The 72,089-nt window shown below is 40.7% G+C and overlaps 2 protein-coding genes across 2 annotated transcripts; both read left to right on the top strand.

Annotated features, from left to right (window-relative positions):
• The first annotated feature begins 6,370 nt into the window (after positions 1-6,370).
• Positions 6,371-56,325, top strand: DDC (dopa decarboxylase). The gene is made up of 13 exons (XM_009960989.2): positions 6,371-6,571; positions 13,131-13,244; positions 13,893-14,012; positions 20,702-20,836; positions 24,136-24,279; positions 32,267-32,333; positions 34,419-34,513; positions 36,350-36,417; positions 39,762-39,838; positions 43,601-43,620; positions 44,354-44,452; positions 51,689-51,790; positions 55,999-56,325. Exons 1-13 carry the CDS (start codon positions 6,371-6,373, stop codon positions 56,212-56,214), a joined length of 1,458 nt encoding a protein of 485 aa, XP_009959291.1. The 3' UTR covers positions 56,215-56,325.
• An 8,762-nt stretch (positions 56,326-65,087) lies between these two features.
• Positions 65,088-67,204, top strand: FIGNL1 (fidgetin like 1). Its single transcript, XM_009953083.2, has one exon. It carries the CDS (start codon positions 65,091-65,093, stop codon positions 67,164-67,166), a length of 2,076 nt encoding a protein of 691 aa, XP_009951385.2. The 5' UTR covers positions 65,088-65,090; the 3' UTR covers positions 67,167-67,204.
• The last annotated feature ends 4,885 nt before the right edge of the window (positions 67,205-72,089 follow it).

Here is a 72,089-nt window from a genome sequence, read left to right on the forward strand (position 1 = left end):
TTTCCTGAAAACAATGTTTTCAAAGTGGTTCAAAGCAGTGGTCTTATAGCAACAGCCACAGCAGCAGTGTCCCAGAGCGTGTAACGCAGACTGGGAGCATGTGATCAGACACTCGCTGTCAGACTTGTTAGTGGAGTTCGTGGAAGGAAACACATACCACTTCACAGTTAACGTAGGCAACGGCCGTTTGTCAGTCAGATCTGTCTGCCTTTTGGGTAGCTTTTTTTTTGCTCAGTATATTTTGGAGGAGGTGTGGGAGGAGGGGGAGATGCTGCTGCTGCATGTTCAATGCAAAGCGCTGGGCTGTGATAGGCTGAGGGGACGTGGATACTCTGCCTATATATGCTGACAACTGCATCCTCTGCGCTTTATAGCTGGCACACAGGAGCAAAGAAAGACAGTGAGAAAGACAGAGAAGAAGGGAAAACCTTTCCAACTCTCTGTAAGTAACATTCTTTGTCCTTAAAGCTTTGTGGTTATTGAGTCCAAGTAGGTACATTTGGATTAATGCAACAATTGGTTACTTAGAGTGGGAGCTCAGCTAATAAACAGCCAGCCTGTGTTATTTTCAGGATAATCCGGGATACTCAAAAAGCATTTCTTTTTAACCTACGTTTGCACAATGTAGTGTGCACCTCTCATTTTGTGTTTGCTTGTTTTTACATATGACGTGTGTCAGCTATAACTGTTTATGTACACTTATGCAGAATCCCGTGTATCCAAAAGTTTATATCTTGTTTTTCCAAGTGCAACAGTTCTGAACAACCAAGCAGACCTTGAGAAATTCTTTGCCAAATATTTTCAATAATGAAATACAAAAGATAAATTCAATGTATGACTTTTTAGGGTGAGGTTTTCCTCACAAATAACCACAGAAGGGAAAATTACTAAGACGCAGACTCTGTGTCAGGAGAGCAATGGATAAAACCAGGAACTTGTAACAGGAAAATGAAATTTTTAAATGAAAGGTAGAGCCTGTAACATATAGACCTACTTCTTGGCTTGTGCAAAGGTAGAAGTACAGAGTAGATCCAGCTCCTTTTTACTTATGCTAAACCAAAATTAATCCTACAGCCCTTATTCAGGCAGTACTCCTATTGCCAATAGTAGAAGTTTAGCTTAACAGTAGCAACAGCTGCCGAAACCTTCATTTGGGTTCAATAGCAGAAAGTTGTCATGGCTTTAGGGGTGTCACTGTAGCACCACAAGGCTTTAAATTATGTTATATTCTGCAACAATCAGTTGGCAGAAGAGAAGGTGCACTTGTCTCATTTATTGGAAAGATACACAGTTGTTTGTTAGACTTTTTTTGAGCCCATGCAGCTATCAGTTTAAAGCGCAATTAATGCGTCTGTGCATTCTTCCTTTCTGTATTAAATAATAAGAGCTGCTAAAAGATTTTATTATGTTACCTGTTTTTTATTTTACTTTGAACTGGAGAACAGGCACTCATAAAATTATAATATGTCAAATATGCCTGTCTCCTCATTCGCTCTCTTTTTCCTTTTCCCCCTTTTTCCTCTTTTTTGTCTTTTTCTTCCTCATAACAAATTTCCTGGTAGTATTTAGATATCTTTTACATTTCTATTTAGTTAATACAAAAAGCAGATTCTAAAATTATAGACAATACTTTTTATAGTAATACTAATAATGAATAAGCTGAATGTTATCTACATAATATTATACCTATAAATGTATTTACTACTTAATTGTGCATAAACTGCTCATTTGTATGGTTCACTTTCAAATGAAGTAGAAAACCATTTGCGAATTAACCTTATACTGAATATACAATGTAAAGACCAGTAACAGGTTTTGGTAACTTCACTAAAATACAGTGTTGCTATATTCCAATTTCAGTGTACTGAGATGGAAGGAGTAGTTTAAACAAAGCAGCAAAGGTTATGTCAACTTTAGTGTTGTGTTGTTGTAAAGTTGTGTTGTCAACTTTAGGGTAGTGTACTCGTCCTGTGGCAAATTGCAGCAGAATTAAAGAGCGAAGAGTTTATATATGAATTTAAAAAAAAAACAAACCACCAAACATTGATATAATTTAAGGTTTAACATTATTCTTGGTTTTACCAGAAGTTAAGAGCAAAACTCAATCTTCTCCAGTAAAGTAAGACTTGATCTGAAGAAGTATGCAGTAATGGTCACAATATCCTTTGATTCTTGCTGGGAAGAAAAGTACCTAATATGTATTTGGTGAAATTGTATTTTATCAATCAAACTGAGGCTGTTGATGAATTTGGATACAGACTGTGCTGACAAAGTGGTAGAGGTTGATAACTGGCAAGGCAAGGTGCCTCCTGAGCAGCTGTGCTCTCCTCACTTAGGGTTCGGCTGGCGGATGTTGAGTATGCTGAAATTCAACCTGGGAGGTGTGGGATCCCTGAGAGCATGGAGCCTTTATCACTCTTTGTGGGCCTTCAAGAAAATAGACCACTATTGAATACTTTAGAGAGAGGCTCAGTTTCTCTGAAATTTCCGTTCAGTTTTGGAAACTCGACCTGCGTTATTTTGCACTTTAAGTCCCTTCGATGTGAGTGGATATTTCGAGTACACACAGACTGTAACACTCAGCCCTTTAGAAAATATGGATGCTCTCAAACAGTGTTTTCATTTTAGACCCTAAGGGCTGAGTTGTCTGAGGTATTTTGCTTCTTAAAAAATCACGTTCTATATTTTTAAAATATACCATCACAGAGGAAAGGTCTCTCTCTATGCATTGTGTTGTTGCATTGTACATGTGTTGTATATACATGTGAGAGGTAGAAGAGAGAAATATTCTGTACTGGTAGAGAGGTGAAGTAATTTGCATTTTTGTAGTACTAGCTGGTAAGCATTACAGTTGTCAGATACACAGTCTACTGGATGTGGCTTCCATAGCAAGCAATACTTTCAAGTCGATGAAGTGAGATCTATAATGAACAGTTGAGGAAGAAAATAAAAATAGGAATGAGAGTGTAAGTGGGTCTTGTCACTCATGGAACAGATATAAAATAGGAGATGAAAAGGAAAATTTAAATGACCACTGTGTACCTCCAAGGAGTATGCCTTCGCATACTTCACATTCCCTGTGAGATATGTGTATTACAGTAGGTAAGGAATTTTCAGGCAAGACCTTCTAGGAAAGAAGATGAATGGAAACATAAAAATAGATGTTTATACAGATTTTAATTTCTCCGTATTATCTTGGGAGGAAAGAAGAACGGAATACTTTGCTTGAGATTGAAGCAGATTGGTATTTCACTGGATCAAACTGAATTGAAAGTTCATTAGAGGTTAACTAGATAATAGTTTATATCAATTTATAACACTGCAGCAACTATGGCAGATTTGGGATGGATGATTCATCCTCCCATTCTTTATGCTTAAGCTTTCTGGTTCAATTACTTCTCCCATGAAACACAGGGGGTTCCCCTGTAATTTAATTCTTTATCGTGAATTTTGAGAATGCTATTGCAACAGTGATTTATGACAAGTAGTGCAGCCAAAATGTTAGGATAAGCCAGTGGACCTCCAGTTCTTGGGAAGAACTATAGTTAGCAAATAACAAATAAGATCTCAGTGATTATCTAAAATGTGTATTTTGTCAAACTGAGTTGACAAATTTCAGTTACATGGTCATAGGGTGAAACCACAGAATGCGCATCTGCTCTTTAGATATAAATTTTATTTCCTTATTCTGATACCCAAAAAGTACTTTGTCCAAACTACTACTCATAAAAATGACAGTCAGTTTTATCAGCATATTATATAGGGACAAGATGATGCAAACAGTAATTGAAATAGAAAGAAATTTCAGATCAAAACAAATCTAGGGGATAGAAAAATGCTCACAAGCTATATAATGTAGTGTATGTGTTGTGGTAATATGATAAAGTAAATTTATTTTTGTCTGTGTGTTTGTGAGCTGTTTTGAGCTTACACACAATGCTGTTTAATTTATGCCATTTGATTTCTATTTTGGAAAAAGACCAAGTGATCCACAGAAGCTTCTATGTTAAATGATGCCCTACTTTGATTGATACAAAGCAAAGCTAGAGAGTAGTATAGTGTTGCTCTTACCTGTGGTGACATTGTACAGAGAGTTCCTGGGACCCACAGATACTGAGAGAGATGTTCACCTGAACTGATCCATGTGTAAAGGTCCATGGGAATAACTGTAACTCAGTGGTGAGCAACAGCAATTGTGCTAGAAACACCAAATCCTCAAGTTCTAGGTCAGTTCAGTCTCAGGCAACTCCCACTGATTTGGTGGTCATGGGTTAAATTCTTATTTTCACAGCTTTTGTCTCTGAAACCAGAGGAAAAAATAATAGGTTACTACATGCAAGTTCTTTACAGCATGCTATAGCAATGAACTGATGAATGGAGTACCACAAAAGACATAATAATAGCAGAAGTTAAGGGTTAGGTTAGAGATACTTTGCAAAAGGAGTGTAATATTTTGATTTCTTCTGGCAAAAATATCTGAACCGAAGAACTGAGCCTTGGGGTGTAATTAGATTGCTGCCACAGAGATGCATATTGATTGCTGCAGTTCATGCTGACTTATTTAGAAAGTTTATTAAAATTTTGAACTGTGATCAAAGATGCGTTAAATGAAAATGCATGTAAGATTTGGGGGACATTGAAGGAATGGAATCATCCTGATTGTAAAGAAGTAGAAACAAAACTGCTTGCTTAAACACAGTCTTTTGAAGGGGAGCTGACACACAAAGCTGCCCACCAGAATCCTCTGAGGACCATAATGACTACTGGTAATGTTTCCAACAATTTAGTAGCAAAATCTGAGAAAGGTCCTAATTGCCCTTTCAGAAAGGCATAGAGAGAGCCAACTAAACACTTACGTGATAACAGTAATGTAAAGACAGTAATATAACTCTAACAAAATAGCAACTAGAACAGCTATTCTCTGGGGTCTAGAAGTCCCTACTGTGCAGATCCTTGCTTTCCCAAGTGGTTCGTGACCTACAGCATCACCCTGGTGCCTTAAATAGCAGCAGCTGCGCCACACAAAATCCCAGATCCTCTATTTGTAGCAGCAGAGATGTCTCTAGGACAGTGTTTGTCAATGATGTCTTTCTTTTGTAATGTGACAATACTAATTGAAATATAATGAAGCCCAGAAGGGTCTCGCTTTTCTCAAAATGTTGTCCTCAGTTATAAATCCTTAGCACAAATAACCGATATCTAAGAAATTATCTGTTAATTACATAATATTCATATTGTGCTTAATATATTTATTTCCATACAAAGTGAAGATCTGAAGGTGTGTGAAATAAGCATAGTGATCTTTACACCAGCAGTGAGTATCCTTGTTTCCCTTGCCAATTTTCTTACTAGATCCCAAGGAACAGTATCAGTCATTCAATCTGAGTGTATAAAGCCTCTTGGAGGATGCTTTGTAGGCTGTGGTCTCAATCTTGTATTCACTGAGCACTCAAAATGCACAGCCACATACAGTAAAAAAAGTTGGGCAGGCCAGGGTGGCAGGAGCAGGCACCCTAGCACTATGAATTTATGTTTGCACAGCACTTTGCAGGCAAACTCCAGCTCATCTCAGCTGAGCCGTATACCCTCTGCCTAGCTCAAAGCACACCTAGAGCTCCAGCCCAACATCTTGGAAATAGGGACAGCCCCAGACAGACCTTCCTCACATTCTTCTGCAAAATACAGTGCAGATCAACTCTAAGTGAATTCTAATGGAAACCTCAGTAAGCCATAAGGTTTTGTAAATGGCACAGCACGTGCATTTACAGTGAAAGAGTAAAGAAGCTAAATCTCAAGGCAAGACAGGAGGCAAGAAGTAGATAAAATGAGAGGGCAGCACAGTGGATCGCTGTGATTATTATAGCTTATTATTATAGATTATAATAGAGACTCACAGCATGCTATTTTCTTAGACCTCTTCTTTATAAGGCAGGAGGGAGTTGATTATAGGCCACATAACAGTGCCACCCACATCCTTGTGTCAACCAGCAGCAGTAGGGATTAAACCCGTGATTTCTGAATCTTCATCAATATGCCTCTACTGCTCTTCTGTGCTAAAGATACAGCCTATCTGCATTAAGCTAGTCTACATCATGATCTAGCCATCAAAGTTCTAACAGTGTAGTTTACTTCTATACAGTGGCCAGCTAATACTAGAGTGGAGCAGAATGCAGCACTGGATGGGCACTGGCCTAAAATGCAGAAATGAAAGAACACACATAGTCTTTTCAGAAAAGCCATATGAGTCATCCTATAAACCATCCGAATAACAGGTTTAAAACCATTAAAATTTTCTTTCAGATGTGACTTTTCCTTTTTCTTTTTTTTTTTTTTAGGGTTTTTCTCATACTAAGTCCTAAACTCTGATCCCATGGATGCTGCAGAGTTCCGCAAGAGAGGGAAGGAGATGGTGGACTATATTGCAGATTACCTGGAGAAGATAGATCGAAGACAGGTCTTCCCAGATGTGGAACCAGGTTATCTAAGGCCCCTCATTCCGGACTGTGCACCCCAGGATCCTGAGAACTTTGAGGATGTCTTTAAAGACATTGAGAAGATCATTATGCCAGGGGTAAGAAAAATGGATCTGTGGTGTAATGTTCAATACTGCACTTAGGTTTTCAAAGACTTGAAGGAAAGTGTGGATTGAAGACTGTGCAGCTGGACCTTACAAACATAAGTATCCACACTGATTAGCTTTTAGAAGGCAGGAATCTGTTTTATATCCATAGTTAAATATAATCTAACACTTTACACAATGTTTTCTGTTCTTGCTAGAAATAATCAAATCATTCTTTTGCTTCCTGCAAGGCTTGCTTTTGGAAATAATCCCCTTTGCTCCCTTGAGCTGGTTAAGGCAAAGCTTTGTAACTTTCAATTTCACGTGATATTTTTGCTACTTGCAAAGTACAGTAAATATTTTATAAAATGGGATTTTTATTAGTCTGCTGTGCTTGAGGTGTTCCTTCAAGCTGATCTTTAAATGTTAAAATTCTCTTAGGAGACTTCTTTTTTATGACAGAGTTGACTAGAAAGGATTCTTCCCAATACCTGTTCTGTTGACTTACTCTCCTAAATGTCAGCTTCTTCTAGTACCTTTTAAGGCAGATGGACACTACCTAAATATTAGTCCTTGGGCCGATCAGTGTTGGACAGACAATGCAGAACAAAGTGCCTGGCATTTGTTCTGAGTCTTTCTTGGTTTTCCACTCATGCATACCTTTTTTTAATTTTATTTTAAATATATGCTTGACTCCCGGTTTCGGCTGGGATAGAGTTAATTTTCTTCCTAGTAGCTGGTTCAGTGCCGTGTTTTTGATTTACTAAGCCAAGGATTTTTCAGCTTCTCATGCCCTGCCAGTGAGAAGGCTGGAGGGGCACAAGAATTTGGGAGAGGACACAGCCAGGACAGCTGACCCAAACTGTCCAAAGGAATATGCCATACCATGTCATGCCCAGTATATAAACTGGGGGGAGTTGGCTGGGAGAGGCAGGTAGTTGCTCAGGAACTGGCTGAGCATCGTTCAGCGAGTGGTGAGCAATTGCATTGTGCATCACGTGTCTGTCTTGGGTTTTATTTCACTCTCTTTTTGTTATCTTTATCTTCCTTTTCGTTACAGTTATTATTACTACTGTTATTATTGATATTATGTTTTATTTCGATTATTAAACTGTTCTTCTCTCAGCCCACAAGTTTTACTTGGTTTTGATTCTCCTCCTCATCCCACCAGGAGGGGCAGGAGGAGTGAGCGAACGGCTGCATGGTGCTTAGTTGCCAGCTGGGGTTCAACCGCGGCAGCTTGTTTCGTAAGGCATCTAAGGAGCTTGAAGAGGACTGGATTATTAGTAAATGTTAATGAGGAATCTCTCCTTTGGATCTCTGCAATAACCACTTTGGGTTGCTTCCCTGGATGTAGCTAGGTGATAAGATTGCTATGTGACTGGACATGAAACCACTGCTCTGCAAATGTGTTTAGTCAGCGTACTATAACACCAATTCCTTTTCATTGACCAATGTAAATATTTGATATTCAATATGACTTTATCTTGTTTTCCTTGGAGCCAACCGTGCTGTCCTTTCACAGGCAAAAGCTCCACTAAAGTCAATGGAAATCTCTCTGCTCTTCACAAAGATTTGTGGATGAAGTCTTAAATCCAACAGAATTAAATCAGTGTAGATTAGATAAGAGAATTATGTCCAACACATGCAAATAGTTTCATTGCTGCGCACAAATACAATGGCCTTTTCTTTTTCATTGGAGGAAAAAAATGACCAATATTTTTTCTGTGAAGTAGAACAGAAAACACTTTGAACACTTGAGAACATTCCATAAAATAATATCAAATTAAAAAATAAGAGATGAATCATTTGGGAATAGAAAGTGAGACATTGAATTCCAGTTATGTCACCAACATGGCATGCTCCCTCCTAACCAAATTGATTTTTTTTCTTGATATTTATACACCCTGCAAATAAATTTACTTTGTAAAAGTGATATTCTGAAAAAGAACTGTTCTACCCAAAACTTTCCTCTGGTGTGAAATGTTAGTGTTTGTGATGCAAAGAGCACAAGTACATAAATCCCAGCTCTTATAGTAACTCTGATTCTGCTTATATTGTTTATACTAAATACTGAGGAGTCACATGAGCACAGAATCACAAAGTCATAGTATAGTAGAGGTTGGATGGCACCTCTAGAGATCATTTACTCCACCCCCACTGCTCAAAGCAGAGTCCGTTAGAGCAGGCTGCTCAGGACCGTGTCCAATTCGGTGTTGACTGTCCCCAAGGAATAAATCTTCACTATCTCTCCGTTACCTTGTTCCAAAGTTCAACCACCCTCACAGTAAAAGAGCTTTTCCTTATGTTTAAGTGGAATTTTCTGTATTTCAATTCATACATGTTTCTTCCTTTCTTGTCACTGGATACTGCTGAGAAGAATCTGGTTTCATCTTCTTTACACCCTCCCATGAAGTGTTTATACACATTAACAAGATACCCCGTGAGCTTTCTGCAGTGTGAACAATCCCACCTCTCTCAGCCTTTCATCACATGGCATGATGTGTGACAGATGCTCCAATGATTAATTGTATGTCCAGTTTATTTAAATGTTTCCTAATCTGATCCTGCTCCAGGTGAGGTCTTCCTTGCTCAAGGCTTTTCCAGTGCATCTTATGAGCCTGGGATTCCTGAAAGCAAATTTACCAGGAAAGACAGAAGTGAAAAAGGCATTGAGCTCCTCAGCCTTTTCCCTGTCCTTTGTCACCAAGTCTCCAACCCCATTTGGCAGTGGACCTACATTTTCCCTACTTTCCTTTTAATGTCGGTGAACCTGCAGAAGCCCTTCTTGTTGCCCTGCACATCCCTCACCAACAACTCTAGATGGCTTTGGCTTTCCTAACCCTATCCCTACATACTCAGGCAGGGTCTTTATAGACCTCCTCTCCTAGGTCATCTGACCCTCCTTGCTTTTATATATGCTTCCTTTTTGCATTTGAGCATTGTCAGGAGCTAATTGTTCATCTATGAAGGCCTTCTGCCACTCTAGCTTGACATCCTTCATGTGGGGTGGATAATTTTTTAACTTGGAGAAGGTGATCCTTGAGAATCAACTGGCTTTCCTGGACCACTCTTCTCCATGTCTGTCTCCCATGGCATTCTCCCAAGCAGGTCCTGTAACAGGCTAAAGCCTGCTCTCCTGAAGCCCAGGGTTATGATCTGCTTTGTGCCTTTTTTCCTGCTCTCATGATCCTGAACTCCACCATCTCATGGTCACTGCAGTCAAGGCTGCCCCTAAGTTTCACATCCCCGACCAGTTCTTTCTTGTTGTAAGTATGCAGTCCCACAGCATGTCTTACCTCATCAGTTCCTCCACAGTTTCCTGTGTTAGGAAATTATCATCAATGCACTCCAGAAACCTCCTGGAGTGGTTGTGCCCTGATGTGTTGTCTGCCCAGCAGATATCAGCTTGGTTAGAGGCCCCTGCGAGGACTATGACCTGCGAACATGAGGTTTATTTCAGCTGTCTGATGCTGTACTCATGTATTTCTTCCTGATCGGGTGGTGTGTAGCAGACGCCCACCTGAATGTTGCCCATCTTGAAATCTCCACTGGTCCAGACCAATAAGCTCTTGACTGGCTCATTGTCCATCCCTAGGCAGAGCCCCTTGTTGCCTTCCTGCTGCTCTCTTGCATAAAGGACCACTCCCTTGCCTCGCCTTACTGGTCTGTCCTTCCTAAAGAGGCTGTCCTCATCTACTGCAGCATGTCAGTCATGCAAGCTATCCCAGCACATCTCTGTGATCCCAATGAGATCACAGCCCTGTAACTGCACACAGCCTTCGAATTCCTCCTGTTTGTTCCCCATGCATCACGCCAGAGCACACAGGTGCTTCAGAGAGGCACTCGCTTGTGCTGGTTTCCTAGAAAAGATATCGGGGAGCGTCCCCCCATAATGACATACTCTCAGCACTTCCTTATTTATGTACCTACGCTTGTGGTGGGTCTGCTTCAGCCCTATCTTGTTTTCAAGGTCTTTCTTGTCCACATTACCCTTTGCTTGCCAAATCAGTCCACCTTCCTCCCTCGATGGTGGTTTTTCATCTCCTTCCCCTTCGTTCCTAATTTAAAGCTGTCCTTACCAGGTTAGCCAGCCTGTCTGCAAAGATATCTTTGCCCCAGTTCTACAGGTGGATCCTCCCTAGGAGTTGATTCTGAAATAGGGTCCCACTGGTCTTAAAACTCAAATTCCTGTTGCAAACACCAGGGTCAACACTCAGGTTGTTTGGGTGCTTCACTAGACATAGCAGGGCTCCTAGTCCATCTGCATATAAACATATCAGTGGCAGTCACCTTTCTAAGAGTTGCTTTGTTCTCTTGAAATATATCTCCTTCTTTTATAAAGCCAAAAATGATTGAGTTTGGCTGTAACTGCCAATAGCAGTACTGAAGACGCTAATTTCTCTCACATTGGATCTATTAATCTGTGAACTTTCAGCTGAAGTACCTGTCTTTAGTGTGTGGTAAAAGAAGATTCTTGCTTAGACTAAGCAAGCCACAAAGACAGATATCCTTTGAAGAAAACTGGGAAATAAAATGTCTCTGAGAAGCATTAGGGTGGTAATTACTGAACCCAAGACACTTGTGTATCGCTGTTTATCAGTAGAGGGCTGAAAAAACAAGCATCAATTATGTCACGCTCTTTGCAATATTTGACTAAGTCTGTCTGTTCCAACATGGTGAAAGAAATGAATTTTACAGCTGCTTCAAGAGAAGGGGGAAGGGGAGGCAGGAGGAAGAACCGCAGCTGCACTTGCCCCAGGGCTTTTGGCTTTTTCACTTTGTGTGAGTGGTGCGACTGGAATCTGCTGTGTTTCATCAAACAAATGGCTCCCAGCAAGTAAGCAGTTTAACTTGATTAACCCAAGACGAATGTCACAAGTCTTACAGATCACAAAGGATTAGAGCTGGGGAGATGAACACTGGCAGCCCTGGCTCATTATGGACGTCAGGGAAAGTCTGTGCATGTGGGTCCTATCAGGGACTCCTGTTTATTGGGTATTTTTAAATCTGTTTATTGTTTTCCTGTGAAGAACCAAGTCCCATCCCATTTTTTTTTCTGATTTCTGAAGGAAGGTGTTTGCCACAAGTGCTCTAATACTCTGTTACAGCAAAGACAGAGATCCTAACCAGATATAAGAGATGCAGCTAAAAATGTTCGCAGTGGCTTGTCTTTGGATACCTCCTTTGAGCAGATTTGGACCTAGTGACCAGTAAAAGTGAAATATTGAACTTACCAGGTACAGGGCTAGTTTAGACAGTGGAAAATTGTAGTGGATAGGAATTCATGTGAAAGAGATAGGGGTATCTGAAATATTATATACGGCAAGCAGAGAAAGCAATATCTGATTCATTGTGTTTATAAGAATTAAGACAGTTTCCCCTTAGCATGGGCCATGTCCCTTAAAGAAGAGCTGGTTGTTGGCATAAAGAAGGTTAGAAGAGGAAATAAAGGGGTGTTTGCAGCATACAGAACAGTATGGTACAGTGTTCTCTGAGTTAGCTCCAGAACTAGAAACCTTACCACAGACTGGGGGAGGGGAGCATGAAAGGTAAAATTAATCAGAGGTCGGAAGGTGGAACAAAACAGCAAGTAAACACTGACCTCAGGCAAAACAGAATGCGTGCTCCAGTTGAAACAGAACTCCAGTATTAAAAAAAAAAAACCAAAACCAAACAACAAACCAAAACCAAAACAGCTAGGCTTCAGTAACTGAGCAGCCTCTGGATTTCCAGCTAAGGAAAGATCTTATACACATTCTGCTGAATTCTTGCTTATAGTCCATCTCCCCCCCCCCCCCCCCCCTAAAATTTACCTTTTATCTTGAATGTGAAAGCTGTTTTTGACAAATATGTCATATCACATTATTTCCACTGAACGTTGCAGTGTGACGGTACGTTTCCTGTTTTCAAGTTTGATTAGATTGGAGTCGTGGAGCACTATTAAGGATCTCATAGATGCCTAAAATTGCTTAGATGTTGCATAAGATAATTCTAAATATTGCTGCTGCAAGACAATTGACTACAATTTGTGCAGTTATTGTGTTGTTCTCTCATATTAGTACGTATAAAATGGAACTACTTGTTGTAGGGAGGTGATAGTTTAATTTTCTACAGAAGGTGTTGGATACTGGAATGGATTGTTTCATTTGGTGAGGACCTGTTTGGCCAGATTCAGTGCCTGAGTTTTATCAAATAATTCCAGAGTGTGGGCAAGAGGGTTCTGTGGACCTCTGCTGCAGTGGAGATGCTCTTGCTAAGTCAGCTGCATGACAGATGAAAAAACAAAATACCAGAGAGTCCCTGAAAGCAGAGGCTCAAGAACAGTGCCCTGCACAGAAAATCATGCTGCCATTGCCCGTGCAGTTCTTGTCTTCTAGGCAGACAAATGGAGAGCTCTGAATTTGGAACTGTTGGGAGGTGTAGCTTTTCTAAAAAATGGGAACCTATGTTACAGCCAGGTATTTGAGAACTGTTTACTGGTCCCAACCTCTAATCTTTTCTGATTTTGTGACTAGTTGTTTCTGCTTCCTGCATTAGTTAAAAGTTTACTATTTTTTCCTTAAAACAGGTGACTCACTGGCACAGTCCATACTTTTTTGCCTACTTCCCTTCAGCCTCTTCCTTCCCAGCTCTTCTTGCAGATATGTTGTGTGGTGGAATAGGATGTGTGGGCTTCTCTTGGGTAAGTTTACTGGGGTATGTACTGCTAAGTGGTAATGTTTTTTAAGATTTTAAGCATTTCGGTAACATTCTTCAATTAAATTATTAATAATACAAGTGAAGTTCCAGGACTATTTTTATAGTAAATTTCCTTGACTAATTAAGTGTTTTCACATAGACAGTCTGAATGACTCCAGGAATAAAAGGCTATTTCCTTGTAGAAGTTTTGCCCTTGAAAAATCACCAGCATTTAGAATTAGCGGTAGCAGTGCAAACTTACTGATAATTTGTAAAGTAGTATAACTGTTGCCTATCACCTGGTGTTGTTACTTCTCTTATCATCTGGATGAATGAAAAATTGTGTTAAAACCCCCCACATTCATATGATATGGGCTCTTCTCAAAGAGCTTGGTACCTGATGTTGAAAAAAAAATTATGCAGGATGCAAATCCCAGCTTTGACGTTTGATAGTCATGGTTCTGTGTGAGGCCCAGTTTGACATTTTTTTAGTAAGACAAAATGGTCTTTGGGTCCCTAATTTAGCTGGTGAAGTTAATCAGCTAGTCTTTTCCTCTATAGTCAAAAGACAAAGTTATTCTTTCTCTGGTAGGTCCTATTTCTCTTTCATGGTCTAGTGAGGTTATTCCCTCTGTTCTATTTTTCAACACAGGCCGCAAGTCCAGCTTGTACAGAGCTGGAGACTGTCATGCTGGATTGGCTAGGGAAGATGATTAATTTGCCCGAAGAGTTTTTAGCTGGGAAGGATGGCCAAGGTGGAGGAGTCATTCAGGTAAGAAAGGACATGAAAAAAGAATACAGGATTTGTTTCATAAAGGAAAGATATAATTTTTTCTGCCACATGGGCTCCTTTCAGATTTTCAGAAAGACTGATGTTCTGTAAGGATGTCCATAGGTGGGCAGGATCAATCATGAATGTAATGGTTTTGTTTTCAGAGCGGCTGATTTCTGAAATAATCTTCTCTGTGAGGAATTGCTGGTAGTTCAACTTAGCAGTACAATTCGAGTTTAAAATTCAAATCATAATGTTGAAAAATCATGTAGGATGGAAACTTTAATTTGTTCATCAAGTGAAGTGAGCTTGTACTTACCAACCGTGTGCAGCAATGTTTCATGGCTGAAAGCAGAAAAAAATTCTCAAATAGAAATATATATGAGGATTTTGAGTAGAGCATCATGAAAAGTGGTTACAAAGGCTTCCGTGAAGGTCACCTTTGTCTATGTTTAGCCCATATCTGGGGCTAAACTATAACAGTCATTCTGTCAGCTAACAACCTCTCACCAGCCAGGGAAGGGAATCGGGAAAAGGAGAAGAGACCCATGGGTTGAAGTGAAAAGAGATTTAATGAAACAGCACTAACACCAACAAAGGTGTACACAGTTGTACTCGGCCAAATGAACATGCACCAGTCACAGTCAACAGGAGAGCAGTCCTTAGGAGGAGGGAGAAGCCAGAGGAGGAGCAGGAGGAACCCCAGCAGGACACTAGCCAGAGCCCCACAGGTGCTTCCCTTCCTCAGCAAATCTTCCTCCTGGTATGGGCTACCCCTGTAGCTCACTCAGGTCAGCTGCCCTGGCTGACTCCAAACTGCTAACAGCCTGCCTGGCATGGCTGGGCTGGGATTCTGTCCCAGCCAAACCAGGAAAACCTTATACATGTGCAATTGTTTACTTCAGTCAGTTTCTAAAACAGCCTTCCTTTTTCATCAGAGATCAAGCAATGGATAACAACATAGGAGAGAATATTCTATAAGTAGAAATAACAGAATGTAGTAGAAAGACTATCAGTCTTTGTCAAAGAAGTTGAAATTATTTTAAGAAATTTTCCTTATATAGAAAATGATATCTTGCAATATTATAATAAAGAGCTGCTTAAAATTTGAGCCGCAACAGTTCTATCAGTAGATAACACAATTTTCAGACTACACTGCGGTATCCAAAATAGAGCAAAGTTCCAAACTTTGACATTGACTGCTTAATGAAAGCCTACAATGTCTGAACAGTGTATCTGTATGGTAATGAATATATCATCAGTGGGCAAACTTGCATGCATAATAAAGCTATATTGTTTGTCAGCCATGGCTCTGCTAGCACATGGTTTTTCAGCAAATGCAGGCTCTGGTCACAGCTATTAATCTAACTAAAATAGATCTCTACTATAAAAAAGACTTAATTTAAAATAATTGTTCTGTACTCCTTGGTAATCTCTGGAGTCTGGTCATTGGAGGCCAGGGCACAATCCATTTTATCCTAAGACAGGCTTCTAAAATACATCTGAATTACATGTGAGAAGTGGGAGCTTCTTTCTTTGATCTCGGCTGCAAATGCCTACAGCATACTCCAGTGAATTCTTCCCAACATCCTCCCAGGCAAGTATGAGTTTAACTCAAGTGCTATGATTTTCCTAGGTGGACCTGCACCTACACCAGTGTATTTCCAGTATAACTCTTTACTCATCTGCTTGCTCTTTTAGGATCTTCATCGTTACGATTACTAGGGAGGAGGTTATGTTCAAGTAATCAAGCTTTTGTCACGCATCTCAGCAGTGTTTATTTTGTACCAGTGAAAGCAAGTAATCATGCCTGATGGTTATCAGCAGGAAATATTGCCCTTCCAGGCTGACAATGTTGGATTGCCCATAATTTTCATCAGAAACCAGTCAGCTTCAAGAATCGAAAGTGGGCTCTGTGTTCCTGCTTACAATGAAGTAATTTGTGCTGCACATCTTCTTGTCTTGCTCTTGAAACAATAATGATACAAATAAGAGAGCGTGAGGCAAAGACAACATGAGCATGTGAAAGTGCCAGTTATTCTCTTGCTAAATACCAAGTAATTATTGTGGTCTTGGGTAAAACCGAGCCTGTGAAAATTTGCTCTTAATTACATTTGAAAGTCTATGTCAATATGAAGCACTTTGTTGTTGTGTGCAGGATGACACTTGAAAATGGTAAAAGATGAGAGAAAATTTCAGTTCAGAGCTCTGGTGGACATGAACATCAGCTCTTGCTGATATTTCTTCCGCCTCTTGAGCCTGCTTGCCATGGCAACCTTTGTTTGCTTGCAGTAAAAGGAAAGGTATCATCATCCTTCCTTTAATGCAGAATACAGCATTCAAGAGGAGAAAAAAAACAGCTTTTAAAAATGAGTGAGAAAGCATCTTTCTTCCTGAACCTTGTATCCTGCTGTTCATTCTAGATAAACTGCTGAAAAGTGTACCTGCTTTGAATTGTAAAGAGTTTTCTTGCTTGGCAAATAAAAAGTATTTTAAGGGCAAACCAAAATGAGACTCAGCCTATCTTTGGCCTGGCAAAGAACACTGCTGATTTATCTTTCTTGTCAGTTAGCCAAGTAGTTCAAGAACCACAAGGTTTTTTCTTCAAAAATATTTAGCACAAGGCTTTGGTGCCAAGTGAATAGAAGACCCTTACAAACCAGGTTCTGCAAATACTGTAAGCTTCAGTATAAAAAAAATGTGACTTATAGAAACTGAGGCAAAGTGAAAAAGCCTATGTCTATTGTGAGACATCCAAAAACATTTCCAAGCTGCTGGGTGCAGGTGTCTTTAGGCCATGTCCCAGATGCATATCAGGAGGAAGGATTCAGCTGGGCAACATGCCCTTTTCTTCCTTGTTTCTGGGTAAGGAAATTCATACAGAAACTGTTGTATACACTGACTACGCACCAGCCTGGATGAACAGCCAGGATGCCAAGACATCTTGTTGCACTCCTCAGAAGGTTGAGGCTATTCTTGAGTCTAAGTCATTTGCCTACCCGGCCAAGCAGTCTCTAGGATAGTGGGAGCGTAAATTTCCAGATCTCAAATTAATGCCTTAATCTTTGGATTTTCCTGTAGTGATTTTCTTTTATATATTTGTGTGCATTTCTTTAATATGCATATTCCTTACATGTGCTAGAAAGATGCTAACAGTTTTACAGGACCTTATCATTAGAAAAAAAAAAAAGAAAATAAAAACCCCGCCATTTTCTCCACATATATTTGAAAGATTTTCATGTATCTCCTTAAATATATATTTTAATGCAAGTAATAATTAGTATGATTTCCTACAGATTAAATGCAAGGGTGCTAGAGCTAACTTTACTGTGAAGAACCCAGGTTTAGAAAGGTTGTTTTCAGTGACTTGCCCAATGCGAGATGGAGTTTGATCTTGTACACAGGCTTTATGTTACCCAGCTTCATTATAAGGACATACAACTTACCTGAAAACTGCATGAACTTCACAATAAGTAGCAGTGGTTTGCAAAAATGAGAAGTATTCTCCTCTGCTGCATTGTCTGATAGTATGTGCCCATTATGCAGGTCTGGTTGCAGCATTGGTGGATAAGGGAAGAGCAACTGACATCACCTACTGGGCTTGTGCAAAGCATTTGACACTGTCCTGCATGAAATCCTTGCCTTTAAATTGGAGAGACATGGATTTGATGGATGGGCGACTTGGTGAATAAGGAATGGGCTGGATGGTCGCACTCAAAGAGTTGTGGTCAATGGCTCGATCGATGTCCAAATGGAGAGCTGTGACAAGTGGTGTTGCTTAGGGGTTGGTACTGGGACCGGCCCTGCTTAACATCTTTGTCAGCGACGTGGAGAGTGGGATTGAGTGCACCCCCAGCAAATTTGCCGATGACACCAAGCTGTGTGTTGTGGTTTGATGTGCTGGAGGGAAGGGATGCCAAGAGCAAGGTCCTGCCCCTGGTCAGGGCAATCCCAAGCACAAATGCAGGCTGGGTGGAGAATGGATTGAGAGCAGCCCTGCAGAGAAGGACTTGGGTGTGCTGGTTGACAGTAAACTCAACGTGACCTGGCAATGTGCACTCGCACCTCAGAAAGCAAATGGCATCCTGGGCTTCATCAAGAGAAGTGTGGCCAGCAGGTCGAGGAGGTGATTCTGCCCCTCTACTCTGCTCTTGGTGAGACCCCACCTGCAGTGCTGTGTGCAGCTCTGGAGCCTCCAGCTCAAGAAAGACATAGAGCTGTTGGAGCGAGTCTGGAGGAGGGCCACGAAGATGATCAGGGGCCTGGAGCACCTCCTCTATAAGGGCAGGCTGAGAGAGTTGGGGTTGTTCAGCCTGGAGAAGAGGAGAGGTTGGAACTAGATGATCTTTAAGGTCCCTTCCAACCCAAACCATTCTATGATTATGCAGGATTCTTTAGAAGATTATGTACTACTTGTAGATAAAATAGGAAAAAAAAAAACTTCTGAGAAAATAGGTGATGTTCTTGACTGTAAAACATTCCTCACACCTGCTAGACATCCAGGACCTGAGTCATTATATTCTAGCTCACAGGACCGTCAGGAAGCACAGGTATTTTTTTCACTGTTACTTAGATAATATGGTGCTGAGCATGGCAGAAATCATTTTACTAACAAAGACTTGATGACAGAAATTTCTCATCAGGAAACTTACACTGTCTGAGATTCATCTCACTTTTTAGCAGATAAAGTTGAACACACAAGAAGGTGCCTAGAGAGGAACCATTTATCTCAGTCCAGAATATTTGCGTAAAATAGATGGAATTATTGCTTTTAGGATATCCTTACCTTTCTCCACTGAATACTAAGACACCCTAAACAATTATTTTATCTCAGATATTTAACTTTTTAGACAGATAAATTAAGATGAATCAGCTCTTGAAAGTACTTTACATGTGAGATGAAGATAATTACGTGCACACACTCTTGCATCATGGGTTTTGAGAACTATGGACAGGCATGATTTCTCGGTGTTCAGATATTCTGATGAGTATTCTGAGTATCTGGCTACAGACCATATGCAGAATAAGATGAAATGGAGAGATTGCCAAATTATGTTTTTTGTAATTAATGGACAGAATTTCCTTCACCTCTTGCCTCCGCATGGCAGTTCTACCTTACTTGACCCAAGAGGGATATTGGTTTTCCTATACCATTCTGTACTGTAGTATTTCCCTTAGTTGCCATAATGCTGTATGCAGCAGCAGCAGCTATAAGAAATGCCCAAAACTGTCTCCAGCTCGTTTTTGTGCTCTGATGCAGACCGTGGGGTCTACATTCCTCAAATCCCACACCACCAGAGAGGCAGATAAAATATATTCATCATGACAATACATTTAGTAAGTTTTTAGGGATTGTCCTTTTTCTGCTTACTCCGTTCATGAGACTGTTGAATTTCAGCTGGATTGAGTTCACTCACTGTTGAGATGTTGACATGTGCAGAAGACAGCTTTGTCTTGTATAAATAGCTCAACTAACTTCAGTATTAGGAGAAAGTCTGAGTTCCCTGGGGTCCTTCTCATGTATGAAATGTGTAGGATCAGGCCCACCTCCAGGGAAGAAATAAGACTTCCCAAATGTTTAAACATTTGTTGATATTAGTAAGTATACACAGGTCTTCAACAGAGTGAGGGAAGAATTTTGGTACAGGGTAAGAAACATCACTCCAAAATTAGCTTGTTGACACTGGGGATATTTCTGAGACATACTTGTTAATATAAGCAATGGTATTCATTGCACTGTTACGTGCTTGGCAGAGGAAGATTCACATGACAGTGAAAGTACCTAAAAACTCCATCTTGCATATGGACACCCAAACCCATTGAAATTTATGAACATGTGTTTACAAACAGTTGCTTATAGTTTAAAAGAGCAGTTTAGAGCATGCTTCATATGTCTGTTCTAGAGGAAAACCATAAAAAGAATTTGTGGAAATTTATATTCTCTTGTGAAATTTGCAGATCAATTGATACAAAAAATTCCCCTCTTTGTTACAGAGTATCCAAGACACAATTTAAACTTAAGTTTTGTGAGTCAAAGGGCAACTGTTCCTTTCATCTGTGTGTTTTTGATGAAGAAAACTAATATATAACTAATATTTTGTAGTTATATTAGTGTATAACTAATACTTTGAAATGCAGTTAGCTGTATTGGATCATAGCTTCTTTTTTTCCTTTTCTATGTTTTTTCTCTTTTCACCACAATGATTGACTTGCCCAGGGTAACTCTAGATATTAAATAAGCATTATAATTATGCACGTTGCTTAGTGGAAATGAGAGTTGATAGTCAGATTCTGATGGAAGATAATTGTGCGGAAATCCAGAGTAACAGAAATCAACAGTTACTCTGCCATTGTCACTGGTTAACAAATGATTGGTACCTGGGTCAAGAGCCTTTTCACATATGTCTAAGCCCATGAGTCCAGCTTTCTAGCACTGATAGCAAGGCTGGTGCCTAAACTGAACAAGCATAGAGATTAAAGAGAGCAGGCAGAGGCATCAGGAAGGAGGAGACTAAGATCAGATTGAGATTCCTCCCTTGCTGTTGAGCATATTCTTAAAAAGCATGAGATTGCGCAGTGTCTCATATGCAGTTTCTGTTAACAACTGCACAGATTCATACAGGAGTAAATGTTGCTTTTCTTCTTGTAGAATGTCTTCCTTTTGAACTTTCCTTCAATTTGTCCCACAGGGAAGTGCAAGCGAGGCCACCCTGGTTTCACTGCTTGCTGCAAGAACAAAAACTATCAGACAGGTGCAGTCAGAAAAGCCTGACCTAACAGAAGCAGACATCATGGGGAGGCTGGTGGCCTATGCTTCTGATCAGGTGAGTACCTCACAAAAACATGGAAACATGGGGTCTATACTTAACAATTTCAGCCATCTCAATAGGCAGGTGAATGAAATATAAACTCTTTGGATTGGTGAATATTTGATTTTGCTTATTTAAATTTTATTGTACAGTCATAAGTGGTCTGGAATCTCATGTGTGCTACCATAGTACAAAGAATAAAAATCCAGAGGTCAGTGTTACATAAGCATTGCTTCTTTACAAAATGAGCTCATTCAAAGTGAATGAAGATACTGGAGTAAGGTGTTAATTTCTGTTGTCTTGGGTAAGTCTAGACCATCTTTTGGTACATCTAGGCTTGTGCGTCCATGTGTGTGCACGTTATTTTCCTCCTACATACACATGTGCAAACAAACACACATACATCCTCCCTCTGTATGCATGCATGGGTGCAGATGCATGCACACAGGCAAACCTAGTGCACAAATATAAAGCAAAATGGTCTTAGTACTTGAAGAAGCTCAAAATGTTTTGTTTTGGTTTGGTTTTTTTTTTTAGAAAACCCCCCTATGATCTCCATGTATCAATCCAGCTAAGAAATCTTATAAGAAAACAGGAGACATAATCCTTGATTTCTGACTGTGAGTGGTATTTAGCAGGCTGAGTTAGGCTAAATTCTCAGCAGGCCAGGACCATGAGAGGCTTTTACTGTTAATGAAAGCAAATTTTAGTCTTGTGGGTTCTGCTGCTCCTACCTTTCTAGTACACTAATCCTACTGAAGGGCCGAGTAATGCTGTTTATCTCAATAGCTGTGACATTTGCTTATCTAAATGTCAATGAGTAGAAGAAACTTCCTTAGTACTTGATGTTTATTTTAAAATAGTATCTGATTACACAGAATAAAATGGCCAGGTTTCAGACTTATCTTGATTTACTACTAAGTGTATGTTAAAAAGCACTGGAGAAAAATTTAGAAGTACATTCGCTCTTTGCTCGTGGCAAGAGGGACTACACTTGTAGGGTGAGAAGAGTCAGGACAAGAAAATATGAGGAAAGATAACTGTTTTCAAAAGGCACAAAGGATATTTGTCTTTTTTTTGTCTGGGCCCTTAAGGTCTGTATTACTCAGACTGCCGGTCCCAGAGCTCAAACTCTGACCCAGTGATGCACAAAGCCTTTTACTTGTTTTTGGGTTTTGACCCATGTAAGTGGCCGACCTGAAATGAGGACTGACAGGCCTTCCTGCCTACTGAAGGTCAGAGGATCTTATGTTTACAGAAGGATTTGCCTTAAGATATTGCTGACCTTTCAAAGCAGATTGTTTCAGAGCTCCCCAGTCCTTCTGCATTAAGAACAGACCTGTGTGACTCACAGGCAATAATCCACAAAAGAAAGTAAACCTAAGCCATTCTGTGGGAGAGAAACCATGTACTGACAGAGCACAACACTTCCAGAATGCATCAAGAGGGAGGCAAAAAGTTGGCCAGTAAGGAGACCCAGAGCAGAAAGCTGAACCTCAGATCTCATATCTCTTGGGAGACCACTTTAGCTTCCAGGCATTTTGGGAAAATCTTTATCCCATTGAAATAATTTTGCTTTGTGTTAATGAGTACAGAGCAGGATTGTCAACAAATCTTTCCCCAATAACTACTTGGGTGTTGAAGACAGCAGAAAGGACTCCTGTCTGCTTTAGTGCCTGGGTTACCCTGGCTGAGGCTTCTCTTGCAAGGGACACTGAATGTGAGACCTTGGAGATGAGAGGAGCATCCAGCTACCCCTGACAGTAGACACCTGACTGTTTGGGACCAGAACAGAAGTCAGGGTGGTTTTTTGATGTTCTCAAATTTTCTCAGGACATTTCCTTCATCAGCCTTTTTTTTTTTTTTTTTTGCCATGTTTATTTGGCTACCTGAAGCAGCCACCCACTCATTTCACTGATTTCTGTTCGGTTCCTTGCTCTCCTTGAGGGTGTTGGGAGATTGCCGAATACTTTGCTGAGGACTATGCATTGCATGGAGCAGCAGGTTACTGAAGATTTGTTATAATGCAAAAGCATCTTGGCATTTTAACCTCAAGATTGCGAGTGGCTGTGGTTATTAGAGAGCCTTACTACAATTTTGGAGACTTGAGGAACCAATTCGGAGGTTCTGACTGGCTAACAACCTCAGTGTACTATTATGATTTGCTTATTTGCAGTTCTTGTATAAATCAGTTACAAAATACTTCTTTCCATTGTACACTTGAATGAAGTATGGTCTTGCTATGGTACACATATTGTCTTCCACTTCAAAAGTTATATTTCAAGTGTAAACTTCCAAATATTCTCACCTTTATCTTCATCTGGTCTTGTTCAACCTGTGTTTTGGCTTGATCTTTTCCATGATTGTATGCTAAATTAGAATAGAATTAGTAAGTGCTCTTGTAGGCACTAGCGAGAACCAACAAGGGTAGGATGGAGATTATGAATGAGATTAGTCATGATATGAAATGGTGAGGAATTTTTCTGTTTCAAATTAATGATGATTAATGAAATTGTAGAAGGTGGAGGGTAAACTAGCTTTTTTTGGGTTTAGTCAAGCTCTAAATGAGAGTATTTTGTGGATAAACGTACTTTTTCTGTTAATAAAGTTATTGTATTATACTTCACAAATTTGTAAGAATTTCTTAGTGATATCTTTGTTTTTATTTACTGAGATGCGCTTTATGTTCTAAAAAATATTATCTAAGGGGAATTCGAATAAAGTGGGTTATAAATAAAAATAGCATATTTGGAATGATCCTTAATTGCCTAACAAAATGAATGTATGATTGAACCACAATTTAGTCAGCAGGTAATCTAAAAAAATGGTCATGTAAGAAAACATCTCAGTCTATACCATACCATGATGCATATTTTATTTTAATTCAGCAAATCTGTATGCCATAAAAATATGCTAGCGAGGAGCTGAATCATTCTCAGGCAAGCTGATTATCTGCATGTCTTTTAGTTGATTTAGAGCCAAATCCTGAAGCTCTTATTCAATCCTACCTAACTGTGAGCATGTTAATTAAAGCTCTCACTAAGGTTAATTGAACTCTTGTCTGAATTACACCATAGCAATGGTCTCAAGAATACTTCAGGGTTTCTATTAGTGTCGTGTGTGTGCATATATGTATGTATATATACATATGTATGTGTGTCTGTCTATCTATATGAAAGAGAGAGAGGTATGTATGTGTTATGTACCAGCAACAGTTTATTTGAAAGAAAATATTTCCTTTTTTTAAAATTCAAATTAACTTCTTACACTCCAATAAAAGGTATCTGTCTTAAAACTTGCCCATTTCCTTGTAGGCTCATTCATCAGTGGAAAGGGCTGCATTAATTGCTGGTGTGAAGATGAAAAATGTTTCTTCAGATGATACATTTAGTGTTTGTGGTTCAGCCCTAAAGAAAGTTTTGGATGAAGATAAAGCTTCTGGTCTCATCCCATTCTTTGTGAGTATTGGATTTTAATTAATTAATAGATTTATTGCTTCTGATAAGCTATTTTTGACATAAGTAGATGATCTCATCCCTAACAGAGGGATCGATAGGTAGCCTAGCTAAAATACTAGGACAGGTTCCATGAGTGTTCTTCACACACCTTTCTGTGCAGAAGGAACAACTGATTTGTGCAGTTGCACTTCTCAGCAATAATGATGTTTTAAAAGGACTTAAAGTTATACTAGACTTTGACTATACTATACTAGACTATACTTGAATAAATGGAGGTGAATTTTGTAGTTGCATGTAATCCTGCAGTGTTATAATCTAACACTTGCATTCTGAACTGCGTCTTTTACAACGGTATACCTTTGTTTTTCAGGTTCTAACTTACTTACATGTAAAACAAGGTTAAATGCAATAAATCAAACTATGGTATCTCAAACTTAAGTATTTTCAAGAAATAATAGTTTCCCTTCCTCACTGCTTTAGCGAAGAAATAAACCTCCATAATGTGCCCCAAATATCATCAAGATCAGACATTGTCAGACAGTTGTTTGTGAATATGTGACTTGTCTCTAATAGGTGAGCTGTAAGGAATCCTGCTGTGAAAGCTTTAGGTGTCATCATTTCTTGTTCTCTGTCCACTTTCTTTTCCAGAGATTCCTGCTTCCACAGCAGTCTAGCAAAAGCAAATGTGTCTATGTCTCAGTAGCTAAAGCTCCTAATCTCCCAATTTTTTGACACAGAACAGTGTTAGATTGGATAAAATTCTGAAGTTTGGTTCTACTATGATAAGTACCTGACTGAAAAGAATATTTCCTTATTCATCAGATCTACTCCTCCTGTCAGTTCAGAACAGCAGCTTATTATTTCAAGTTAAAACAAGACTTTACCATTTGGGTTTTTTTCATGGAGTAAGTAATTTCTGTTGTGTTTTTGTACATCATCAACAAAATGCTTTGCTCATTTCCAAGCATTATGCCTCTACAAAACTTGACACAGACCATAGGCTGTGTAGATCTATATTAAGGGGGATAATATGCTACCAAAAATATGTTTTTACTGGCTTCCATTGAACCAAAACTGGAGAAAAAAAAAAGGAAACTGTTTTAGAAACTGAGAACTTTATAAATGGGATTTTTTAGGAGAGTCAAAAATATGTCACGATTTTTTCAGAAAAGTCATGTCTGACTTGGCGGTTGTTTCCATTCTTTCATGTGGTAAACTTTTGAAAGGGTCTAATGTGACTTAAATTTCTATGAACTGTTTCAGAAGAACTGGCAGATAAAGCTTGCTTATAGTCATGGATAAGTGCCAAATGGGACAAAGAAGCTTAAATTTCACCAAGCTCTTTTGAAGATGTAATCTTTTTACTCTTCTTGTTATTAACCTTTAGTGTCTGGTTTTATGCAATATGAGGATGACTAGGGTGAAAAGTGTTTTTCATATAAGCAGAATGCTGCTAATTTCTAGCCTGCCTAGAACTAGTGAGTCCTTGGGATGACCAAGCATGTCCCATGGATTGCTTTCCAATAAAACAAGACTATGACTGAGAAACAAAGCATCTCTAGGGCTTCCAAAATGAACTTGCTTCTGTGGGCTGTACCTATTGAAGTGGAGAAGTGCCATAAGGCATGTGTTATCTCTCTGTTATATGGTACCAGCTCATAATACCTTATATAGGATCCTACTTGTTTATCTCACTGTTAATTTTAAATAACTGCAAGTACAGCACTATATCATAGCTCCATGCACTAACTACAAAGTTAATGGGTTTTTTCCTCATCTCATGTCCATTAACACAAAAAAAAGCAACTTGGCCCTCATAAATATTCATTCCTTATTAATTTTTCTATGTGTAGCAAGAGGAAGCAAAAAAATTCTGATTTATGTATTCAGTGACACCTTTACAAAGGGTGATTTGACTGTTGTTTTTCTTCCTCTGTTTGCTTAGCTGTGCAAAACAGGCTTTCAAAGAGAGCAGAGGCTCAGTCTGAGTTAATATGTCTTGTACCAGGTCTTCCATTTATTTGTATACATAAAACATGTCAGCTTAGATTAAACTAGATCTCATTATCCTGACGGTTGGCCTCTTAACTCAAAAGGTGTGTTAATTCTCTGTCATGCTGAGCAGCAGTTCATGCACTGTATTAGTGCCCTCTTTTCTGGCTTGCAGATTTCAAAAGCCTTTCCATTTCTTTTGTTCTGGAGTAATTTGGTGCTATTTTATTTTGTTCTGGTGACAAAGATATGCACATTGCCAAGGAAACACCTTACGCCACTTTATTCCTTGTCTCTCTGTATTCACTGATCCTTCACTAAGAGGAGTGATTCAACATCAAAGCAAAAAGTTTAACAGAAGAAATTCTGCCTGAAGAGACTTGCAACAGCAGAGAGATCCTTCGTGATGAAGACATCTTGGTTTCATCCAAGCCGATGCAGTCTCCCTTATCAGCAAAAAAAAGTTTTGTAGGGGATTAAAAAGAAAATACAAGCAAATTACAATGCCTTATAGGCATGATTCTCCTCTTATATTTAATGAATAAATGAGGAGTCATTATGCTCAGGTTGACAGAAGTGCTTTGCTTGTAGAGGTCAGTGGAGACTCAGGGGCATGTTTGCGTGATTTGAAACAGGTTCTCTCATTAGAGCAAGCTGGTAATTATAGGTTTGCTTTTCACATACATAGGATTTGGCAGTCAGCCTTTTTTTGGGAGAGGCATTGTCTTTACAAACAAGTCTTTGAATTCCTATCCACCATCAATATCTTTTAGCGCTAGTAATGTGTATGTCATTTTGTTCAGTGAAGGCTGTTGCTAATTAGCATACCTAGACCTCTACTGTTGTTTCCTTCTTTTACTTCTAAGTTCAGACTTCTGTTAATTTTTCTCTTTCAAATTGCTTTTGCAGAAATTAAAACAGAGATATTTTCATATAGTAAAGCAAGCAAGCAAAGGACTTAACTGTGTCAGGTGTTGAGGCACTAAAGTTGCTACAATTTACTGAGGAACAATTTCCAAGCGTGGCTGATATGCAGCCCTTCATCTGGCCACCAGTTAAGGGGGACCTTTAAAGCCTTCCTCAGTTGGGCCATATGCTCCCAGCTTGAGACAGGCCTCTGTGTTGGCTGAACATTGACTAGGATGCTCAAACGTGGAGATCACTAAGTTAAGCACTGCTAAATTCAGATGTAGGTTCCAGTGCACTCAAGCCTATTTCACCTGAATGTGTGTATGTGGCCTGTGAACTTCATGCTGTCTTTCATAAATCAACACTGATCTATTGCAGCTGGGATATATATAGTACAATATACTTCAACAACCTCCTCCAGTATAAAGCTGCTATAACATGATTGCCTTGCTGCTGAACAAAGGCCCAGTGTGAAATAAATCTCTCTGATTCTAGCTGAAATGATTCTTCTGAATTATGATCTGCAGGATATTAAGCAGCAGGTTGTTTGTATCTGGACTCACTCGGGAAACAATAAATCAGTATTAGACTGACAGAGGAGCCATCTTTTCCGTAGAAGTTAACACTGAGATCCTGATGACAGATTTCCATTTGGAAGAAGCATTCTCAGGACATGTACAGATGTCTAGGGTGATGTTTCTTAACCCACAGTTTGTGAATGATTGCTGTTTTGTGAAATACTGAATGGTGGTTTAGTAAAATGTTGCAGTTTTCTTTGAGCCACAGAAAATCTCATGAGTGCAAGTTGGCAAACAACTGACTAGGAAAAAATAAAAACACAAGAACGTTGAAAGTTCTGCCTCATTGTAATTAATTGCAAATGAAAAGCTTTATGGTGAAACTGTGCAAGATGTGTCCACATCTTTTTCAAAAGCTGTAGGAGGTCTTCCAGTTGAAAAGATAGTCATTGCTCTCAGGCATCGTAAAGATTCATGCATGTTTCCTGACATAGCTCTTGATTTCAGGAAAGTAATACATGAGATGACTGATGCAAACATTTTAGCTGCTTTGTATTCGCAACCAGGGCTGAGTCAAATTTGAAGTGCACAACCTGAAAAGGATAAGGCCTGCAGGCTATACTGAGCCATCAGTATAATTTCTGTGATGCAGCCTGTCCCCAGCCTTTTGCACAAATGTGATTTTGCCGGTGTTGTACAGGTTACAAATTGAGTTAGATTCATTGCGTAGTACTGAGGGGGGGTAATGAGAGTCCTGAAAGAGCAGATGCTGTCATTTTAAGTGGTTTCTAAGAATTAAAACAAGTAGCTTTGAGGCTTAGACAGCTGCAGAGAGGACAACAAAATTATTTTACAAGCTGTGGTATACTTTACAGAATAAGCCATTATTTAAACAACTAAGCATATGTTTGAACTCATATAATCTCTCATTGAAGCAACGTACTCCTTGTCCTGATTGGGAGAATACTTTAACTGGAGTGCACACTAATAACTATAATGTGTAACTTTCTATTGTGAAATCTCCATCATTGTCTTAATTGCTGGACTAGCCAAGATAATTTCACTCTAATCTTGTTATAAAGTCCACACCATACGAGCATAAAATATATGTGTAAAAGCAGAGCTAAGGCTATAGTCCATTCTTTATTTGGGTATTTTCTAATCCAATGTGTTAACCCCTATTCTTTACATATATAGAAAAATCAGGATTTTCATCATGGTATCCTCCATTTTTTGTGACCTAATTTGTAGATCTGTAATTCAGCCGAAGATGAAATGCGGGTTTCTCCTGATTGTGGGAATATCTTAGGTAGACAATAACGTGATAAATGTATTTTTGCTCCATACACGCATGCTCTCTTAGTAAAGAAAGGGAGCAAACTTATTCTTTTTTAAAAAATTATCCTGGAATCTTTTTTAAAGCAAACTCCCTCAAAGGATGATTACACTTCCAGAGAAGTCATAAACATACCTCAAGGCACTGTAATTATTCTGTTCTTCTCATGTGTCTCAGGAATATGGGAAGGCCCAGTACAGATAAAGATTAGATTATTTTGAGGGAAAAATGTGTTAGCAGCAAAATTTTCTTAACTATATTTTCGATGTACTTTTCACTGTTAGAACTATATTTGTTTCAGACTCAGGTTCTTAGTAGCTTGATATGGAAAAAGTACTGAATTGTCCCTTTCTTATCTTAACAATAACTATTCCCATAGCCAATATTTTTATTGGTGCCATGGAACATTATTATAGTTATTAATATTGCTGTAATTGTGAAGTTGTGGAGACACGTGTGCTGTCAGGGATGAAATGTTTTCAGGGTTTTATATGACTACTTTTAATCAGGCCTGCCCTATACAAAGGCAGGATATGGCTTCCTCTAAGAGTGTAACATAAATTCATATGAATTGTGTACTATCTGAGTACTTTCCATTAAACAGAAGAATTCAGCTCCCTACAACACTTTAAAATATCTCTGAGGTACATGATACAATATAGATGCAGAAATGTTCAAAAGTGTACTTAAAAGAGAGCTTTTACCTCTCTAGTGATAGATTATTGAATTAGTTTAACATTCTTAGGATGTTTAATTTTAGATTTCTGGCTCTTTGAATACATATCCACCTGCCTTTTTTACTGGATGTTTATGTTTCCCCAGAGGGAAAACCAACTCTTAGTCCTGACGTGTACAGGACCTGCTTGAAGATGTGATTGTAGATGATTTGTAACGGTCTCCAATATCCAATAGCTGGTAGAAGTGAAAAAGTCAATAAAATCTCGAGCTTGAAAGCAGGTGACAACTTATGAATGAGGATGAGTCTTCAAGGGAAGAAATAAAAGTGTAAAATATTGGTAACTGTCAAGCAGTCTGTTTAATTAGAGCAGAAATACTTAGTGCACATGTGTATCACCTTTGAAAAAAGAAGGAAAAAAGACCCTCCTGAAAAAGCTGGCATCGTTTACTTTTGAGTAACAGGGACTCCTAGAATTAATGAGGACTCCTAGAATTAACGAGATATCAGTGAAACGCGGGAGAGACAGCGTGTGAATGTCCAAGCTAGAAGAATAGAAAAGAGTATGTACTTGGCAAGTGAAACATGATATTAGGCTAAAAGAGATTACAGGATTTTGGTAAACAATTTGCTACTGGCATAATAACACAAAATTATTTTTCTCAGAAGCAGAAAGCTTGTTGTGCTAGAGAGAGAGACTAAAGGTTGAAAGCAGACAAGGCCACACCAGGTAACGTAAACGTGAGCAAACTCCGTTACTCACATCTCAATGGCTGTAACGGAACAGGCCAAAAGTCCACCCCATCCCACACACTCAAGCCACCAGCTGCACCTCTCAGCTGGGCTCTGGCAACACGTCCCCCTCCTGCAGCAGCTCTGCAACTAAGGCAGCAATGACAACAACGCATGCTGCTCTACAGTGATGAGATTCTCTAGCATAGCAGGAAGACCTATTGTACTAGACAAACTAAGCAGACAGTTAAGAAATAGAAGATACTACTTGGCATGTTGGATGAGCCAGAGAAGTCCAATGCAGAGAAGGAACCACTGGGAACACGTTCTGATGGTATCACTCCTGCTACAGGGGACAGCAGTGAGCCCAAAGGCCCTGCGTACCTACTCGTTATGGAGCTGTGACACAAAAACGCACCATCTGGAGTTTTAAATTTGAATTGTGTCTGTGTTTTGCTATGACTGTATGTTTGGTTCTTGAAAGGTCTAGTGGATTGACAAGTATCATACAGGTGTTCCTTTGTCTTCTTATAGGTCTTGTCATGAATTCACTGAGGGATATGCACACCTCACCCCTCCACCCCCCCCCCCCCCAATATGGCTAGTTGCAGATATGGAGGGAAAACCAGTGAAAGCCAAAGATAGTGCATTGACAGTGTATGTGGCAGAAAAAGTAACCAGAAGTACAAAAATAAAAAACCAAAATTCTGGATTTGACATATTTATAGTCATCTCCTGACTGTACTATAGTTTCTGTATGACCTTGGATAAATTATTTAATTCCTTTGTACTTCAATATTCTAACTAAAACCAGCATACTATATTTGCCTATTTAAATTGTAAAGTGTCTTTTATTACATGAAAATCCAGTACAAGGCAAAAACAAGACCCAGCCTTTATTAGTGCTTGCAAAAATGAGACAACGTGTTTAAAACATAAGTGTAGCAATGAAAAATAAAATAGTCAATAATATGCACTTGGTAATTGTGGGGTTTTTTTAGTGTTATAATTCTATAATTAATTTTTTAGTTTTATAATTCCAGTAAATTACTATCGCTCATTTTCACCTAGTTCTATTCTCTTTCTACTGTGAAACTTCAGCATTTATATTGCCTCTGCTTTTAGCCCACTGGTCATGCAGCAGGATACAATAAATGAGACATTAACAGAATGAAGGAAGAATGGTTCCAATATTTTAGGATGAATTTGAGAGAAAATGTTTCTCCGGGAAAAAATCTTGCAAACCTGATAGTGAACATATGCTACTAGTGAATAGATCCCAGGCTGCAGATCCATTGAGAACAAACGAGTTACAAGTCTCTGTTACAGCGCTGTGGCTCTTTAATTCAGGCAGTAACATTTTATGATCCATTCTGTCAACAGGAATTCCAGCACCTTTAAGTTGTTCAAGGTCAGAGCTTGCTTATATACCATAAACTGCAAACCATTTTGATCATAATTGTGTGTGTGAGGTTAGTATTGGGCCACATGATCAGCACGTGGAACACATAGAAAATATATAACATATAGCATTAATGTAGCACTGTGACTATATTACATTACTTATCAGTCAATTTTATATTAACATTTGATTTTACGCATCTGTCTCAATGGACACTTATGGGAGCTTTGAAAAGAAAAATTAGATTCTCAAAAGTTCCGCTGAGGGATAGGTATTGGCTAAAATCAATTTATTTTGCCCTCTATCATCTATTCTCTCTATTTATTGTTGTCTTTGCAGACAGTATTTTTTCATTTGATAATTTTCCTTGCTGTTGCGCTTAATTTTTTTTTGCCTTTGTTTTTTTTTTTTTTGCTCTGCAGTTCTGTGCAACACTTGGAACCACGCCTTGCTGCTCCTTTGACAAGCTGTTAGAACTGGGTCCTATTTGTAAGTCTTTGCTGCTACTTTCTAAAATTGCAGATATCAGTTTAAGCCGCGCTGAGTCATTTCCAGGGCATTGTGCAGCGTCAGTGTCCAAATTCAATAAGGCTCCTTACAGATGAGACCTTCAGTTACGGTTTTCCTTCTAATATTACGCCGAGCAGCAAGCTCGCATTCTCAAACTGTTAAAGAGCACAGAGGACGTTGCCTCAGGAGTTTTGGGGAGGCAGGCATATTTTGGAACACTGTCAGTTAAAAATTACTGTAAGTGCTTCAGTTCGTAACATTTTCCTTCTGCCTGCAAGCGCATCCAGAGCAATGGTGAAGATCAGGGAAAAGCTGAACTCTCATTCTCCTCTGCACCAAGTGTTCTGTTTCTGTGCGGTTCTAACAACTATAAAAAGCAGGGAAATAAGCACCAAAAATCCACATATGTTCTCCTTAATCTTTCCTCTCCTTTCCCCCATTTCCTTCCTCTTGCAAGAAAACAGGACGAGTGCCAGGGTGTTTAATACAGTGCCCAAGTCACGGACTCTTCACAAGTATTTCTGTGTTATGCTCTGTTGTGTCAAGCCTTGATCTGCAGCAAGGCTTGGTTGAAAGCACATGCTTGCTGGCTGGTGAAAATGCAACAGTATTCAAGTGGGCATTTAGGACAGGGAATTTATAGCTATAAGCAATTGGCAGCAGCCTTATAGGAACACAGCTAGATTTGATGTTCTACTAATTTATTCAGGTGAGGCCTAAAACATTTGGGGTTAGTGTGGTGGTGACTGGCTCTGAGAAGTTTCTCACCCTTCAGCACAAGCCTGAGAGACTCAGTTTCTCCCAAACCTCCTTTCTAAAAAAGGCTTCTAGTAGTCTTCTTAGCAGCTGGAGATTCTTTTGTTCTTCAGGTTATTCCTATAGACCTGGCCTAATAAAACAGTGACGCCAATACTTTTAGGTATAATGACTAATCATGTGTGTTTCACAAGTTGCTCTCAATGATTTCCTGCTTGTGCAGCAGAGACCAGCAGAAGGATGGTGCACTACTCAAATCATAAGTCTCATGCTAGCTTTTCTGCATGCAGGTGAATTTTCTTCTTAATATACATGAGCAGTAGTCCTATGAAATACAAGCAGTGTCTCACACCAAATATATTTAAAAAGAAATAATCAGTTGAACTTTGAACATGTTTTAAAATAAAGGCCATGGATGTTATGAATAATATTTTATTAGCTTTTTCCAGACATTTATGCAAAAAAGAAAATGTAGTTCACAAGGATACAAATTCCAGCATGAACTTGGTGCCCAACTGCAGATCTGAATGAATATACCTCTGTATGTGGAAATACCCATCACAGTTATTTGGTGACCAGTTTAAAGATGTCATGTGGGCTTCACTCATCAGCTCATAGGCCAGAACTGTTACCATGTGCATTAATACATGTGATCTATGGCACAGCAGATCTATATACAGAGAACACGAGAGGCTCATATGCTAAAATATTTCTGCAGAAACCATTCAGTGACTAATCAAAACTAGCACTTTTGTAACCTTTCAATGCTTGCTCTTGCTTAAGTGTCTCAGTCCTTTAAATAAGTAGTTTGCTGCACATAGTTCAAAAGCATGTGCACACACATCTATCAAGATGTAAAAAATACTCTTTAGAAGCGTATGTTTGTGATTCATGAGTTGAAAGTGGGGGGCACAGCTAAAACTCTAGCTCCTCTTGCTAAAGTAGGTAGTTTTATTACCATAGAAATGATAACTGCATCTATAGATACGTATTTTCACCTATTTTATGACGGTTTTGAAATAAAAATAATTTAGTATTTTATGTTGCTTAATATTAATAAGATAAACCTAGACATGTAAGGACTCTGTTCCAGGAAAAGTGGGAAGGAAGAAGAATACGTTATGTATACATCTTTATGTATTAATGGAAACCCAGATGGTAGAAACATTTAATCTCTTAATTTAATTTTAAATTGGAAAAATAATAACATCAAAGAAAAATCTCTCAGGCACTTGGTTTCATGCAAATTAATAGGGCTTTTTAATCTGTTGTTTAATTTATTTTCCCCTAAATTACTTTTTATTTTAGGCAATAAGGAAAACATCTGGATGCATATTGATGCAGCCTATGCTGGGAGCGCATTCATCTGCCCTGAATTCAGGCATCTTTTAAACGGAGTGGAGGTGAATGAAGTGTTTCTTCTCTAGCAGCCTGCTAAAACCTTGCTCTTCCATAGAGTCTGTGTGTTTCTTATCCGTCCACCATTAATGGTTCTTCTAGAATCTCTAAGTACACTGCACTTCAGTTTGCACTACGAATCCCTGTATATTCTATTACGTTACTTAGTTTATCTAATTTTTACTGCTTTATTCTGAGAGTTAACACAGTATGTAAAAGTTTGTCATTCAGAATAGCAAGAGGTAGTGAATCAATAAAGTAAGTTACAAAACAGAAGAGAAATTTTTCCCGAATATGCAAAAAGGCACATTTATAACATCCTAATTCTACATTACAGAAAAAAAAAAAAAAAGAAAAAAAGTTCAACAAATTAATAAGCTCATTATGTCTGATCTTTTGCTTACACCCTGAAAGTCATAAGAATACTGCCAGTAGCTGTATCTCAAACAGACAGGGTTTAATAACTGAGAGAGCTAAATGAAATATTCCCCTAAAGCATTCCTGTTCCTTTTTTCCCCCCCTCACTGAGCTACTTGGCATTCAGTTGCTTAGATAAGAATACTTCAATTTCCTGCTGCTCCCCTCAGACAGTCAGATAAGTCCTTGTCTTCCACGTCAGTGGAGAAAATATTACTGTTTGGTAAAGCCAGACGTTTAAACACAGCACTGATAGGTAGTGACTAATGAAGAAGAGGAGGGAAAACCCCCTCACAAATAAAGCATTTCTTTCTGTCTTTTTTTTATCAGCAAATGAAGCTTGTTGTAATTTCCTGTAGGGAATATTTTTTAAATTATTCTTATTGGTTCCTGAAGGAAATGAAACAGCATCCCTTGTTTGGACCAGCATTTCTCATAAGAGTAAATATTTAACAACCATGAATAGGTTTCCTACCTCACATAGTACAGGGAGATAGCTAGATAGATGTATAGACAGATAGACAGAGAGACAGACAGATAATCCTCTTTTATGAGAGCAATCATTGATTGTTTACAAGCGACAGGCAAGGTTATGAGAAGCAAATGAGAACAAAAGAGTGCTATATGGAGTAGTCAGACCCTGGTGCTGCCAGGCCCCCATCTCTCTTTTTTAAGGCTGATGGCTTCTGCCTTTGTTAAAACACAAAACACGGACAAAGCCTTACCCACACTATGTCCATCTCACCTACTTGGGTTTCCTCTGATACCACACCTAAACATATGTCAAGTAAAACGGGCCTGTTACATGATTTATATAAATACATATCAGGAATACTTATTCTGTGTTGGGTTTTCTTTTGACTTAGGTGAAAAAATGACTTCTACTAAAAGAAAATACCCTGGCAATAAAAAAAAAGTAATTTCCTGGCCAGTTGTAACTTTCTGAATGAATGTGATATGCAGATTCTGAACGAAATATGTAATTTGTCTCTATATATGAATTTTGCGTGTATATGTTTAATATTCTTGGAAATAGAAAGCTTAGTGTATTGTTATTGGAAAATGGGATATGAACCACAGTGGATCTTCCTGATTATGCAGATTTTTTCTTTAGTTTACACTGAGATACATACTTTTCCACAACATGTGTATCTAAAAACTATAATTGTTAGCAAATGCTCAAAATGTTGATAGTACCAATAGCCTAGCTGCACACCTAACCTGAGTTCCATCACCAGAATAAATGAACATTTAACTACAGTAGTTATTAAGTAAGGTGACATCAGTATGAACATTATCTATAAAGACCCAATTCAGGAATTCATTCGTAGTTGAGATGTACTTGGACAATTTGATAAAGTTGTATCATTAGCACATGGATATCTTTCTATTTCATGATGCTCTTTTTATTTATCCACTCTCAGTTTGCTGACTCATTTAACTTCAATCCTCACAAATGGCTCCTAGTGAATTTTGACTGCTCTGCTATGTGGTAAGTATTACAGTAAAAGGAAACATTAACAGAGGCAAAAATCACATGTAAAATTGGTCTGCCTTTCTAGCAGTAGGCATTTATTTACATTTCTCTATTGAAATGAGGAGTTCTGGATAGCTTTAACTCTTGTAAATTATTTACAGAATTCACTCATTCATTTAATCCAACTTTTAAATTGGATTTAGAAATAGGCCTGAGCTCTGCATTATGTTCCAGAGAGAGAGAGAAATCCTGAAAAGTCTGCAGATTCATACTTGCTCCATTTTGGGGCTATGTAAAACATAAATGAAAACTTCAGTTAAAGATGTTAATGCAATGAACAGCATGCTAAACTGAGCTTTTTCTTCTTTTCCATAAAATTTCTTTTTTGTTTGAGCCTTGATTCTTTCAGAAGTCTTTCTAAAAATGCTTGGGATTTGGCTGCTGAAAAGCAGCTGATTTCAAAAAGGACTATTTATGCAATTTTGTACTGATTTTCAATTTCCCCAGATGACAGCAGAGACTTATCAACTGCAACACTACCTGAAAAGGTGAAATGTAATAATAAAGGATGAAGGAGCCTGGTGAGAAAAAGTAACTGTGAAGGATACCTAGCCTGCTTAGGATCCATGGGAAGTATTAACCATGCTGTTGTAATAATACAGAAAGACTCCAATAAACAGAGAACACCATTTCAGAATCAAATTAAGCTGAGTTCCATTGTTGGACAGGCTTCTACATCACCCAGGCTCCTCAGCACTTTCCCCAATAAACACTCCCATTTCTTTTCTCTGCAAGTTCATTAAGATAATCTAGCCATTAGATCTGTAATGTAATGATTTAACTACTCAGTGCAATATGTAGCACTGATGTCATTTGGGATTTGGATGCGATTTCGTTATAAACATTTTGTAAGGTATTCTCAGAATTCTTGATGTACAGAAAAAAGCAGTCAATTTCCTATAAAAAGGAATTTAATATAGCCACTCCAAGAGGGGTATATCTTCCATATTCAAATGTTGAGGTCCTTTAGAGACTCTGCCTTGAAACTACCAGTCAGTTTTGCCTGACTTTTTTGATTGGTACTCTGGAATATTATAAAATAGGAAGTGTGTTCTTTCAGAGAGATGAAAATAAGAATCTTGCAGTCTTGGTATTTTTGCTTTTCTGTAACTCTCTTCAGTGTTTAAGCATTAACTTTTGGTTGGGAAGATTGCTTTAGTGCTTGCAGGGCAGGAAGGTGCTTACAGCAAATGCTTATCTATAGATGGAAGTGAAATTCTCCTGTTGGTTTATAGTATGAAGACACTTTTTTGGTTATTGTATCTGTCATTTAAAATGGACAGAATAGACTGAGGCTGTTAAAAACTGCAGATGTGCAATCCAAGTAAGTCGCTTTTTACAGATTTTCACTACTTTATTCACCAGAACTTGCGTTATGCTTTTTATATCATAAGTACTTAATATGTGAATCTGTGCCACTCAAGCTAGGTCTTAGTAGGTCTATTAGCATAACATTAAGCCTTAAAAAAATTGTAGTTTATCAATGACATTGTTGAAATATATATTCACCATCCTTCAGTCAAGCATGGATGTTTGCAAAGAAAGTTAAGGACACCACTTCTGTTCATTACCAGACCACACAAGCACTTACTGCAACAAAGTTTAAATACATAGGGTGAAATCTAGACCTGTGTACAGAGGTGCAACTCAACTGCTTCATATACATTGATGCCCGGGCTTTGGATCTATTTGAGTAATCCTTTTAGATAGTTTTTCATGGTTGCCAGATTAAGACCCGTGAAGTCCCCAGATGGAACAGACACCATCTCTTAAAACTGGTAACATCACCAAGGAAGTACAAGATGACAGCATTTTTATATCTTCTAAGCCAGATGGACCTGCAGAATAGTTATCTGTTCCATTGTTTAGCACTGCATATTACAGGAGAAGAAATGAAGCTCTCACAAGATAACTAAGGACGCTGCTTGTAACTTGGGTTAGTTGTGTACAGAGTGAGCTACTGACACACGAATATACCAAAGTAATCAAACATATCAAATAAACTACAGTAGAACAACTTAGGGTTTGTAAAAATATTTACCCTAATTAAAACTCCTTTCAGTTAATAGTTTCTTCCTTCTGTCCACAGGACATTTCCAGCACACAAATAGGTTATTAATTGTTTTTATTGAGAACATTCTATCTTTTACTGTTTTTCATGTGCATAAGCTTATTTATCTTCAGCTATGCACTTTCCATACGTGAAGGCAAGTACGTAACTGTTAGCCTTCGTACTTTCCTGATGGGGGATGAGAGTGGGAGGCTGTGTGTTTATACATGCACACCGAAATACTAGAAATCAGATTTTTACTTAGAAATTTACAATTTTACATTACATCCTTACAAACCAGAAAAAAACAGATGCACAGAAAATCATTAAAGTTTGGGGTTTTGTCGTTTAAAGTGTCCCTGTGTTGACAAAATTATTGCTTACTATATATATATATACACATATATAATATATATAGCCCTAATATAACAGTGTAGCCGTCTTTCCCTTTTTTCATTTCTGGTTTCTTCTTCTTCTGCCTCTCTAAACCCCAGCATTTGCAGAGGTGAGTCAGTCTTACACATAGAGTGAAGCATAAACCAGGAAAATGTTGTTATTACCCCCTGGCAAAACACAGCTTATTCTCTCTGAAAGGGACACATTGGCTTTTGAACCTCAGTCCAGTGACACCGCCCACTAGCTGGCAACAGTAAGGTGTGCTGCTCAGTTTTACATTGTGCTCTAGTGCGTCTGCCAGTAATTGGATGTTGGATCCAGCTAAGGGCAGGGTGGGGCAAGAGGGAAGCCTGAGTGTGGACCAGGTGGCTCGTCCCTACCAGTGGCGGCTGCTGCCACCGCTGCAGCATGGAGAGACAGGGGCCAGCATCCGCAACACCTCGCCGCGGCTGTGCACCGTGTCTAGGAAGGCACAGCTCTTCCCACAGAGCTTTGTGCTGCAGTAATTTCAAGGCAACTTCTGTTGACTGCAAACATTAACATTGCTTCAGCTAGTCTCACATTCTGGTGTGAGTGTCTATCACCATAAAAAGATCCTCTGTGTCTGTTTCTTGTCTGTTTTTAAATATGCAGTCGTGCAGTCATGTTGCCCGTTCCTGCTGAGCCTTACACTTAACTACTTGTAAGTACAGTACTGATATGGCTGTGAAAAAGCACTGAAAATGGCACAGGCTGTGCTCAGGAAATACGCCAGTTTAAACACATTCAACTTGCCTTCACTTCTTGTGGAAATTTAATCCCTTACATTTTAATTCTTAAATTTCTCAATTTGATTTCTTTCTTTTTTATACAGGGTGAAAAAAAGATCAGATTTGACAAGTGCCTTTAAATTAGAACCTCTTTACCTGCAGCATCACCATCAGGAGTCTGGTAATTTTATAATTAAATTAGATTATTTTTATTTTGTTTGTACACTGATATTTAATGGAAAATAGGACTTAAGATGAAAACTGAAATTCTTAAAACTACCTAAGTTTCCATTTTCAGAGTGCCCTAGGGAGTTAAGCGTATTCAAGTGCAAACACATGTCTAGTGAGATTTTAGTTAGTATAAAAAGCAATTGAGGGAAAGCCATTTTATAAAGCATTTAATACTTTTGTGTTCTGATTTCTCCAGCTCCCGACTTACCACTGACTTTAGGAGTCCTGATAAAATTCTTAGTGATCTTTTGGCAGTCAGATAAACCTATTACTGGGTGCCGTGTATCGAGTCCCTTAATCTGCCTTCCCCAACATATATTTCTCCAGAATGGTTTCAAGATCTGATCTGTTTTTAAAGTTTCTAAAGTCTATGACCTTTTTTTCATGCAAGCTCTGATTCAAATTTAAAAAAAACCATGTCAGGAGCAAAGATTCCCTGACACCACAAAGGAGGAGTAAGCTGTGTTTGATACCTGTGCTCTATTTCAAGTGATAGCTATCTGGGACATTATCCTGTTGCTCTCATGTTCCTACACTGATTGTAGAGAAGGCGGGAGGTGCAGACTATCAGTCTTGTACAAAATGCTCACGAAAGCTCTTCACAAAGTGCTTACCAAGAACTTACGAATCTTAGGCCCTGTACAAAGCTCCTTAATGGATTAGCGCTGCTCCTCGCACATACCTAGCAACCGCAGAGCGGAATTTGCCATCCTGAAGCCCATTTTTACACATTTGGTTATTAACTGATTAATTGTGAAGAAGGTCACAGCAGTGCAGTGTCAACAGGTGGTGCAAGTTCCCTCATAGCTTTCTCAAGAGGATGAATCACATGTGGATGTTCTTATCATTTACTCTTATCTCACATTTTTCCTGGAATTGCTGGTGCTGGTCTGTGTTCAGAAGTGTATCCTGAGTATTTTTATCTTCTTTCTGTTATGGCTATGAACTCATTGACGTTTAAATAAATATCATCCAGAGTTCCACCATTCACTAGAAGGCCCTAGGAAAAATGGATTCCTGTGCCTTAATCCTGAACTGGCAGAAATTTTGCATTTTATTCCTTTTCTACACTTCCAAGAAATGCAAACATAGAACAGTGCAATAAACAAGAAAATGCAGTAACTCTGGAGCTGAGGTGCCAAAGGCTAGAATTGTTAAGAATAAAATGTATACTGTTTTTTTGCCCTTTTTTAAATGAAAAGTTATAGCAAATATACTTAAGTCAGTAGCTTTTATTTCACATACATGAAAAATATTTCTCTTCAGGAGAAAAAAATCCAACCTTAACTAATGTGAGAATATGTTCTTGTGACAAGTGGCAGTCCTGATACAAGAACTGTAGGTCTTCCCCAGGTTAAATAACACCAGAAGAAGATCAAACCTTTCTTAAAACTAGGTGCTTTCAGTGAGGCCACCTAGTTGACTTGAAAACTTGTAACTCCTCAGTTGGATAAGAAGTTGTTCAGCCTTCGTCTTGACTTCAGAAGCTGTGATAGCATGGTACGCGGTCTGGACATGGTGATTTAAAGAGATCAGCTTATTACTAGCAGTCTGGTGACACTAAATTTTTCTACGCTCTGTTCCTGTTTGATATCAATTTTCGAAAGAGCTGGACAACACTTTCAGATGCAAATGCCTCTAGTTAAACTGTTAAATCCAATCCACACTTACGCCTTCAATAAACTTAGTGAAACTTGCCAAGGTGCTAGGCTGTTACAGTCCCTGTTAATCCCTGCGTGATTTATGGGATGTCGACATTCCTGGAAATATGACTTGTCTAATGGAGGGTCTTATTTTCTGAGTATGTCTCAGGTCTGAGGATTCCCATCATGGTTTACAAGGCAAATGAAGTAGCATTTTTGAATTCGCTCATCTCTCACTTGAGAATTTAAATGAGCGGAAAAATATCTCTATCTGTGAGCAATTACTCTTAATAACCATATGGCAATTACGTGTGCCCCCAAGGGGAAAGTCTTTATTTTGTCATTAATTATAATTTTATGTGATTTTCATCATCACACCAGGAAGATTATACTAGCTTGCCTGGCAACCCAGGATATAGGTCAAATCCTAATGGCAGTGTTAGAAGAATGCAGCTTTATACTCTATTGTGAACACCACATATGCTCCCACAATGCAATTCCTCCTGGTTAAATACAGATGTAAGACTAAGGCTTGTAATCAAAGACTAATCATTGATTCATTCTGCTTCACAGCTTGTGAAAGGCGTTGTTGTGGATCATTAGACATAGCCCCGTACGGGAGCGTAGGATTATTTATCTATCACCAGTTGCTTTACTCCTTTGCTACCAGTCTTGCAGCTATCAGACAAAAATGGCTGCCACACTGCAGAATATGAGTGTTATGAAATTACCTCGTTAACCGAGCTGAGGCAAGCATGTTCATTTCCTGAAATCCAGGAACACGTTAATGATTGTTGGTTCTTTTGTGGTTTTTATTCACCTGGAAAATAACCCAGTAGCAGGTCAAAGAATGAAATGGCTGTATGTTGCAGGGAGGAAGGACTATGGTTTTTTGCTATGTTGTGGCTGTGTAGTTGTGAGAACATTGGCAAGAGGGCTTGTAACACAAGAAATACAGTCTTTTTTTTTTTAAGTCCTAGAAAATATAAAGGCTGAGAATTATGTAAATGGCATAGGCTGGTCAAGTTCAGGAGCTACAGTTCTGTATAGCACTTTGTTCTATATAGTTCACAATTCCAGGGGCACTTAGACAGCACTTTCCCATGGAATTGAAGTACATACTTTCCTATGAAGCTAGTACTTCACTGCAGAGTAATAAAGCAGAATAAGAAAGCTAAACAGATGCTTCCACATTTTCCTAAAGAAGTACTTTAAATTTTACGTCGGTTTCATTTCTATCACTGCCTTACTGCAAGTAATCCACTTTTATGTTACAGTTCCCTTTACTATGAAATCAGTTTAATTACCTGATTCAAAGAAAAGGTAGATGCATCTTGACTCAGTGTGTGTATATAAAAGACAACTAATAACGCTCTCTATGTGTCCCTTGACTGCTTTGTGGCGTGGTCAATCTGTGTTTGTAAGGGGCTTATGCTACATGAAATGAAATAAGAAGCTATTAAAAAAAGCAGAATACTATTCTCCAAGCAGGAAGAGGTCAATTCTGAGTCAAATTTTCCAGTCACTTATTAGACATGCTTAAGAGTTAGCAACAAATATATGAATGAGTATAAAAGGTAGTTAGAAGTGAATTATTTTAAAAAGTGTTACCAGTTCACTAGGGCAAAGGTGGTGACAATTCATAGCAGAGAATGAGTCATTGAGTTTGGGGATTCTGTAAACAGTCTAAACCAAAATTAATAATAGCCATTTTATCTACTACTTCTTTTCCTTACAAGAAGAAAATAAACATACTATTTAGTCCCTCATCTCCACAGTATCTGCAGTATAGCAGAAAAGAAAATTGTGTTTCTTCTCCTGTAAACTGTTTAATTTGCTAGTGGTATATTCTACCTAGCTAAGGAATGAAGCTTATTACAATCACCTTCATTTAGCATGCTGCCAAGTATCCTACTGGATATTTAGTGGTCCTGTTGACACTGATGATGCTGAAGTTTGTAGCAAACATACAGGAGAGCTGAGATATGGCTTTTTCGATAACATTAGAATGACTGAAGTCTTTGGCTGTTGCGATGAAGTAATGTGAACATTTTTTTTTTAACTTACAGGCCTTGTAACAGATTATCGGGTAAGTACAGCATCAATGTAATAACTAATACCATTACTTGTATATACTGATATTTTCAGGACTTTTAATTTTCCATTACTATCATAATCCTCAAAACTTTATGTTTCTTTCCAGGAAGAATGCAGCTTGATACATTTTTAACATTCCTCAAGCTGAAATTTTAAACTCTGTTCTTTCAGAAGAAATTGTTTAAAGGCAGAAATTGTCTTGCATGTGCAATATCTCAAGGTTTAGGCAGTAGAAAGAAATGTCACTAAGATTTCTTTTCCCTTAACATAGTGAATTAAAAAAAAACCCCAACAACGTATGTGTTTTAATCTTTAACCAGTGGAAACACTGTTGTTTTGAAATGGAAAATAGGATTGCCATTGTAGATGATAGCCCACAACTGTAAACAAGCTAATGTACATGAGCTTCTAAGATACTTATTTTTCTAAAGCCTTTGAGGAGAATTCAAGAGGCACAAAGAAAATTTTATTTGCCTTGTGACTCTTCCATTCAGACATCAACCTCCTTTTCCAATTTTAATTTGAAAATTTTCAGTATTAAACAGTCACACCAGGGCATTAACCAGGAATAGACATTTCTACAATTATTTGACCACCTCTGGTAACTGCCTGTAGGATGTGGCAATGCCGTACGCTTCCAAATGATGGCAGAATGTACAATTTCTGCCGTATCTCTGCAACGGTGACTTCTAATGTGGGTGCCCTCCCTTCTCCCTGGCTTGCAGCACTGGCAAATCCCGCTGGGCAGGAGGTTCCGCTCCCTGAAGCTCTGGTTTGTGCTGAGGATGTACGGAGTCACGGGACTGCAGGAGCACATCCGCAAGGTGACTGGAATTTGCTTTCTTGGGTAACGCGTGGTGGGATGGCAGGGGAAAATGAGCTGGCCTTCCATGACTTCTGTACACATCGGAAAGCACAGGCAACAGCGTTTAGACAGCGCAGTTCAATAGGGGTGCTGCTTGTCTGCCCCATGTGGTGTCACAATTTCATATCACAGCAGGATCAAAACTGTCATCTGTTTTGTGTTAACCTTTAGGGAAGACAAGTCTAGGAATTTGGAATTTCTACAATGTGGACCATAGTTCCCTCTCAAATTAAGCAGAGCACATCCATGGTTTTATTGCGGAAGAATATGTTTATTCATTACTTCTTTAATTTATTGATGTGCATGCATTGATAGCGTGTTTAGATTATGATTAGGGGATACGGTAACTTATTGGGCATGTCTGCGTCTGCTGCTTCTTTGTTTCTTGTTTTAAATACATATTTTTTTTAAAAAAAATGTGTACAATTTACAGTTTGTTAACATTATGAATAATGTTTATTCTTGAAGTAAAAAGAAGGGTTTTTTAATCACTAAAAAACACATCTGGAGGCAGTCTAACTTAAATATATATACTTCCTTGGTTGCAGTAAAGTCAAATTCAAGCATACCTTTCATCTTTATGAAGTTTAGGGATACTTCTAGCAAGGGGAGATCCATGACTTGGCTCTAAATATTTACAAAAATATCCATTAACTAAGGGTCTAGTCTAGTATACCAAACTCCCTGCAGACATACATTGCTCCCTATTATGGTACTAAACAGATTAATTCCTAAGAAAGGCTTTTTCCACTGTTGTAAAATCACTGCATGAGGAAGTTTCTTTTGATTTGGAAAGGTTCTGGGATGGAGGGTTCCCTCTTTGCTTGTAATTTTTGTCACACTGTAATTTTCAACTGACTCTTCAGTTATCAAAATTAGATTTTAATCCTTAATGAGGCTTTCAGAAATAAATTTTGACAACAGTGGCAATCCTGATGTTCACTCATCCTTGTGGCAATCTGATATATATCTTTCTGATGTAAGGTAGATGCGAGGTTTGTTATCGCTTTACTAGGCTACCACTACAGTTTCTAGTGGGATTCTTTCTCAGGGTAGATTTCTGGAGACCGCAACTATTTCAATCTGATGCCAAGTGTTTAATTAGGGCTAAATCTCTCACTGGGAAAATAGGGGGTTAGAAGCCTCATATCAATTACATGCCCTTTTATCAGGCTGATTTTCCACAGGTCAGTATTTACATTCAACAAGTTCCTTCTTTCCCTGTCTCACAGACATTTCACTGACTGGCCAGCCAAAGAGTGCTTGTCTTCCTATAATCATAGCTGAAGACCAGGTTTTTATATTTTCTGTGATAATGCAGTTCAGGAAGGCTAAGCAAATCAATCTTTTCTTAAAGATACTGACTCCAAAGTAAGAGCCTAATATGTTCCCTTATTTGTAAAGGTAATTCAGACAGCTAGATTTCCAAGGGCTTGTTGAATTGAGGGTGTAAGTTTAATATTTCGTTAAGGACGAAATTGTTCCCTGTATACAGAGAAAAATAAGTTAACACCTCATCTTGCATCTTTGAAAAGGCAAGACGGGTAATTCAGTGCAGAATTTGGCTCACTGTATACATCCACCAAACTGGAACCCCTGTAGTGGCCAGAATTATTTCTGAAGCTACATTTGTTACAGTGGGTGATAGAGTGGACATAGGTACAACGAGAAGAGACCTAGGGACAGTGGCAGAAGCAGGCATTGCAGCGTTCAGGTGGAGAGCAGAGTAGCGGGAGCTGGGGGAGCGGGAAGAAGTGCTGGCTCTCTCTTGTGTTGTTAAAGAGCTTCCCCAGGAAGGGCCGCAGAGTCAGGCAGAAGAGCAGAGGTTTGAAACAGCAGCTTGGGCTGGAACCTGGGGAAGGGGATGCCTACGTTTGGGATGTAGCATGCAGTCATGCACCGTGTGGTTTTCATACGTCTGTGTGTAGTTTCCGTATCTGTGTGTAGGGCATGTCGTTCCTGTTCACGCTATACAGTAGCAGCTAAGGCAGGCCTGTTCAGGTGCAGGGCTGGGCCTTGCTGAGAGATTTGGGACCTAGAGTTTCAATTCCTTTCTGAGTTTGTAAAAATCCAAATACAGATGCTGTGATCAGCTAGGAAAAAAAAAAAGACACTTCATCTCCTAAGTCATAGAAAACTGTAGGCAGATTTATCCAGTGTTTATAGACTTCTCGTTAGGCTTCTTTTGTGCAGCCAGGTGCTACTTACAAAGAGATTTGAGATTTCCAATAGTGATGCTCTTCCTGTGTGACCTGCTCTAGGTGGCCCTGCTCTGGCAGGGGGGTTGGACTAGATGATCTTTCGAGGTCTCTTGCAACCCCTGACATTTTGTGATTCTGTGACATGTTAGAGGGAAAAAACTGCATATTCTGAAGAAGCCACCCTATTTGTTGTGTGATTATCAAGCTTCTATACAGAAGACCAATCTACCACAAAAACCTATTTGTCTCTTCTTTCTCTCTTTCTTTCTTTCTCTCTTTCTTTCTTTTCTTTCCTTTCTTTCTTTTCTTTCTTTCTTTCTCTCTTTCTTTCTCTCTTTCTTTTTCTTTCTATCTTTCTTTCTTTCTTTTCTTTCTTTTTTCTCTCTTTCTTTCTCTCTTTCTTTCTTTCTCTCTTTCTTTCTTTCTCTCTTTCTTTCTTTCTCTCTTTTCTTTCCTTTCTTTCTCTTTCTTTCTTTTCTTTCTTTTCTTTCTTTCTTTCTCTTTCTTTCTCTCTTTCTTTCTTTCTCTCTTTCTTTCTTTCTCTCTTTCTTTCTTTCTCTCTTTTCTTTCCTTTCTTTCTCTTTCTTTCTTTTCTTTCTTTTCTTTCTTTCTTTCTCTCTCTTTCTTTCTCTCTCTCTTTCTCTCTTTCTTTCCTTTTCTTTCTCTATTTCCCTCTTTCTCTCTCTTTTTTCTCTTTCTTTCTCTCTCTCTTTCTCTCTTTCTTTCTCTCTTTCTTTCTTTCTCTCTTTCTCTCTTTTTCTCATTTTGTCTTCTCTTTTTAAGGAAAAGATGTTTGTTATGTTTGCAGCTTTAAGATCTGCATCAAAATGACTAGATAACCACTGCAACCTGGCATTTGCTTGTACTGAGGAAGGCATTTAGGAACTAAAATATTCCTGGGAGATGAGAATGTGTGACTTGGATCTAGATACAGTAACTTTTTTGTTTTCCAAACCTTCCAGTTACGCACTCTTTTCCCACACAACATGTAATATTAACCTATTGCAAAGTATAGGTTTTAAAGCAGTGGTAAAGGGGAGGACAGTCATTTCTGAAGGATGTGGGGAGAGAAAAATACGAATTTTGGAGGTAAGTCACAAAGCCGCAGAGATGTACAAAGAGGGCAAAACCAACAACAATAACAGTCTTCTGGACTGATTCCAAACACTTAGAGTCAATATAAATGTGAAACCCAAAGGGCCTGTTTGCAAATGGCCCATTTGCAAACTGCTTGACCATCTATTACTCCTTTGTTGGTTTAAGTCCTCTCAAAGAGCTCAGAAGTCATTTGGAAATTTAGTGGTTAATGTTTTTATATGTGGTCCCCATGAACATTTTGACTCAGATGAATCCTCCATAGGACCGAAGAAATCAGTGTACCACGTCCTTGTTTCTTTGCCAAGGATGATGAATTCCATTAAAAATTAACAGCAGAGACCAAGAAACTGGAACTGCACAGACCAGCAATGCCAGAGAGCATTTCAACCGGGGAGTGGCTCAGTCCAAGTGGCTGTTAGGAAGACTCTTTTGACAAGCATTTTTCTTCACAGTGTAGTGGGATGCAAGCTAAGGCAGGCAGAGAGGTGAAATCTATAGGAGGAAAAGTATGAAGCGATCAAGGCTAGGCAGGTATGCTTGTTTGCATGCACACATTAATGTGCTCTGATGCTTCAGAGAAGCTCCCTTCAATCAAAACCTATTTAAGTTCTTGAAGGCTTTGCCCAAAAATCAAAATTCAGTTTAAACACATCAATGCAGAAGCATTTATATTTATTTATATTTGTTTATATTCACACATATACATACACAAATACATATTTTTTTCAAATAGGGACCACATCTTAATGCCTTACAAGTTTATTGCTCCCATTACTGATTATGTGAGGCATTTCCCTTAATCCTGAATAACCAAATGAATTAGATCCCTTTCTTGTTTCTCCTCTCACTGCAGAAGAGCAATGGCTATTTACCTGAGATAGATAGTGATACACAAAACTCCCTTTCAAGCTTCTTTTCTTTAGTCTGCTAAATTTCACCATGTAGAGAAGGGCTGGTATTCTGTTCCTATATACCAAGACTTTTCAAGTCACTAACACAGTCCAAGTGATTCCACTTTGCAAACTCATGTGGTAAAGGGATTGTCCAAATAATATTACTAGAAACAGTATGAGAGTTGGTTTGTGTATGGTTTTTTATTATATTTTTATATTTTTGTTAAATTATATGACAGCATTAAATAAAATATTTTTTAAAGGTTAAATAATACTCGAACATCAACTTTAAGTTAACAGTGTTAGGGACAGAGCATGACACAAATGTCAAAATCAAAAGCATTTGGAGGGTTAAAATATCCACATGTCAGGCTTGGTATGTACAAATTCAGCAGAAAACTGAGAACAGCCTGTCAGTTTTTAGCTCTCCTTCTTTCCTATCCTTAGTTTCAGTGCCTGCAGTTCTCCAAACAGGACTTTATTTTCATGGTTTACCTGCCTGTACTGAAAAGTTGAAGCACTAATGCCCACACGTCCTCCTGTGAGTTATTGCCGTGCTGACATCCAGTGTGGGGACAGCTCTTGGACTCACAAAGGCTCTTCGGTTTTACAGTTTGAACTTCCAGGCTTAATAATGTTTAACTTTATTGGGTTTAGTTATGTTTGGTGGCAACAGTCTTTGTAAAAGCAATTCAGATAATAGCTTATAGTTCAAAGGTGCAGGGCCTTGGGTAAGTGGTCAGCAAAGCTATTACAGGTGAAACGTCAGTTAATTCTCCACTTTCTCGCCTTTCCAGTTCCGCATAACCTAAAACACTTGGTGCCCCCCAGTGGCTTTCCAAATTATTGCTACTTGTTTAAGACTTGCTATGGATGAAAGTATTCGCATCCAGACATTAATACAAAATACTTCCAGAATTTTGATTTGTGTTTTACTGAATAGTCTCTTTTTTTCCTTGCTTTTATTTCTTTCAAATTCCTGAAAAATCCTTTAGTACAAAAAGTGGACAGAAATACCTTCTATAAAATGTATGGCATAGGTCCGGAGTTTTCTTGTGCAAACTAGTTGCAGTAAGCCAGATCTTATATTTTTGTTTTATTCGGTTCTTTCCCAGGTACAGTTTGATTAAATCCAGTTGGTGATTACATTCGGCTAAACAGTTGTGAAATTGTCATCTCATTGAACGTGATTTTTTTATGACTTTGATTTCCAAGACATAGTATATGCAGTGTGAAATTTTGCCGAGCTGTTTAAAAGACTTCAGTTTTGTTAAGGCTACAGAAGATGAGGACAGGATGAGACAGTAAAAGGTCATTACAACACGTATGCATATTTCACAGACGTTTTGCATGCACTTATGCATACAAGTATCCGTCTGTAATATACACTTCTGGTCAATTTTCATAGCTGTAAACTCATGCTGTTTATATTAGCAGAACATTCAAATGCTTTGGAAAGGATTGGGAATTGTATTGGTCTCATTCCTGACTCAGAGAGCTTTCAGTCTAATTTTAGAGGGAGATGATAAATGCGTGTAACAAACAGCAGAGAGGAAGTGGTAACAACAGTAAGATTGGCCGGTTGCATAGGGTACCAGTGTGCCCAATATGAAGGTTTGGAAGCAATGTTTTGATTCAATATAAACAATGTTTTTCTATTTTAAGAAATAAACAAACATCAGAAAGCTATGATTAAGATTGCAAAATGTGTTGGGTTGGTTTTGGTTTTTGTTGGTTTGTTGTTTTTTTTTTCTTTTCGCTCATTTCTGTTTTGCCTTGTTCATGCCCTTTTGGAAAGAGTTCCTGTGAGATGAAACCTTCCCCAGCTAACCCTGGCCCAAAGTGAAATGTTTCATTTTTGTTTGATACCTGTTCTTGAACTTGCAAAAAGGCAAAGTGCAAAAGCAGGAAAAGACATGGCCTTAGTTGTTTATTTTTGTAAAATTATTTGCAATCATTAATATAAAAAAGCTAAGGAACTTTTAAACATGATTTTAGATGTTGCTGATAATTTTCGGTGGCTATTGCATGAAGCTAAACTTCTAATTCTAATAGCTGGTCGCTGTTGTCATCTTACCTTTTTTTTTTTTTTAGGGTAGTGAGCACTAAACTGATGATAGCCAGTGAGAGGGGGACTAGATAAGGTACCACAGGTACCTGATGAGGATATGGGTTCTTTTTTTCCAAGTGCTTTTGAATTTACTTTCTGTTTGGAAGAAAGCAAAATGTGGTTTGAGTATGCAAGCATCACTGACTGATGTTAAGACTTCTCAGCTGGTTTTTAGCATGCCTGTTGGTATTTTTCCTATTTGTTTGACTTTGGAAATGCACTGGGTTTGTATCCTTCAAAATAATTGCTCTGGCTTGGTGTCCAGTGTCACTCTTTTTCCCCTAGTAACTTCTAAACAGGTTGGCTGAGATTTGCTATCTATTTTCTTGATTATACTGCCATCACATTTTTTTTTTCAACTGAATCTGAGCTCCCAGGTCAGAAGAGTGAGCAAGCTCTCTCCTTCTTCACAGTTATTCTCATATTAAGTGATTTTTCCTAAAAAGTGTACCTTTTCAGCCTATTTTGCACTGGAATTGTGGTCATTTTCTATCTATATATCTGTGCATCTCTCCCTTTCCCCATAATAACTTTTGGACTCTTTAGCCTTTCCCAGCTCAAACTGACAGTGGTGGAAAACCTAAAGAAGAATTATTACAATTATTTACTATTAATGTGGTACCATATAAAACTGTGCCGAAATGTTTAATTAAGAAACAGACTAGTATTGCCTAAGATAGACTGAGCTACTAATATAGTAACGGCTCAATATGGTCTCTGGAAGTCATAAATGGGAAGTCAAAAGTTAAGATAAACAGATGGCGATATGTGAATATTATCACATATCAGAAGGGGGAACAGAGAAAAGAGATTAGGGATGGAAACAGTTTAGCACATCTTTTCTCTTGATGAATCAAATTTATACTACGTAAATACTATCTTTCTCTTCTCAGCATGTCAGGCTGTCACATCAATTCGAACATCTAGTCCTTCAGGATGAAAGATTTGAGATCTGTGCTGAGGTTGTCTTGGGACTAGTCTGCTTTCGGGTGAAGGTAAGGCATCTAAGACCTCCTAGTTCTTCTGTCATGGTTTACAGCAACATAACCTGCAATTGAATATAGTCTTGTCGTTAATATACTTCATAATTTTTTAAGGAAAGTAAAGGGAATTCATGTAGATCAAAACTGATTAAAGAAAGAAGCTTAAGACAATTTTGTTAAAAATTAATCAAATGCTCAAGAGAAATTCAAGCGTATTAGGGTATGGAAATATATAGTGAAGGCAGACAAATGGTCTACCCAGTTATACAAAAGGACTGTTATATTCTATGCTTGATGGGCTTTGATGAAGTTGATTGTTTTAATATATTTCTATAGACATTTGTATATGACGTGTGAGTGTATGTGTATATATTACATGTTTCTTGTCAAGTTGATTTTATATGTGTGTATACTTAATATCCAATTATATTTGGGATATATACATGTATCCAAATATATATATAAAATGACTCTCATGGATGAAGATTAGAGTAGTAAACACTTTTTTCTTGATGTCTTTAAAAAATACATTTTCATTTATAAAATCCTAAAGCCACACTGGGCAAACTGGAGCAAGATATGAGTAAGAACAGGTTGCACGGGAGGCCAGCTTCCCAACTGCCCTTGGCCACGATCTGCTTTTTTTTGCTGAACATGACCCTTTTGCCTCTCTTGGCCTTTCATTCCCCAAAATCTCTGTAAGTGCCAGGTTCATTGACATACAGACCTTGCCCAGCAGAAACTAGAAAACTCACTCTGCGCTCAGAGCATGAGAGCTGCAGTAGCTGGGAGGGCTCGCTTGTTTAATCAGATATTAAAAGGGGATCAATGCCTTATTTTAGGTAAAGAACTCATTTAATAGAGGAGCTTGCAACAAAAGCCTCTGTGAAGGGCTGGACTGTGACACTGAATCTGAACACCAAGCAATAACAGCCCCAGTGTTTTCTAGTTCACGTGATACCTAAATGAGCTTTTAGCTTTCCTGAAGGCTCACAAGCACATCTTGGTTCCTTCTGAGTAGTGTGGTATTACTACTTTTCACAAATTCTTTTCTCAGTCATTCAGTGCCCCAGTTACCTGAGTTTGATGCAATTGGCTGAAGGAGCTAATGAATGTTTAACAATAAGGTAATGGTGAATTCATCTGGAATAGGAAAATTGTTTTGTCTGAATTTGTGGTGTTTAAAATAAAAGCAAAAATGATCTGTTGCTAGGGGATCAGACAGATTACAGAATGTGGAGTTTTTCCAGTAAGTGGAAACATGACTATAATTTCTATCCTAACAAGAACTTTTAAAAGATTTTGAGGAATAGGTTCTGTGGCTTTTACTGCTCAATAACAAGATGTTGCTTGTAGTCTGCTCTCTCACATGGAACAAGCAAACACTAGTTTTGCAGATCCAGAGACAGCTGTTAGTCAGTGCTCTACATTTACTTTAAAGGAACAGTCCTGGGGAAATAGAGCATAGCAATACAGGAATTGTCACTTTTGATCAGACCAGTAGTTCATCTACATCTGTTCTCCTGTCCCTGATGATTCGGAGGAATCAATCAGATCTACAGGGAAAGACAATTTTACAATAGGAGGTAAATAGAGGACACCTGGCTAAGAAACTTTTGGACAAGTTGCAGAATAAAGGCATGACTCTGCTGAAAACCAATGTTGAAACAGCAGTGTTTTCATCGCTTGCCTTCCCAGTCCAAAAAAAGAAAAGAAAACAAAACTAACAAGCTTTTAAATGAAGGGAGTTTTATAGTTATTTTTGCAGCTTTATGTGCTTTTTCAATCACTCTTTCAAAAATCTTCCTATGATTTCTGTAATTCGTATTAAAATGCATCTTAGAAATAGCATACTTGTAACTTCCATGTCGTTACAGTAGGGCTAAGGAACAGAGGACTTGAACTGTAACGCTGCACAGCTGTAAAAGTATGAAATATTTTTCCTTCTTTTGTTCTTGAGAAATCCTTTTTTATTTTTTGTTTTTGCTTACTATAACTTAATTTTTTGCCTTTTACACTGTGGAGCAGATGGACTAATAATCTATGACTTTCATATTATAACTATTTCATCAAATGTATCATGCCAAAGGGTTAAGTTTTGGCCTCCTTGCCATGGCTGCAGATGAATACAAGTCAAGCTAGTAATTTCTCCAAGGGGGTGAGAATACTGTCTTACTGAAGCTGACAGCCTCGGTCAGAGTTGGCTTCTCAAAGCTCTGGGAGAGGATTAGTCACTCATAACTTCAATTCGACGTGACACCTGAGTGTCACAGCAGCCCCTAGGTTGCAGCTGTGAGAGTAGCACAGAAGGAAGATACATAAATCTTTCTCATTCCTCCCCTCACCCCTGCCAAGGGCATTAACTTCACATCATATAACTGCTATTGCCTGAAAGTCAGTGCTGTGGATTTCATATTAAAGGCAAGGATCATCATTTTAATGATGGGTTACCTTTGGTAAGAAAGCAGTATAACATTGTCACCAGTGACTGACCCATAATGGGTGGGGACTTGCAAAACAACAAAGTTGGTCCTTTTCTTAGGAGCACTTGAGATGCACAAATATCTCCTAGAAGACTACGGCTAAGCCATGAATTTCAGGCTTTAATCCAAATTCCCTAACAACTTGTGCTAAGTCAGAACAAGGTTTTGACTTGAGTTCAGCTCTTAACTCGAATATGATCCAAAAACATGAGAATAATACATTTATCCTCAGTGCCAGTGGGAAACTGTGTCTCCCTTATGCTTTGTTTTATATGGAAAAGGCTAAGCAGGCAAGTCACAACTGTGCAGATTTGAGAGAGCATGTTTTCTGATATGGATGTTTTCAAGAAGACTGATGCTGCTACAGTAACAAAACTGCTGCTGAACGGATGGATTTGTCCATTTGTGACTCTGTACCGCAGTCAGTGTTCAGTAACAGGATAGTGGAGTAAAAACGCAGATGCTCCCAGCATCTCTTGCAATTTCGAGTTACCAGTAGGGTAATAGAAAGACTAAAGGCTGTACAATAGCTAAGAAACTTGCTCAAAGAATAAAATTAAAGCACTCAAGGTCAACGTGGTTATGTCATAAGCTATTACAGCAAACTGCCCAGCAAAGCTGAAGCCATCTCTCGGTCTGCTGATATAAAAGTTAGACAGACAGATTCCTTTAATTTGGGTAACAAAGACCATCAAAGATATGCAGCTAGCACTTCATCCTGTGTTGCTAAATCAGACTAAAATCCCAAGATTTTTCCATTGTTTTCATTTAAAGTGATTTATTACTGTTTTTGAAGATCTGATGACATCTTTTGTTTTATTCTCAAATGCTGATGGACATGAACTAGGAAAACCATTGATTCAACAGTAGCTGAACCTGCAAAAGAACCAGTACTCCTCTGCGCAGTCCTGTTTCTTTTGAGATTTGACACTAGGAGTGTACAGCTGCTCTAAGGGAAATACCTTCACTGTTTGAGCACAAGGAGAATGAAGTACACTAGAAGGAGATAAAATTCAATACTGCAGAGTCCCTCTGACCTTCTGCAAGATATTTAACATTTGTATCTTTGTTTTCCAGAATGCAGAAGCCAGTTTAATTCCAGTGAGAGGATCAGTTTACCACATTTCTAAAATCCCCTCCAAAAAACCCACTCTGTAGGATTCTGTGGCAAACACTTTCTACAGAACGTGAGGCAAATACTTCTTGAGGGTTTCCACTGATAGTATGAAACTTACTTATGCCAGGGATATATTACCTTAACCTTTTCTTAATTATTCAAAAAAATAATTCAAAAGACCCTCTCACAGCAGCCATGCTTAAGTGAAGACTGGAAGGTTTGTTTTACAAATGTTAGTATAGTTCATTGCAAAACTTCCTCCCACATTTGTTTGATTAGATCTAAGAAAAGTGTAACGAAATGGATGCAGTAATGAATGCTTTTACATGAAGCTACATAGCTCATGACCTTAGGTCACACAAAAGCAGTCAGCTATCACAAATGCCCCAGTGTGAACACTGCTTCTAAACGCCACTTAATCCATAAATCTCTTTGTGGCTGAAAAATTATCTCGTGCGCCGTCATCTTTTTGTAATAACTTTGATGGCAAAGCACTGACAGATGAGAAAGTGTTTGCGTGTTACTGGTGGTACTTGGGCTTGGCTGCTTGGTGGGATTTACATATTGCAAACTTGCTTCTGAAATTCGTCACCATATCCCTTGAATTACAATGATTTCAGGGCTCAAATGAACTAAATAAGGCGCTTCTTAAAAGCATAAATGAGGCCAAGAAGATTCATCTGGTCCCGTGCCACCTGCGAGAGAAGTTTGTGCTGCGTTTCGCTATTTGCTCCCGCACCGTGGAATCCACCCACGTCACGTTTGCTTGGCAGCACATCTCACAGCTGGCAACCGATCTGCTGAAAACATGGGAGCAAAACCACCACCAGCAGTAACAGCAGTGAAGTAGCAGTGAGGAAGAGGTAATAACTGGCTTTCTCTGTGTTGCCAAGTTTTACTGTAGGGGCAGGTGGGAAAGTCAAATTATGAAGGAAAAAAAAATACAAACCCTGTTGTTATATAGCCCAGCTGCAGTAGCAAAATCCTTGCCAGCAAGTCGTGCTGTAACCTTAGTGATTCCTTCTCTGCACTGTAGTTCCATCGTCCCTGTTGCCAGGATGCACATAGCCACGGGGGCTCGAGCTGCCATGTCTTACCAGTTTGTAACCAAAAGCATTTATTGAACCAGGCAATGGAAATGGGTTGTCCCCATTAACCTCTAGCACACCTGCTCCTTTCTTCCCAGATGGAACTGTGAGGTGTTATGACCAATTAATTTAACATTACTGTGACTTCAGAAAGAAGCCAGGCTGGGGGAAGTTCAGTAACCTCGTTACAACACTGTTCGGGTCCTGCCTACCCAGGCACGCACAAATTTGTTATCATGATTTGAGGCGCTATCATATCATGACACGCTTGCCGCAGTAATTTTGTAAATGAAGTTAGGACTTCAAGACTTCCTTCATTACATAGCCAGATCGGGGGGAGCGAGCACTAATTGAATGCTAACCGTCCTTATGGCAGGTTCTCTACCTTCTCCTAAAGGGTTTGCTTTTAAACCAGCCATTTTGTCAAATCTCACCAAATAGGTTATGCTGGCTATTGATTTTCACTTTGATCATTCATAATGAGGCCTCTTAAAAGCTCCTTCTTAAGAGTTTTGTCAAAAGCCATGTGCTACCTGGTATTCTGCATTTTCAACCAAGTTGTTACAAGCAGTGATTACTTGAAAATAATCTCTCAGCTGTGTTCTGTGAAATGGAGTTGTGATTTCTTTTTATGGCTACCATTCTGCTTACTTCATTGTGTAATAAATCTTTGACAAGATGTGCTATGAAATGTGCAAAAATGTTACTCTTCATTTCTCAAATTAGCTAACAAACAAGATAACAAATTACAATAAAAATAGGAATTAAGAGAACTAACCCCCAAAAATATGCTGTGGTGCCCCCATCAGTGGTTTTCTCCCATTAACAGTGACACATGGAATATGAAAATGCTGGAAAACAATTAACCTTCAGAGAAAGTCAAATAATGTGTACTTGACACAAACCATTGGTATGTTCTCCTGTCGAAGGCAGGTAAAAAGGAGAAATGAAAGTCAGAAACACTATCTGATTTTAGTAAGTACTTCTGCCATTTTGAAAACATAAACTCCAGACCGTTATTTCTATGTAAATAAGAACAAAATAAATAGCTACTTCAAGAAAAATAATCTGTAGGATTCATTTCTACATTTGCCTTTGTTTGCATCTTTTCCTTTTGCTGCTCATATTAACTTCTAAAGCGTCTTGAACGACTTGCGCAATGATTCAGCTTTCCTCCTCCATCCTTGCAAGTATACTTCCTGCATTTGGGAAGTGGCAAGCAGACCATGAAACATGCACCAGGACAGGTAATTTAGCATACAGTCTGCTCCTACCCACTGTCTTTCCAGAAGGGATTAAAGAAGTTGACTACTGACCAGGTGGATTTTTCTGGTGATTCCTAATCCCCTCACTTCTGCGGTGCAAACTGGGCAAGGATGAGCAGTAACGTGTGTGCAAGTGGTACGTAAGAGACGTGCCTTAATCCTGACACGTAGGAAGAACTGACCAAGCTTTGCACTTCCAGCAGGTCGAGCTACGCCACTAGGGGAGGCGATGGCACACCCTGCCCTTCCGTAAGGCTAGCCAGAGGCGGTGGTAGCCTCCCCGGTGGAAAAGCTGATTACAGCCTCTGTAAGGATGATTTCACAGGTAACAGATGACGCAAGGGATGACAAAACCAAGTAATATTCGAGCAGGTGACTGGGCCATTCCACAGGACACTACTCTCCGCTACAGTATCAGAAATTTTGATAGCATCGTTCTCCTAGGCAGAACCAAGATGAAATTAGGCTGTTCTGTAGCAGCATGATGCCATAGGTCCATAAACTGAAGAGAGCGGAAAATGCTGGCAGTTGTTTCCTTTCCCTGTTACTAGTTTTTTTCAAACAACATTATTCAGTTCTCATGACTTGAGAAACAATGTTCATCCATAGCACATGTGGTCCACACTGACAGAATTTCACAGCTTTTACATTAACGAAAACACTAGAATCTAGGAGCCTGAGAATTACACCATGTCTATGAGACAGCCCAGTGTTTTGTATGTGGAATACATAACCAGGTCTCTCCAGGAAAAAAAAAGGGATCAGACTCTGATCAAAGCTATCATAGAGTAAATCCAGGATAATCCCACTGAAATGAAATGGAGTTGCTTTGCGCTTATGTGACTATAATTGAAATTAAAATCTAACCAATACGTATTGGAAAAGAAATGCGTAAGGTACAGCAACGCTAGACTGAACATCACAGGGTTTTGGTGGAAATTCTTTCCATGGAAACCGGAGCAGAGGTGGATGATGCATGCCTGTGTGCTGCAGAACAGGGACACGGGGCAGGATGCACATCCAAACCCAGGAGAGCTGAAATGTTCCCAGCAGCCCAGAATTAGACATAGGACCCTCTAGACTGGTGGGAAAATGTTGCCAAAAATGACATTCCATTAAATGTTTTTCAGCATATGGCTGTCAGTTTTAGAAGGGGCTGTTGTCCACATAACAAGACCCCTTTTGGCAAAGAATTTAGGATAAATGTTAATTTAAAATATTAGAAATGCAGTAAATGTTAATTTACTTTTCTTTTTAAAGAAGTGATGTGAGCAAATCTTCTGATAAGCACCGGTGACAATACCCGTGGAATTAAATTTCCCGATGGCCAGCCCAATACAGAAATCTGAAGTTCACAGTTCTCGTTTTTCCTAAATTCTGGGATGATTTGAAGACATAATTGGTGATGGCCTTCCTAGTATTCTGTCTTTCATACCCTCTTTTCCCCCCATGATAACTCCTTCATGGGCTATTAACATCAGGTCATCTGAAATGACATCTGGGCTATGTAATCAACTCAAGAACAAAAGTGTTGAAAAGAACATTTTGAAAGAAGAATGTAACTGCTGTTTCTGTTCTGTAGCTTTGCAACATATCTGTAAGTGAGAAATACTGTATTTATGAGTAGTTAATATGTGAACCTCGATTTATTGTGCCTTGTGTGCAAAAGCAAATACAGTCTGTGCCAATTAATACTGTTTGATGTTAAAAATAACTACAAAATCTCAGAATTGTACTTTAGTAGAATATTCACATCTCAAGGGAGACACTGTGGGTAGTAGAGAAGGAGGGAAAAAAGTAACTTTTCAGTAACTTTTTTTTTTTTGTTTTTAACTAGTAGAGTGCTAGTACAATATTTCATTCTTAATAACAATGACAGATTATATTTTATTACCGATGGTGAAATATTGAAAAGACATGTATTTATGAAAGTATAGCTAATATATTATACTCTGAACTACATTATAATTATTAAATTTGTAATTTTCTCTTGACTTTACATCTAAGATTCTGCTCACGGTTGCTGTTTTGTTGTTGTTGTTGCCTCCTGTAAGGACACGGTATCTGACGAGTCGTGCTCGCACTGCAGTGGTCTCACAGCAGCAGTCTAAACCTCGAGACATGCGTAAACTTTTGCTCAGAGACAGAAGCAAACAAGAAAGAAAACTGAGCACCCTGAAGACCAGGGTGGCGGTGGCAGGTTAAATAACCATCGATGGGCAATAACTACCCAGATATGCAGAGTCTGTATGACCGAAATGGAAAAATAATCAGACGCTTGGTGCTTTTTTAGTGTAATTTGTGAGCTGTCGAGTTCCGTTACAATCTGTATCCACAGCCTATGGAATGGACATGTAGGTTTTAATTGGCAGCATTAATAAATGGAAACAAACTATGGCTATTGTCTGTCTTTGCTCTTAACCAAGGTGTTGCCATTTTATTCATGCCAGATGTGCTGTAACGGGTCCAACTTCCCCACTCAGGTCATGTCAGCGCCCTTATTTTCACCATCGGTGACTTTTACCGTCGGTGGCTTTTTCTCAGTGTGTTCTTTGAACAAATTACGTTGGAAATGAGAGTTCCTGCAGGACGTTTCCTCCTCAGCAACATGCCTGAAAAATGCCTGGCCATACCAGAGCCGATGCCAACCCTTCTGTAAAGTCCTGCCCCGTCCTGCAGCTGGATCTGCCACTGGAGCCAGCTGCCCAGCTCTGGCTGTGGTTTGCAGCCCAGGTGCCATCAGGCAGGAGAAGGCAGCGGCCCATTTTGTTAGCCCTGCCTGGCTGCAGCTCCCGAGGGGGGCTGGCAGCTGCAGGCTCCTTCCCTCCCTGCCCCTGAGCCACCCAAGGGCGAGCAGGCAAGCGCACCTTGGGGGAAATTTGATGGCAGGAGTGTTACAAACTACAAATGTTCGCCCGATTTGGTCTTTGATGATAGCTTGGATTGCAGCGCAGACAGTTTGATGTGCTGTCTGCACTAAGGGCGTGACAAGCCTGATGTGTAACAAAAACCTGACAGTAACTGTAAGAAATGTTTCTCACGGAAAATTAAAACAGTCACCCACACAGAAGCGACTATGTTAATACCAGAGGTGTAACTGCAGTAATTTGCATCTAGGCTGGTGCGCTCATGTGAACGTGGGTTGGTGTGATCCCGCTAGGGACTCCACGACCAGTTCATGGGATGGATCCAACTGGGCCACCATCTTTTGCCCTGTAAGGCATCACGTTATTGATCTCATCCCTCTGCCAGAGTCCAACCGCTGCCGCTGAGGCCTTTAGCAGAGCTGTTCTCCCAACAGCAGCTGCTGTTTCCAAGATGTCAGACAGCATCAGCTTCCACCGCCGCCGCCGTGGTGGCTGTGGCAGCCTTGCGGCCTGTTCTGCATGGGAGAGGTGAAGCAGGCGGCGCTGGAGGTTGGGTGCGGCGCGCGCAGAAGGCGTGGGTGCGCCTCGCTGGCACCCGAACCACCGGGTGAGCCGGGGCTGCGCTTGGGCACATCTCCCGTGCAGCCGGCCTCCCGGGAGCTCCCCCCGCATGAGAGGGCCCGGGAGCCTCCTCCGCACCGAGCCTGCTAATGGAACGGGCGGCCGGGGCGCGTGGCCAGGTGGTGGCCGTGCTGCCGCTTTGGGCAGCCGTCGAGGGTGACGCAGAGGGAGCCGCCACGCTCCTGCTCCTGCAGCCACCGACCGCGTGTCACCGCCTCGCAGGGACAGTTCGCGGTTCCATCTTCCGCTGCTACCGGAAATGGGCGACGAACAGGGCAGAATCTTAAATCCTCCAGCCTCTTCCTTCGCGGCTGCTCCAACTCCCAGCGGAAGCACCAAGCCGTTCTCATAAGAGCTGTCCGAGGCGTGCGCAGGCCCGCCACGGTGCGGGAATCCCTTACACCCCGGCAGCCCCAGGCGAGGCCCGCACGGGGGCCGCCATCGCGGCCGGGGCCTGCGGGACGCGCCTGCCCGCCTCGCGCACCGCCCGCCTCGCGCACCAACCACCCCGCGCGCCGCGCGCGGGGCGGGGCGGGGCCGGCCCACCTCCCAAGGCACGGATCGCGCGTCTATTGGAGGGGGCACGCCTCGGGCGCAGCCAATAGGAGCAGGAAGGCCCGCCCGCCCTTCCTTCCTCCCAGAGATCCGGTAAGCCCGAACGGATGACGTCTGCGCAGCGAACCTTCCCCGCCTTCCATTCTGTCCTCCCTTCCGATTGGCTGCACCTCTATGAGTCTTGTTATCCGATTGGTGGGCGGGGGCGGGGCGGGACCTGGGGCAGAGCGGGCGCGGGATCCTCAGAGGCGGCTCGCCGGCGGCGGCCGTGGCCGGTGGGTGCGGGCGCGCGGGCGGCGGGGAAGCGGGGCGGGGCGGGGCGGGGCGGGGCGGGAGGTCCCGGCCGCTGGAGGCGGTTGGCGGCCGCTGCGCCCCCTCCCCTCAGGCGCGAGGGCCCTCGCTGCGCTCCCGCCCCTGAGCCCGCCCAGGCGGCTCGGCCCGGCCCGGCCCGGCCCGTTCCGTTCCGAGGTGGGGGGTCCCCTCGCCCTGGTGTGGAGGGGCGAGGGCCGCCAGGGAGCCCTCGGGGCTGTGGTCACGGCTTCCCCTGCCCCGCTGCGGGGAGGCGGGGTGGCCTGCTGGAGCCTGCGTCGGTCTGTGCTCCCGCGCTGAGGGGCCCCGGCTTCTCGGCGGCTGGGCGGCATCGGCCTGTGCGTGCCCGGCTGGAGCGGGGAGGGCCGAGCCCGGCCCGGGCAGGCGGCGCGCTTCCCGCCTGGTTGTCCCGCCGCCGGGCCAGCAGGCGCTCCCCGTGACTCGCGTGGGTGCGTGTGCTCACGTGTGACTGTCCCGACGCCCAGCGGTGGTTATTACACCCCGCCCCCCCGTTTGCCGAGTTGTGCGTGCCGGGGCTTCGTTATCGCCGACGCTTTGATAAACCCAGCTTTAGGCACTTGCATGAAAGCGTGATGTCCGCGACATCTGGGAGCAGTGTTGTGTGTGCGTTTGCTGTCTCTTGGGGAAAAAATGAGGTGATGGGGTGGCTAACAGGAATTAAAATAGGGAGAGGATACGATGTTAGAAGATACTTAAGAAGAAAAATCAAACTGAAATTTTAAACTCGCGGCCACTGCTCACTTACTATGGCCTTCCCTCAATACCGTGAAGGTGTTTTCTAGAGGTTTAGGAAGTGGTGGTGAACTTGAGATTTTATATTCTGAATTATGTAAATCTGGAAAGACTCATTGGAAGCAAATGCCTTCATAAACTCTTTCTGAACTTTGATTTTATGGTTCATAAGATGTTTTTGATTCAACAGTTACAAAAATTTGTGTGCACGGTGACAGTTGTTTAGTATGCTGCTCAGAGAAAAGAAATAAAAGGCCGCAGCCCACCATCTCCTGTTTACCTATTGCTCAGCTGCAGGTGGGTTACAGTGGGAATTTGCACCTCAGTCGGTAGGTGCAAGTGAGACTTCTCACGGGGTGAAAGTTGGCAGTAATTTTTCAGAGGAAATCTTATTTTTGTGTTTTGCGCTCCTACGTAAAGGCACTGAATTTGCAGGTAAAAGGTATTTTGACTTTTCTAAACAGCTCTACAAAGTTGGCCTGAAGTCCAAAAAAATCCCAAACAAAATAATTTATCTCCTTATTGGTTATTATGTGTGCAACCCCTCCTGCCATAATCCTACTGTGCTCTCTCTTGTCTAACACTGACATTAGACTGGGAAAGTAAATAGAGAGGAGCCCCCATGGCCTGGATTCCTTTAGCTCTGTCTCCCCAGTCTTGGAAGTACCTTACACCTGTACCTTGATTTGCACTCGTACATCTTTAGCTGGATCAGGTTGCTCAGAGCCCCGTCCAACCTGACCTGGAATGTTTCCAGGGATGGGGCTTCTACCACCTCTCTGGGCAGCCTGTGCCAGTGCTTCATCACTTCAGTCGTATCATCTATCACATGTGTGTCCCTTATGGACAGATGAGAAGATCGGAATTACTGTGTGCTAAGAGCTTCCTGCAAACCCTCCTGAGGCAGGGGTAGGTTTCTCATAACTTTGCTTGTGCCTGTGTCTCTTCTGAAATCATGAATTCTTGACATTACCAGAAATATCTCTGCACATGATACGTCGCAGAGAAAGACTACTTTGATTTTGCCTTATAAACATGAGCATATCTTCTCAAGTCTAGCAAAATGCTCCTTCCTAGCCAAATACCATCTTTCCTATTTCTTTAAGTAAAAAATGGCTGAAGGAATTTAAATTCCACTTTCTAAAACTGCATTGCTTTCTAAAACAAGCATTGCCTTAAACGCACAAGAGCTTTGCTTCTCTAAAATGTAAAGTGGGGGTATTTTAGTACATTCTAAATGGAATAAATAGTTTTGAACATTTGCTATGAATCTGTAAATATTCTCTTAATCTGAAAGTTTACTATGTTCAGGTTTATCCATTCCACTTTTACCTCCCCTCGGAGACTGCACAGAGATGTATTTATTAGCTTCATTGTTTCATTTCCTATGAGGACAGTCTGAGAGAGTTGGGGTTGTTCAGCCTGGAGAAGAGAAGGCTCCAGGGAGACCTTATAGCGGCCTTCCAGTACCTGAGGGGGGCCTACAAGAAGGCTGGGGAGGGACTGTTTACAAGGGCCTGCAGTGATAGGACGAGGGGTAACGGTTAGAAACTGGGAGAGGGCAGGTTTAGACTAGATACAAGGGAGAAGTTCTTGCCCCTGAGGGCGCTGAGACACTGTCACAGGTTGCCCAGAGAAGCTGTGGCTGCCCCCTCCTTGGCAGTGTTCAAGGCCAGGTTGGATGGAGCCTTGAGCTGGTCTGGTGGGAGGTGTCCCTGCCCATGGCAGGGGGGTTGGAACTAGATGGTCTTTGAGGTCGCTTCCAACCCATTCTATGATTTTTATTACCATCACTGTAATCAGTTTAATCATTTGAACAGTGATGTATAACCTGTCCTCCTCTGCACGTGCTGTGTTCTGTCAAATAGGAGTGAAAGCACCGGTGATTTCATTTAACAAGGCCAATTTCTGTTTGGCCATCTGTTACCGTTCTTTGCAGTCTACTTCCCTCCCCAGGAGACCTCTGCTTAGGAACAAACTTTTTTTCTTTTCTTCTTTTCTTTCTTTGAACAAGGAAGAAAAGAGAACCTCAGTTTAAATGGCTTTCCACCACAAAGCTGGTTGCTTTTTGAAAACAGTGAGGTGTCCCAACTGGCTAAGTAGCTTACAGGATGTACTGTGCTACGTCTCTCAATTGAAATAGCGTATGTTGTCATGTGTATGTACTTAGGAAAGGGGGAAGGCAGCCAAAGCAAATAGCTGTGAAATGCATTTTGTAACAGCAGGTATTTTTTTGTGTGTTTCAGTGTCGGTGATGGCAACCCCCACCCACAGTTCCGTGCACCTGAGCGACTGGCAGAAAAGCTGCTTTGCGATTGCCTCTGGCACCTGCACACCCGGGCAGAAGGCAGATGAATACCGTGCCAAAATCCTGCATATTCAGTATGCATGGGCAAACTCTGAGATCTCCCAGGTCTGTGCTGCCAACCTGTTTAAAAAATATGCGGAGAAATACTCTGCGATTATTGACTCTGACAACATAGAGACTGGCTTGAATAACTATGCTGAAAACATTTTGACTTTGGCAAAGTGTCAGCAAAATGACAGTGACAAGTGGCAATCTGCCTTGACAACAGATAGTGTATTTGAATTAAAGTGTGTGCAAGAGAGGATGCAGGCTGGCAAAAATTTCCAGAGCTCTCAGATGGCACCACCAGATGCCTGTGTACTAGCTGATCAGGGGGTCAGTGCCTCTGCCGCTCCAGGTCTTCCTAAACTCGGTGTCTTCAGCAGCGCCGGAGAGACCGAGCTCTGTGCTGGCTCAGCAAAATGTGCAGGTCGGGGACCAGAGCTCCTTGAGCATCCCGCCTCTTCAAAGTCCCTTCAAAGCAGTGTGCCTCCTGTGACCAAAGCTTTGGATACACTTCCTGCCCCCTCAGCTGTCTTAAAGGAGCAGGTTCAGACAGGTTTCCAGGCAACCCCACTCTTTGGAAGTAAAGAAGCAACGAGTAGTAGTTCTCTGAAAATGTCAGGTAACTCTCGTGATGGACAAAATTTATCTCTTTCCAGTCAGTCAACTGTACCTGCGTGGGCTGCAAGTTCTGGAAAAAGAAAAGCGTTTTATGGCCGGGCTGATGAAGGTGGCACGGTGATTCCTAGCCTCGCTCCATGCCCGGCTTCCCTTAGTACAGAAGCCAGTAGTTTTTCAGGGTATAGAAACAGGAATGAAGAGAGCAGTGTTCCTGGTTTTAGAACTGCAAAAGAACAGCTGTGGGTGGATCAGCAGAAGAAATCTCAAAACCTACGCCAGCAAGCACCAGCCTCGTCGTACGGAGGTGTAAAAAAATCACTGGGTGCAGGCAGATCTCGGGGTCCATTCGGGAAGTTTGTTCCTCCAGTTCCAAAACAAGAAGGAAATGAAAATGGAGGAGCGCAATGTAAACCTCCTGCAAGAGAACCAACAGATCCGTCACTGCCTATAGATGAACGACTGAAAAACATAGAACCCAAAATGGTTGAACTCATTATGCACGAGATTATGGACCACGGGCCTCCCGTCAGCTGGGATGACATTGCTGGGGTTGAATTTGCTAAAGCCACTATAAAAGAAATCGTGGTCTGGCCCATGCTGCGGCCAGACATCTTCACGGGGCTACGCGGTCCTCCGAAAGGGATTCTGCTCTTTGGCCCCCCTGGGACCGGCAAGACTCTGATAGGCAAGTGCATCGCTTGCCAGTCTGGGGCGACTTTTTTTAGCATCAGTGCCTCTTCTCTGACTTCCAAATGGGTAGGCGAGGGGGAAAAGATGGTCCGTGCGCTGTTCGCTGTGGCGCGGTGTCAACAGCCAGCTGTGATTTTCATTGATGAAATTGATTCTCTGTTGTCTCAGCGTGGAGATGGGGAGCACGAGTCGTCGAGAAGAATAAAAACTGAATTTCTGGTCCAGTTAGATGGGGCAACAACCTCCTCTGAAGACCGCATTCTGGTGGTTGGAGCCACAAATCGACCCCAGGAAATTGATGAAGCTGCCCGAAGGAGACTAGTGAAGAGACTCTACATTCCTCTCCCAGAAGCCTCGGCTAGGAAGCAGATTGTTACCCGGCTGATGTCAAAGGAGCACTGCTCTCTGAATGAAGAGGAAATCGAGCTCATAGTTAAGAAGTCGAATGGATTTTCTGGGGCAGACATGACACAGCTCTGCCGAGAAGCTTCTCTGGGCCCTATCCGCAGTCTTCAGTCCATGGACATTGCAACCATCCTGCCGGACCAAGTACGGCCTATTGCCTTCCTGGACTTTGAGAGCGCCTTCAGAACCGTGCGGCCCAGCGTCTCCCCAAAGGACCTCGAGCTGTATGAAACCTGGAACCAGACATTCGGCTGCGGTAGATAATTGCATCATAACCGTTTTGCAGAAACATTTCTTTCTGTGTTAAACCCGTGGTAATTTAGAGTGACTGCACTTCTTGTTTCTGTCTGTGAAGAAGATCTTCTTACAGTATGCAGGCAGATGTGTAGGCCCTGGCCTGAGGCTTCACCAGCTGAAAAGACCACGAGGAGCTGCTGGTCACGTTATGAGTAACTGCTGAACACACATAAGAGAGTGAGAAGCTGACAAAAATTACAGATAGTGGCTGTGAAAGATGGACTAATTTTACTGATGTTTAAGGGGAAGATGGTCAAACCTCACATGTAACTGTTGGGGGGAACCTTGCGAGGCCCACTGTGCTGTACTGGTAATGCCGTGCAAGGCTGAGGGGACCCAGTCAATGTTACCAGAAATACCAATTTTGGGTAGGGCCGTAGCAAAACTGGGACTGATGGGGCAAAAGTAGTTAGGGGCGCATTGTTTGGGAGGAGACAGGAGCAGAGGAAGGAAAGAATCAAGGTGGATGTGGGAAGAACATGCATGGAAAAATAGAAGGGGGGATAAAAGGAGTGGTTTCATGTAAGCAGTGCTGACTGAGCCCTGTGCCGCGTCACTGCAGTCTATCCCAGCTTCTTATTAAATACTTTTTCTGATGCTTTTCTGCTTGACCTTACATTCTGTGCCGCATCTGCTTGTGTGGACTTGTGTTGTCAGAGGTCTGGGCACCTGCAACTGGAGAAGAGGCCGTGGGTCATAGAGGCTGTAGGATCTGAGGGCCAGCCATGGACTAGCCAGCACCTTGGCAGCCTGGTGCTGCAGGGATCCCGCTGCGCGTGCACACTGCACCGGCACACTCGGAGCTGGACTAGCTGGCAAGTGCGAGGAAACCAGCACCTGGAAAGAGCCCAGGTACGAGCCAGGGGCAGCGTAAGGGAGCTCGGGCTCTGGGCATGGGTATAGGCTGAACTGCGGTCCCGTGGCGATGTTTGAAGGCTCCGTGACTGTGGTGCCCTTGTGAAGCCGGAGAGTACTGGGGGCCTGTGTGTCCTGCTGGTGAGCTTCGGTCCCGTTCGGCCGGGGTGGGGGACAAGGTGGGGCTCGTTGGGTTCGTGTGAGCGCGTTTGCTGTGGATGTGCGTGCTGGTAAGGGCTCTGCTCGCTCTGTGTCCGCGTGTGTGTGGATTAGGGGCTCAGCCTCACTCCTGGCTGGATCTGTGAGCAAAACCAGGCAGCTGCATCCATCAGACCAAGATGGGAGGAGCCCTAGTCTGAGAGTGCGGCCAACTGGGCTCTGCTGGCTGGGAAGGAGAAATCCCCTGTCCCAACATTGACTGGGTTCCACTGTTTCTTAAAAAACCCGTGGAACACTGGTAAAATTCCTGGCTGGCTTGTATTTGGTGTTCCTACCTAGGGTCTGAAAGAAATGCACAGCCTTTTGTTCACGTGACCTGGCCTCACCCGGTGGCTGGACAGAGCTGCCCCTGGATGGAAAATAAATTACAAGCTCTCCTTCGGATTCATTTGTTCCTGTGGCAGAGCTGGCTGCTGTGGTGCCTGTGCTTTATTTGCAGTTTCTCTAAAGCACTTTTTCTCCTATTGGGGAAAATGCAGAGCTTAAAAGCTAGTCTGTCTGAGATTTTTCTAAAAATGGATAAATGCTGTTTAGCTGTGGGGTTTTTTTAAAGCCATTTGACAACTGCAGGGGCTATGAGACTGGAGCAAACCTTGAATTCAGAATAATGTGGGAGACTGCATTTCTTAGGGCTCATCCTGATTTAAACATAAAAAAGTCAGTTCTATTCTTAGCTTATGTTTTCAGTAAAGTCTGGTAGCTATTAGCAGTTCTTTTGCAGAGATGTGAAAATGCAGGTATGTGAATTTATCTTAATCTTTGAAATAGCGAAAGTAGAATAATTAGATTATTTTGTAAGAATAAATGTGTGATGTTGTCCAAACTGATTGACTTTTGTGCCACTTGGGTAAAGATTATGAGATTAAATCTGCTCTGATAAATTTAGTATTGGAAAGCTACAAATGTACTAGGTGAGATTTTTTTTTCTGTCTCCAAACGACTCTCCTACCCTAATGAAAACATTAACAGAACGTAGTTCTTTAAAATCTTTTCCCAGGCAAGTGAATGAAAACCCCAGAGAATTTTAATTGTTTAGGAAACCTAAGGGTTGCTCAAGGGTAGTCAAACCCTTACGTATGGTTAAATAATTGCCTTATTTGTGCTGGGAATTATTCTGGTATGCTGTGTGAGCATACTGTGCTCATCTGTATATCTGAATATGCATATTTTCGTGGGAATGGCTCTACTGAAAGGACCGGTGAGAATGCACGTGGTGATAGAGAATAAAATGCCTCCTAAGACGACGAGGACTGGGAGGCAAATACTGTGCTGCTGTGTTTGTCTCCTGCAAAGTGGAACTTGTGAAGGGGGTAGAAGGCAGAACCGCAGCACCAGACAGCAGTACTCTTCCTCCTACTTCTTACGTTACCTGTTACTTAGCGCTCCCTTGAATTACATGAACATGCTTTTGTTTTTGAAAACACCCAGGAATAGTGAAAGAGAACATGAGGTAAAGTTTATTGTTCTCTGTTAGTAATGATGCAGGTAACACAACTCTCTCTTCGGCCATCTAGCAGTGTGCAGGCTTTGCTGCAGGACTCTCAAGTCAGCAGGACTTCCAGCATTAGCCCAACAGGTATTTCATAACCTGCTGTGGCAGTGCCACCAAACAAGAGATTACATCGCCAGTAGCATAATTTCACAAAATACAGAAAATTGCACAGAAGTAGGACGTGATGGTAATTTAAGGGAAATGGTGCAGATAAATCCACTTTAATGAATCTGTTTAGTGTATGAAGAAACCAATGTACTTCATTATTTATTCTTTTTGGATGACTGAACTTCATGAGAAGAAATGCAAGACTCCCCTGGTTTTGTGGTTCAGTAACTTTCGGTGCACAATGTCTTAGTTTCTCTTAAATAAAGGTAAATAATTGCAGTCCTGGAAAAGTGAGGTCTTATTAATAATCAAGGCAATTCAGACTCTTCATTCCTCAGCGCATCTTGTATTTGGGTTAGCTAAATTGTCTCAGAGCAGTATGAAGTCCCCAGATGAGTTTTCATGTGTAGAAAACTGTGCCAACACAAGTAGGTAAAAAGCTGATGGAGCAGCAGCGATGATCATCATCTGCTAATGGCAATGGATGAAAACCAGACTGGCCTCTCAGAGCATCGTTAAGATTGCCCTATTGAAATAAGGCAATTTCGGTTTTTCTAATGGAAATTACAGAACTGCTCCCAAGCCAACATGTCATTGGAAAAAATCCCACCAACCAACTAACCAAAAAACCACTTTTCCTATTAAAATTGTAATTTTGATGGCAATGAAGGATTGGTCTTGGTGAGCACTTACCTTTGCTAAGACTTTGAAGATGCTCTGAACCGTAGATATACAAACGATGCTTGCACTTGTCTTCAAACTCACCAGTGCACGTTCCTTTGAAATTTAAATTAAGGGTTGGGCTTGGGAGGGTTCTGAAAGATGGCTTCTGAGCAGTTTTCTGACCTGAAGAGGTACTCTGGCAGGTTAGCCTTGGCGAACAGCCAGGTGCCCACCCAGCCCCTCACTCCTCCTCCTCAGTGGAACGGGGGTGAGAAAACAGGATGAGAGAGCTTGTGGGTCGAGATGAAGAGCGATCGCTCACCAGTTACTGTTGTGGGCAAAACTGACTCGGCTTGGGGAAAATTAACTTATTGCCAATTGAAATAGCTTTGGGTGGTGAGAAACAAAAAACCGACAAACCTTGAACACCCCCTGCCCTCCCTGCTGTCCCAGGCTCGGCTGCAGTCCCAGCTCTCCTGCCCTGCTGCCGCGGGGCTCAGGGGGTGGGAGGCTGCGGTCAGTACACAGCAGTTTCTCGCTGCAGCTCCTTCCCCCTCCTGTTTTTCCTCGCTGTGGTGTGGGCACTCTGTAGGCCACGGACTCTCCGTCCGCTCCGGCGCAGGCTGTCTCGTGGGCTGCAGTGTGGCGCTCTGCTCCCTCATGGGTCTGTTGGAACCGGCTGTGTCCGGCATGGGGCAGCCCCCAGCCTCTTCCCACAGAGGCCACCCCTGCAGCCTCGCCTGCTACCAAAACCTTCACACCTACACCCACATGGATGCTTTCAGCAGAACAATTCACATAACTACAATGCTTAGTGAAGATACTGACATAAAATTCCCAAAGACTAGATTTCTTAGCCTTACTTTTTAATATTTTATTACCGTTCTTTATCTGCAGAGAAGCAGTCATGCACGGTGCTGTAGCTGTAGGCAGTTGTAGTACTTGCAGATCTCCAGTACCTGATTTTGTCCCATTAGGTCAGAAACTTCATATAATCTTGGCTCATACACATGAAGCTAAAACTGCATTATCACGGAGTTGTGGGTCTGGAAAGGACTCTTAAGAAATCAAATTCTCACTTCATGTAGGGTGGATTAATTTCTGTGATTCCTGGTGCATGTTTTGCCTAGTTTGTTCTCTATAACATCCAGTCCTTATAAAAAACCTTGGTCTCTTTTTGGACTTAAACCATTTTTACTGTTGAATGTTCAGACCCATCCCAGTGATGATATGATCACACTGAGGACTTCCTGTGTACAGCATATGCTGCTATGTAAACACAATCTGATAATACTTAATGTTAACCCTTAGTAAAATCGCTTTCTTGCCTGGGTTCTTCTTTAGCAAGATTGAAAACGGGCAAAATTCTTCCTCAATGCCTCAGCTCTGTTGCTATAGTGCAAACATTTTGTGCCTTGTCCTGTCCTTATTGCCCACAGACATGGGGAAATGTTTAATCATCCCCTTTGTAGCAGGTGCTTAAAGCAGTTGAGATCTGTTGTCATTTGGCGTTACCCTCCTGCCTAGACTAAATAAATGTCCCTCCTCCAGCC

The sequence above is a fragment of the Leptosomus discolor genome, chromosome 8 (assembly GCF_034619465.1).
Source record: "Leptosomus discolor isolate bLepDis1 chromosome 8, bLepDis1.hap2, whole genome shotgun sequence".
NCBI classification, from domain to species: Eukaryota; Metazoa; Chordata; class Aves; order Leptosomiformes; family Leptosomidae; genus Leptosomus; species Leptosomus discolor.

Coding starts and splice junctions, on each gene's coding strand:
- FIGNL1 (XM_009953083.2), top strand. CDS start 65,091: ATGGCAACCCCCACCCACAGTTCCGTGCACCTGAGCGACTGGCAGAAA.
- DDC (XM_009960989.2), top strand. CDS start 6,371: ATGGATGCTGCAGAGTTCCGCAAGAGAGGGAAGGAGATGGTGGACTAT. Junction 13,245..13,892: donor GATGTGTGGGCTTCTCTTGG/GTAAGTTTACTG, acceptor TTTTCAACACAG/GCCGCAAGTCCAGCTTGTAC. Junction 14,013..20,701: donor AAGGTGGAGGAGTCATTCAG/GTAAGAAAGGAC, acceptor TTTGTCCCACAG/GGAAGTGCAAGCGAGGCCAC.